Source organism: Neoarius graeffei, chromosome 22 (genome assembly GCF_027579695.1).
Source record: "Neoarius graeffei isolate fNeoGra1 chromosome 22, fNeoGra1.pri, whole genome shotgun sequence".
NCBI classification, from domain to species: domain Eukaryota; kingdom Metazoa; phylum Chordata; class Actinopteri; order Siluriformes; family Ariidae; genus Neoarius; species Neoarius graeffei.
The window spans coordinates 41647858-41719946 of NC_083590.1; positions in this window are offsets into that span (position 1 = coordinate 41647858).

The following is a 72089-nucleotide window of genomic DNA, read 5'->3' on the forward strand; positions in this document are numbered from 1 at the left end:
CCTTGTCAAACGTTTGCTTTATGCTCGGAAAAGGCGTTAGAAACAGTCTGACGGCGCGCCTGCGCTTGGAAAGCTGTTTTCATGCACTCGGAGACACAAAGTGTGTTTTCCCACTCTGAACAAGTGCATATCACAATACTATGTTGAAAACTCGTTTCAGACGTGCTTTTACAGTTAATATGACAAATATGATGAAAATGTGTAAAAAGCTCCGTAACACGACAATCCATGCTTAGAAAGTTGTTAGATGTCGCATATGCTCGAATGCACTCAATTCTCTCAAAACCAGTGTTCCTTGTAAAACGTTTGCTTTATGCTCTGAAAAGGCGTTAAACAGTCTGACGGCGCTCCTGCGCTTGGAAAGCTGTTTTCATGCACTCGGAGACACAAAGTGTGTTTTCCCACTCTGAACAAGTGCATATCACAATACTATGTTGAAAACTCGTTTCAGACGTGCTTTTACAGTTAATATGACAAATATGATGAAAATGTGTAAAAAGCTCCGTAACACGACAATCCATGCTTAGAAAGTTGTTAGATGTCGCATATGCTCGAATGCACTCAATTCTCTCAAAACCAGTGTTCCTTGTAAAACGTTTGCTTTATGCTCTGAAAAGGCGTTAAACAGTCTGACGGCGCTCCTGCGCTTGGAAAGCTGTTTTCATGCACTCGGAGACACAAAGTGTGTTTTCCCACTCTGAACAAGTGCATATCACAATACTATGTTGAAAACTCGTTTCAGACGTGCTTTTACAGTTAATATGACAAATATGATGAAAATGTGTAAAAAGCTCCGTAACACGACAATCCATGCTTAGAAAGTTGTTAGATGTCGCATATGCTCGAATGCACTCAATTCTCTCAAAACCAGTGTTCCTTGTAAAACGTTTGCTTTATGCTCTGAAAAGGCGTTAAACAGTCTGACGGCGCTCCTGCGCTTGGAAAGCTGTTTTCATGCACTCGGAGACACAAAGTGTGTTTTCCCACTCTGAACAAGTGCATATCACAATACTATGTTGAAAACTCGTTTCAGACGTGCTTTTACAGTTAATGTGACAAATATGATGAAAATGTGTAAAAAGCTCCGTAACACGACAATCCATGCTTAGAAAGTTGTTAGATGTCGCATATGCTCGAATGCACTCAATTCTCTCAAAACCAGTGTTCCTTGTAAAACGTTTGCTTTATGCTCTGAAAAGGCGTTAAACAGTCTGACGGCGCTCCTGCGCTTGGAAAGCTGTTTTCATGCACTCGGAGACACAAAGTGTGTTTTCCCACTCTGAACAAGTGCATATCACAATACTATGTTGAAAACTCGTTTCAGACGTGCTTTTACAGTTAATGTGACAAATATGATGAAAATGTGTAAAAAGCTCCGTAACACGACAATCCATGCTTAGAAAGTTGTTAGATGTCGCATATGCTCGAATGCACTCAATTCTCTCAAAACCAGTGTTCCTTGTAAAACGTTTGCTTTATGCTCTGAAAAGGCGTTAAACAGTCTGACGGCGCTCCTGCGCTTGGAAAGCTGTTTTCATGCACTCGGAGACACAAAGTGTGTTTTCCCACTCTGAACAAGTGCATATCACAATACTATGTTGAAAACTCGTTTCAGACGTGCTTTTACAGTTAATGTGACAAATATGATGAAAATGTGTAAAAAGCTCCGTAACACGACAATCCATGCTTAGAAAGTTGTTAGATGTCGCATATGCTCGAATGCACTCATTTCACTCAAAATCAAGGTTCCTTGTCAAACGTTTGCTTTATGCTCGGAAAAGGCGTTAGAAACAGTCTGACGGCGCGCCTGCGCTTGGAAAGCTGTTTTCATGCACTCGGAGACACAAAGTGTGTTTTCCCACTCTGAACAAGTGCATATCACAATACTATGTTGAAAACTCGTTTCAGACGTGCTTTTACAGTTAATATGACAAATATGATGAAAATGTGTAAAAAGCTCCGTAACACGACAATCCATGCTTAGAAAGTTGTTAGATGTCGCATATGCTCGAATGCACTCATTTCACTCAAAATCAAGGTTCCTTGTCAAACGTTTGCTTTATGCTCGGAAAAGGCGTTAGAAACAGTCTGACGGCGCGCCTGCGCTTGGAAAGCTGTTTTCATGCACTCGGAGACACAAAGTGTGTTTTCCCACTCTGAACAAGTGCATATCACAATACTATGTTGAAAACTCGTTTCAGACGTGCTTTTACAGTTAATATGACAAATATGATGAAAATGTGTAAAAAGCTCCGTAACACGACAATCCATGCTTAGAAAGTTGTTAGATGTCGCATATGCTCGAATGCACTCAATTCTCTCAAAACCAGTGTTCCTTGTAAAACGTTTGCTTTATGCTCTGAAAAGGCGTTAAACAGTCTGACGGCGCTCCTGCGCTTGGAAAGCTGTTTTCATGCACTCGGAGACACAAAGTGTGTTTTCCCACTCTGAACAAGTGCATATCACAATACTATGTTGAAAACTCGTTTCAGACGTGCTTTTACAGTTAATATGACAAATATGATGAAAATGTGTAAAAAGCTCCGTAACACGACAATCCATGCTTAGAAAGTTGTTAGATGTCGCATATGCTCGAATGCACTCAATTCTCTCAAAACCAGTGTTCCTTGTAAAACGTTTGCTTTATGCTCTGAAAAGGCGTTAAACAGTCTGACGGCGCTCCTGCGCTTGGAAAGCTGTTTTCATGCACTCGGAGACACAAAGTGTGTTTTCCCACTCTGAACAAGTGCATATCACAATACTATGTTGAAAACTCGTTTCAGACGTGCTTTTACAGTTAATGTGACAAATATGATGAAAATGTGTAAAAAGCTCCGTAACACGACAATCCATGCTTAGAAAGTTGTTAGATGTCGCATATGCTCGAATGCACTCAATTCTCTCAAAACCAGTGTTCCTTGTAAAACGTTTGCTTTATGCTCTGAAAAGGCGTTAAACAGTCTGACGGCGCTCCTGCGCTTGGAAAGCTGTTTTCATGCACTCGGAGACACAAAGTGTGTTTTCCCACTCTGAACAAGTGCATATCACAATACTATGTTGAAAACTCGTTTCAGACGTGCTTTTACAGTTAATGTGACAAATATGATGAAAATGTGTAAAAAGCTCCGTAACACGACAATCCATGCTTAGAAAGTTGTTAGATGTCGCATATGCTCGAATGCACTCAATTCTCTCAAAACCAGTGTTCCTTGTAAAACGTTTGCTTTATGCTCTGAAAAGGCGTTAAACAGTCTGACGGCGCTCCTGCGCTTGGAAAGCTGTTTTCATGCACTCGGAGACACAAAGTGTGTTTTCCCACTCTGAACAAGTGCATATCACAATACTATGTTGAAAACTCGTTTCAGACGTGCTTTTACAGTTAATGTGACAAATATGATGAAAATGTGTTAAAAGCTCGAAAACGAAAATCCATACTTAGAAAGTTGTTACATGGCACATATGCTCGAATGCACTCATTTCACTCAAAATCAATGTTCCTTGTCAAACGTTTGCTTTATGCTCTGAAAAGGCGTTAGAAACAGTCTGAAGGCGCTCCTGCGCTTGGAAAGCTGTTTTCATGCACTCGGAGACACAAAGTGTGTTTTCCCACTCTGAACAAGTGCATATCACAATACTATGTTGAAAACTCGTTTCAGACGTGCTTTTACAGTTAATATGACAAATATGATGAAAATGTGTTAAAAGCTCGAAAACGAAAATCCATACTTAGAAAGTTGTTACATGGCACATATGCTCGAATGCACTCATTTCACTCAAAATCAATGTTCCTTGTCAAACGTTTGCTTTATGCTCTGAAAAGGCGTTAGAAACAGTCTGAAGGCGCTCCTGCGCTTGGAAAGCTGTTTTCATGCACTCGGAGACACAAAGTGTGTTTTCCCACTCTGAACAAGTGCATATCACAATACTATGTTGAAAACTCGTTTCAGACGTGCTTTTACAGTTAATATGACAAATATGATGAAAATGTGTAAAAAGCTCCGTAACACGACAATCCATGCTTAGAAAGTTGTTAGATGTCGCATATGCTCGAATGCACTCAATTCTCTCAAAACCAGTGTTCCTTGTAAAACGTTTGCTTTATGCTCTGAAAAGGCGTTAAACAGTCTGACGGCGCTCCTGCGCTTGGAAAGCTGTTTTCATGCACTCGGAGACACAAAGTGTGTTTTCCCACTCTGAACAAGTGCATATCACAATACTATGTTGAAAACTCGTTTCAGACGTGCTTTTACAGTTAATATGACAAATATGATGAAAATGTGTAAAAAGCTCCGTAACACGACAATCCATGCTTAGAAAGTTGTTAGATGTCGCATATGCTCGAATGCACTCAATTCTCTCAAAACCAGTGTTCCTTGTAAAACGTTTGCTTTATGCTCTGAAAAGGCGTTAAACAGTCTGACGGCGCTCCTGCGCTTGGAAAGCTGTTTTCATGCACTCGGAGACACAAAGTGTGTTTTCCCACTCTGAACAAGTGCATATCACAATACTATGTTGAAAACTCGTTTCAGACGTGCTTTTACAGTTAATGTGACAAATATGATGAAAATGTGTAAAAAGCTCCGTAACACGACAATCCATGCTTAGAAAGTTGTTAGATGTCGCATATGCTCGAATGCACTCAATTCTCTCAAAACCAGTGTTCCTTGTAAAACGTTTGCTTTATGCTCTGAAAAGGCGTTAAACAGTCTGACGGCGCTCCTGCGCTTGGAAAGCTGTTTTCATGCACTCGGAGACACAAAGTGTGTTTTCCCACTCTGAACAAGTGCATATCACAATACTATGTTGAAAACTCGTTTCAGACGTGCTTTTACAGTTAATGTGACAAATATGATGAAAATGTGTTAAAAGCTCGAAAACGAAAATCCATACTTAGAAAGTTGTTACATGGCACATATGCTCGAATGCACTCATTTCACTCAAAATCAATGTTCCTTGTCAAACGTTTGCTTTATGCTCTGAAAAGGCGTTAGAAACAGTCTGAAGGCGCTCCTGCGCTTGGAAAGCTGTTTTCATGCACTCGGAGACACAAAGTGTGTTTTCCCACTCTGAACAAGTGCATATCACAATACTATGTTGAAAACTCGTTTCAGACGTGCTTTTACAGTTAATATGACAAATATGATGAAAATGTGTTAAAAGCTCGAAAACGAAAATCCATACTTAGAAAGTTGTTACATGGCACATATGCTCGAATGCACTCATTTCACTCAAAATCAATGTTCCTTGTCAAACGTTTGCTTTATGCTCTGAAAAGGCGTTAGAAACAGTCTGAAGGCGCTCCTGCGCTTGGAAAGCTGTTTTCATGCACTCGGAGACACAAAGTGTGTTTTCCCACTCTGAACAAGTGCATATCACAATACTATGTTGAAAACTCGTTTCAGACGTGCTTTTACAGTTAATATGACAAATATGATGAAAATGTGTAAAAAGCTCCGTAACACGACAATCCATGCTTAGAAAGTTGTTAGATGTCGCATATGCTCGAATGCACTCAATTCTCTCAAAACCAGTGTTCCTTGTAAAACGTTTGCTTTATGCTCTGAAAAGGCGTTAAACAGTCTGACGGCGCTCCTGCGCTTGGAAAGCTGTTTTCATGCACTCGGAGACACAAAGTGTGTTTTCCCACTCTGAACAAGTGCATATCACAATACTATGTTGAAAACTCGTTTCAGACGTGCTTTTACAGTTAATGTGACAAATATGATGAAAATGTGTAAAAAGCTCCGTAACACGACAATCCATGCTTAGAAAGTTGTTAGATGTCGCATATGCTCGAATGCACTCATTTCACTCAAAATCAAGGTTCCTTGTCAAACGTTTGCTTTATGCTCGGAAAAGGCGTTAGAAACAGTCTGACGGCGCGCCTGCGCTTGGAAAGCTGTTTTCATGCACTCGGAGACACAAAGTGTGTTTTCCCACTCTGAACAAGTGCATATCACAATACTATGTTGAAAACTCGTTTCAGACGTGCTTTTACAGTTAATATGACAAATATGATGAAAATGTGTAAAAAGCTCCGTAACACGACAATCCATGCTTAGAAAGTTGTTAGATGTCGCATATGCTCGAATGCACTCAATTCTCTCAAAACCAGTGTTCCTTGTAAAACGTTTGCTTTATGCTCTGAAAAGGCGTTAAACAGTCTGACGGCGCTCCTGCGCTTGGAAAGCTGTTTTCATGCACTCGGAGACACAAAGTGTGTTTTCCCACTCTGAACAAGTGCATATCACAATACTATGTTGAAAACTCGTTTCAGACGTGCTTTTACAGTTAATATGACAAATATGATGAAAATGTGTAAAAAGCTCCGTAACACGACAATCCATGCTTAGAAAGTTGTTAGATGTCGCATATGCTCGAATGCACTCAATTCTCTCAAAACCAGTGTTCCTTGTAAAACGTTTGCTTTATGCTCTGAAAAGGCGTTAAACAGTCTGACGGCGCTCCTGCGCTTGGAAAGCTGTTTTCATGCACTCGGAGACACAAAGTGTGTTTTCCCACTCTGAACAAGTGCATATCACAATACTATGTTGAAAACTCGTTTCAGACGTGCTTTTACAGTTAATATGACAAATATGATGAAAATGTGTAAAAAGCTCCGTAACACGACAATCCATGCTTAGAAAGTTGTTAGATGTCGCATATGCTCGAATGCACTCATTTCACTCAAAATCAAGGTTCCTTGTCAAACGTTTGCTTTATGCTCGGAAAAGGCGTTAGAAACAGTCTGACGGCGCGCCTGCGCTTGGAAAGCTGTTTTCATGCACTCGGAGACACAAAGTGTGTTTTCCCACTCTGAACAAGTGCATATCACAATACTATGTTGAAAACTCGTTTCAGACGTGCTTTTACAGTTAATGTGACAAATATGATGAAAATGTGTAAAAAGCTCCGTAACACGACAATCCATGCTTAGAAAGTTGTTAGATGTCGCATATGCTCGAATGCACTCATTTCACTCAAAATCAAGGTTCCTTGTCAAACGTTTGCTTTATGCTCGGAAAAGGCGTTAGAAACAGTCTGACGGCGCGCCTGCGCTTGGAAAGCTGTTTTCATGCACTCGGAGACACAAAGTGTGTTTTCCCACTCTGAACAAGTGCATATCACAATACTATGTTGAAAACTCGTTTCAGACGTGCTTTTACAGTTAATATGACAAATATGATGAAAATGTGTAAAAAGCTCCGTAACACGACAATCCATGCTTAGAAAGTTGTTAGATGTCGCATATGCTCGAATGCACTCATTTCACTCAAAATCAAGGTTCCTTGTCAAACGTTTGCTTTATGCTCGGAAAAGGCGTTAGAAACAGTCTGACGGCGCGCCTGCGCTTGGAAAGCTGTTTTCATGCACTCGGAGACACAAAGTGTGTTTTCCCACTCTGAACAAGTGCATATCACAATACTATGTTGAAAACTCGTTTCAGACGTGCTTTTACAGTTAATATGACAAATATGATGAAAATGTGTAAAAAGCTCCGTAACACGACAATCCATGCTTAGAAAGTTGTTAGATGTCGCATATGCTCGAATGCACTCAATTCTCTCAAAACCAGTGTTCCTTGTAAAACGTTTGCTTTATGCTCTGAAAAGGCGTTAAACAGTCTGACGGCGCTCCTGCGCTTGGAAAGCTGTTTTCATGCACTCGGAGACACAAAGTGTGTTTTCCCACTCTGAACAAGTGCATATCACAATACTATGTTGAAAACTCGTTTCAGACGTGCTTTTACAGTTAATGTGACAAATATGATGAAAATGTGTAAAAAGCTCCGTAACACGACAATCCATGCTTAGAAAGTTGTTAGATGTCGCATATGCTCGAATGCACTCAATTCTCTCAAAACCAGTGTTCCTTGTAAAACGTTTGCTTTATGCTCTGAAAAGGCGTTAAACAGTCTGACGGCGCTCCTGCGCTTGGAAAGCTGTTTTCATGCACTCGGAGACACAAAGTGTGTTTTCCCACTCTGAACAAGTGCATATCACAATACTATGTTGAAAACTCGTTTCAGACGTGCTTTTACAGTTAATGTGACAAATATGATGAAAATGTGTAAAAAGCTCCGTAACACGACAATCCATGCTTAGAAAGTTGTTAGATGTCGCATATGCTCGAATGCACTCATTTCACTCAAAATCAAGGTTCCTTGTCAAACGTTTGCTTTATGCTCGGAAAAGGCGTTAGAAACAGTCTGACGGCGCGCCTGCGCTTGGAAAGCTGTTTTCATGCACTCGGAGACACAAAGTGTGTTTTCCCACTCTGAACAAGTGCATATCACAATACTATGTTGAAAACTCGTTTCAGACGTGCTTTTACAGTTAATATGACAAATATGATGAAAATGTGTAAAAAGCTCCGTAACACGACAATCCATGCTTAGAAAGTTGTTAGATGTCGCATATGCTCGAATGCACTCATTTCACTCAAAATCAAGGTTCCTTGTCAAACGTTTGCTTTATGCTCGGAAAAGGCGTTAGAAACAGTCTGACGGCGCGCCTGCGCTTGGAAAGCTGTTTTCATGCACTCGGAGACACAAAGTGTGTTTTCCCACTCTGAACAAGTGCATATCACAATACTATGTTGAAAACTCGTTTCAGACGTGCTTTTACAGTTAATATGACAAATATGATGAAAATGTGTAAAAAGCTCCGTAACACGACAATCCATGCTTAGAAAGTTGTTAGATGTCGCATATGCTCGAATGCACTCAATTCTCTCAAAACCAGTGTTCCTTGTAAAACGTTTGCTTTATGCTCTGAAAAGGCGTTAAACAGTCTGACGGCGCTCCTGCGCTTGGAAAGCTGTTTTCATGCACTCGGAGACACAAAGTGTGTTTTCCCACTCTGAACAAGTGCATATCACAATACTATGTTGAAAACTCGTTTCAGACGTGCTTTTACAGTTAATATGACAAATATGATGAAAATGTGTAAAAAGCTCCGTAACACGACAATCCATGCTTAGAAAGTTGTTAGATGTCGCATATGCTCGAATGCACTCAATTCTCTCAAAACCAGTGTTCCTTGTAAAACGTTTGCTTTATGCTCTGAAAAGGCGTTAAACAGTCTGACGGCGCTCCTGCGCTTGGAAAGCTGTTTTCATGCACTCGGAGACACAAAGTGTGTTTTCCCACTCTGAACAAGTGCATATCACAATACTATGTTGAAAACTCGTTTCAGACGTGCTTTTACAGTTAATATGACAAATATGATGAAAATGTGTAAAAAGCTCCGTAACACGACAATCCATGCTTAGAAAGTTGTTAGATGTCGCATATGCTCGAATGCACTCAATTCTCTCAAAACCAGTGTTCCTTGTAAAACGTTTGCTTTATGCTCTGAAAAGGTGTTAAACAGTCTGACGGCGCTCCTGCGCTTGGAAAGCTGTTTTCATGCACTCGGAGACACAAAGTGTGTTTTCCCACTCTGAACAAGTGCATATCACAATACTATGTTGAAAACTCGTTTCAGACGTGCTTTTACAGTTAATGTGACAAATATGATGAAAATGTGTAAAAAGCTCCGTAACACGACAATCCATGCTTAGAAAGTTGTTAGATGTCGCATATGCTCGAATGCACTCAATTCTCTCAAAACCAGTGTTCCTTGTAAAACGTTTGCTTTATGCTCTGAAAAGGCGTTAAACAGTCTGACGGCGCTCCTGCGCTTGGAAAGCTGTTTTCATGCACTCGGAGACACAAAGTGTGTTTTCCCACTCTGAACAAGTGCATATCACAATACTATGTTGAAAACTCGTTTCAGACGTGCTTTTACAGTTAATGTGACAAATATGATGAAAATGTGTAAAAAGCTCCGTAACACGACAATCCATGCTTAGAAAGTTGTTAGATGTCGCATATGCTCGAATGCACTCATTTCACTCAAAATCAAGGTTCCTTGTCAAACGTTTGCTTTATGCTCGGAAAAGGCGTTAGAAACAGTCTGACGGCGCGCCTGCGCTTGGAAAGCTGTTTTCATGCACTCGGAGACACAAAGTGTGTTTTCCCACTCTGAACAAGTGCATATCACAATACTATGTTGAAAACTCGTTTCAGACGTGCTTTTACAGTTAATATGACAAATATGATGAAAATGTGTAAAAAGCTCCGTAACACGACAATCCATGCTTAGAAAGTTGTTAGATGTCGCATATGCTCGAATGCACTCATTTCACTCAAAATCAAGGTTCCTTGTCAAACGTTTGCTTTATGCTCGGAAAAGGCGTTAGAAACAGTCTGACGGCGCGCCTGCGCTTGGAAAGCTGTTTTCATGCACTCGGAGACACAAAGTGTGTTTTCCCACTCTGAACAAGTGCATATCACAATACTATGTTGAAAACTCGTTTCAGACGTGCTTTTACAGTTAATATGACAAATATGATGAAAATGTGTAAAAAGCTCCGTAACACGACAATCCATGCTTAGAAAGTTGTTAGATGTCGCATATGCTCGAATGCACTCAATTCTCTCAAAACCAGTGTTCCTTGTAAAACGTTTGCTTTATGCTCTGAAAAGGCGTTAAACAGTCTGACGGCGCTCCTGCGCTTGGAAAGCTGTTTTCATGCACTCGGAGACACAAAGTGTGTTTTCCCACTCTGAACAAGTGCATATCACAATACTATGTTGAAAACTCGTTTCAGACGTGCTTTTACAGTTAATATGACAAATATGATGAAAATGTGTAAAAAGCTCCGTAACACGACAATCCATGCTTAGAAAGTTGTTAGATGTCGCATATGCTCGAATGCACTCAATTCTCTCAAAACCAGTGTTCCTTGTAAAACGTTTGCTTTATGCTCTGAAAAGGCGTTAAACAGTCTGACGGCGCTCCTGCGCTTGGAAAGCTGTTTTCATGCACTCGGAGACACAAAGTGTGTTTTCCCACTCTGAACAAGTGCATATCACAATACTATGTTGAAAACTCGTTTCAGACGTGCTTTTACAGTTAATATGACAAATATGATGAAAATGTGTAAAAAGCTCCGTAACACGACAATCCATGCTTAGAAAGTTGTTAGATGTCGCATATGCTCGAATGCACTCAATTCTCTCAAAACCAGTGTTCCTTGTAAAACGTTTGCTTTATGCTCTGAAAAGGCGTTAAACAGTCTGACGGCGCTCCTGCGCTTGGAAAGCTGTTTTCATGCACTCGGAGACACAAAGTGTGTTTTCCCACTCTGAACAAGTGCATATCACAATACTATGTTGAAAACTCGTTTCAGACGTGCTTTTACAGTTAATGTGACAAATATGATGAAAATGTGTAAAAAGCTCCGTAACACGACAATCCATGCTTAGAAAGTTGTTAGATGTCGCATATGCTCGAATGCACTCAATTCTCTCAAAACCAGTGTTCCTTGTAAAACGTTTGCTTTATGCTCTGAAAAGGCGTTAAACAGTCTGACGGCGCTCCTGCGCTTGGAAAGCTGTTTTCATGCACTCGGAGACACAAAGTGTGTTTTCCCACTCTGAACAAGTGCATATCACAATACTATGTTGAAAACTCGTTTCAGACGTGCTTTTACAGTTAATGTGACAAATATGATGAAAATGTGTAAAAAGCTCCGTAACACGACAATCCATGCTTAGAAAGTTGTTAGATGTCGCATATGCTCGAATGCACTCAATTCTCTCAAAACCAGTGTTCCTTGTAAAACGTTTGCTTTATGCTCTGAAAAGGCGTTAAACAGTCTGACGGCGCTCCTGCGCTTGGAAAGCTGTTTTCATGCACTCGGAGACACAAAGTGTGTTTTCCCACTCTGAACAAGTGCATATCACAATACTATGTTGAAAACTCGTTTCAGACGTGCTTTTACAGTTAATGTGACAAATATGATGAAAATGTGTTAAAAGCTCGAAAACGAAAATCCATACTTAGAAAGTTGTTACATGGCACATATGCTCGAATGCACTCATTTCACTCAAAATCAATGTTCCTTGTCAAACGTTTGCTTTATGCTCTGAAAAGGCGTTAGAAACAGTCTGAAGGCGCTCCTGCGCTTGGAAAGCTGTTTTCATGCACTCGGAGACACAAAGTGTGTTTTCCCACTCTGAACAAGTGCATATCACAATACTATGTTGAAAACTCGTTTCAGACGTGCTTTTACAGTTAATATGACAAATATGATGAAAATGTGTTAAAAGCTCGAAAACGAAAATCCATACTTAGAAAGTTGTTACATGGCACATATGCTCGAATGCACTCATTTCACTCAAAATCAATGTTCCTTGTGAAACGTTTGCTTTATGCTCTGAAAAGGCGTTAGAAACAGTCTGAAGGCGCTCCTGCGCTTGGAAAGCTGTTTTCATGCACTCGGAGACACAAAGTGTGTTTTCCCACTCTGAACAAGTGCATATCACAATACTATGTTGAAAACTCGTTTCAGACGTGCTTTTACAGTTAATATGACAAATATGATGAAAATGTGTAAAAAGCTCCGTAACACGACAATCCATGCTTAGAAAGTTGTTAGATGTCGCATATGCTCGAATGCACTCAATTCTCTCAAAACCAGTGTTCCTTGTAAAACGTTTGCTTTATGCTCTGAAAAGGCGTTAAACAGTCTGACGGCGCTCCTGCGCTTGGAAAGCTGTTTTCATGCACTCGGAGACACAAAGTGTGTTTTCCCACTCTGAACAAGTGCATATCACAATACTATGTTGAAAACTCGTTTCAGACGTGCTTTTACAGTTAATATGACAAATATGATGAAAATGTGTAAAAAGCTCCGTAACACGACAATCCATGCTTAGAAAGTTGTTAGATGTCGCATATGCTCGAATGCACTCATTTCACTCAAAATCAAGGTTCCTTGTCAAACGTTTGCTTTATGCTCGGAAAAGGCGTTAGAAACAGTCTGACGGCGCGCCTGCGCTTGGAAAGCTGTTTTCATGCACTCGGAGACACAAAGTGTGTTTTCCCACTCTGAACAAGTGCATATCACAATACTATGTTGAAAACTCGTTTCAGACGTGCTTTTACAGTTAATATGACAAATATGATGAAAATGTGTAAAAAGCTCCGTAACACGACAATCCATGCTTAGAAAGTTGTTAGATGTCGCATATGCTCGAATGCACTCAATTCTCTCAAAACCAGTGTTCCTTGTAAAACGTTTGCTTTATGCTCTGAAAAGGCGTTAAACAGTCTGACGGCGCTCCTGCGCTTGGAAAGCTGTTTTCATGCACTCGGAGACACAAAGTGTGTTTTCCCACTCTGAACAAGTGCATATCACAATACTATGTTGAAAACTCGTTTCAGACGTGCTTTTACAGTTAATATGACAAATATGATGAAAATGTGTAAAAAGCTCCGTAACACGACAATCCATGCTTAGAAAGTTGTTAGATGTCGCATATGCTCGAATGCACTCAATTCTCTCAAAACCAGTGTTCCTTGTAAAACGTTTGCTTTATGCTCTGAAAAGGCGTTAAACAGTCTGACGGCGCTCCTGCGCTTGGAAAGCTGTTTTCATGCACTCGGAGACACAAAGTGTGTTTTCCCACTCTGAACAAGTGCATATCACAATACTATGTTGAAAACTCGTTTCAGACGTGCTTTTACAGTTAATATGACAAATATGATGAAAATGTGTAAAAAGCTCCGTAACACGACAATCCATGCTTAGAAAGTTGTTAGATGTCGCATATGCTCGAATGCACTCAATTCTCTCAAAACCAGTGTTCCTTGTAAAACGTTTGCTTTATGCTCTGAAAAGGCGTTAAACAGTCTGACGGCGCTCCTGCGCTTGGAAAGCTGTTTTCATGCACTCGGAGACACAAAGTGTGTTTTCCCACTCTGAACAAGTGCATATCACAATACTATGTTGAAAACTCGTTTCAGACGTGCTTTTACAGTTAATGTGACAAATATGATGAAAATGTGTAAAAAGCTCCGTAACACGACAATCCATGCTTAGAAAGTTGTTAGATGTCGCATATGCTCGAATGCACTCATTTCACTCAAAATCAAGGTTCCTTGTCAAACGTTTGCTTTATGCTCGGAAAAGGCGTTAGAAACAGTCTGACGGCGCGCCTGCGCTTGGAAAGCTGTTTTCATGCACTCGGAGACACAAAGTGTGTTTTCCCACTCTGAACAAGTGCATATCACAATACTATGTTGAAAACTCGTTTCAGACGTGCTTTTACAGTTAATATGACAAATATGATGAAAATGTGTAAAAAGCTCCGTAACACGACAATCCATGCTTAGAAAGTTGTTAGATGTCGCATATGCTCGAATGCACTCAATTCTCTCAAAACCAGTGTTCCTTGTAAAACGTTTGCTTTATGCTCTGAAAAGGCGTTAAACAGTCTGACGGCGCTCCTGCGCTTGGAAAGCTGTTTTCATGCACTCGGAGACACAAAGTGTGTTTTCCCACTCTGAACAAGTGCATATCACAATACTATGTTGAAAACTCGTTTCAGACGTGCTTTTACAGTTAATATGACAAATATGATGAAAATGTGTAAAAAGCTCCGTAACACGACAATCCATGCTTAGAAAGTTGTTAGATGTCGCATATGCTCGAATGCACTCAATTCTCTCAAAACCAGTGTTCCTTGTAAAACGTTTGCTTTATGCTCTGAAAAGGCGTTAAACAGTCTGACGGCGCTCCTGCGCTTGGAAAGCTGTTTTCATGCACTCGGAGACACAAAGTGTGTTTTCCCACTCTGAACAAGTGCATATCACAATACTATGTTGAAAACTCGTTTCAGACGTGCTTTTACAGTTAATATGACAAATATGATGAAAATGTGTAAAAAGCTCCGTAACACGACAATCCATGCTTAGAAAGTTGTTAGATGTCGCATATGCTCGAATGCACTCAATTCTCTCAAAACCAGTGTTCCTTGTAAAACGTTTGCTTTATGCTCTGAAAAGGCGTTAAACAGTCTGACGGCGCTCCTGCGCTTGGAAAGCTGTTTTCATGCACTCGGAGACACAAAGTGTGTTTTCCCACTCTGAACAAGTGCATATCACAATACTATGTTGAAAACTCGTTTCAGACGTGCTTTTACAGTTAATGTGACAAATATGATGAAAATGTGTAAAAAGCTCCGTAACACGACAATCCATGCTTAGAAAGTTGTTAGATGTCGCATATGCTCGAATGCACTCAATTCTCTCAAAACCAGTGTTCCTTGTAAAACGTTTGCTTTATGCTCTGAAAAGGCGTTAAACAGTCTGACGGCGCTCCTGCGCTTGGAAAGCTGTTTTCATGCACTCGGAGACACAAAGTGTGTTTTCCCACTCTGAACAAGTGCATATCACAATACTATGTTGAAAACTCGTTTCAGACGTGCTTTTACAGTTAATGTGACAAATATGATGAAAATGTGTAAAAAGCTCCGTAACACGACAATCCATGCTTAGAAAGTTGTTAGATGTCGCATATGCTCGAATGCACTCAATTCTCTCAAAACCAGTGTTCCTTGTAAAACGTTTGCTTTATGCTCTGAAAAGGCGTTAAACAGTCTGACGGCGCTCCTGCGCTTGGAAAGCTGTTTTCATGCACTCGGAGACACAAAGTGTGTTTTCCCACTCTGAACAAGTGCATATCACAATACTATGTTGAAAACTCGTTTCAGACGTGCTTTTACAGTTAATGTGACAAATATGATGAAAATGTGTTAAAAGCTCGAAAACGAAAATCCATACTTAGAAAGTTGTTACATGGCACATATGCTCGAATGCACTCATTTCACTCAAAATCAATGTTCCTTGTCAAACGTTTGCTTTATGCTCTGAAAAGGCGTTAGAAACAGTCTGAAGGCGCTCCTGCGCTTGGAAAGCTGTTTTCATGCACTCGGAGACACAAAGTGTGTTTTCCCACTCTGAACAAGTGCATATCACAATACTATGTTGAAAACTCGTTTCAGACGTGCTTTTACAGTTAATATGACAAATATGATGAAAATGTGTTAAAAGCTCGAAAACGAAAATCCATACTTAGAAAGTTGTTACATGGCACATATGCTCGAATGCACTCATTTCACTCAAAATCAATGTTCCTTGTCAAACGTTTGCTTTATGCTCTGAAAAGGCGTTAGAAACAGTCTGAAGGCGCTCCTGCGCTTGGAAAGCTGTTTTCATGCACTCGGAGACACAAAGTGTGTTTTCCCACTCTGAACAAGTGCATATCACAATACTATGTTGAAAACTCGTTTCAGACGTGCTTTTACAGTTAATATGACAAATATGATGAAAATGTGTAAAAAGCTCCGTAACACGACAATCCATGCTTAGAAAGTTGTTAGATGTCGCATATGCTCGAATGCACTCAATTCTCTCAAAACCAGTGTTCCTTGTAAAACGTTTGCTTTATGCTCTGAAAAGGCGTTAAACAGTCTGACGGCGCTCCTGCGCTTGGAAAGCTGTTTTCATGCACTCGGAGACACAAAGTGTGTTTTCCCACTCTGAACAAGTGCATATCACAATACTATGTTGAAAACTCGTTTCAGACGTGCTTTTACAGTTAATATGACAAATATGATGAAAATGTGTAAAAAGCTCCGTAACACGACAATCCATGCTTAGAAAGTTGTTAGATGTCGCATATGCTCGAATGCACTCATTTCACTCAAAATCAAGGTTCCTTGTCAAACGTTTGCTTTATGCTCGGAAAAGGCGTTAGAAACAGTCTGACGGCGCGCCTGCGCTTGGAAAGCTGTTTTCATGCACTCGGAGACACAAAGTGTGTTTTCCCACTCTGAACAAGTGCATATCACAATACTATGTTGAAAACTCGTTTCAGACGTGCTTTTACAGTTAATATGACAAATATGATGAAAATGTGTAAAAAGCTCCGTAACACGACAATCCATGCTTAGAAAGTTGTTAGATGTCGCATATGCTCGAATGCACTCAATTCTCTCAAAACCAGTGTTCCTTGTAAAACGTTTGCTTTATGCTCTGAAAAGGCGTTAAACAGTCTGACGGCGCTCCTGCGCTTGGAAAGCTGTTTTCATGCACTCGGAGACACAAAGTGTGTTTTCCCACTCTGAACAAGTGCATATCACAATACTATGTTGAAAACTCGTTTCAGACGTGCTTTTACAGTTAATATGACAAATATGATGAAAATGTGTAAAAAGCTCCGTAACACGACAATCCATGCTTAGAAAGTTGTTAGATGTCGCATATGCTCGAATGCACTCAATTCTCTCAAAACCAGTGTTCCTTGTAAAACGTTTGCTTTATGCTCTGAAAAGGCGTTAAACAGTCTGACGGCGCTCCTGCGCTTGGAAAGCTGTTTTCATGCACTCGGAGACACAAAGTGTGTTTTCCCACTCTGAACAAGTGCATATCACAATACTATGTTGAAAACTCGTTTCAGACGTGCTTTTACAGTTAATATGACAAATATGATGAAAATGTGTAAAAAGCTCCGTAACACGACAATCCATGCTTAGAAAGTTGTTAGATGTCGCATATGCTCGAATGCACTCAATTCTCTCAAAACCAGTGTTCCTTGTAAAACGTTTGCTTTATGCTCTGAAAAGGCGTTAAACAGTCTGACGGCGCTCCTGCGCTTGGAAAGCTGTTTTCATGCACTCGGAGACACAAAGTGTGTTTTCCCACTCTGAACAAGTGCATATCACAATACTATGTTGAAAACTCGTTTCAGACGTGCTTTTACAGTTAATGTGACAAATATGATGAAAATGTGTAAAAAGCTCCGTAACACGACAATCCATGCTTAGAAAGTTGTTAGATGTCGCATATGCTCGAATGCACTCATTTCACTCAAAATCAAGGTTCCTTGTCAAACGTTTGCTTTATGCTCGGAAAAGGCGTTAGAAACAGTCTGACGGCGCGCCTGCGCTTGGAAAGCTGTTTTCATGCACTCGGAGACACAAAGTGTGTTTTCCCACTCTGAACAAGTGCATATCACAATACTATGTTGAAAACTCGTTTCAGACGTGCTTTTACAGTTAATATGACAAATATGATGAAAATGTGTAAAAAGCTCCGTAACACGACAATCCATGCTTAGAAAGTTGTTAGATGTCGCATATGCTCGAATGCACTCAATTCTCTCAAAACCAGTGTTCCTTGTAAAACGTTTGCTTTATGCTCTGAAAAGGCGTTAAACAGTCTGACGGCGCTCCTGCGCTTGGAAAGCTGTTTTCATGCACTCGGAGACACAAAGTGTGTTTTCCCACTCTGAACAAGTGCATATCACAATACTATGTTGAAAACTCGTTTCAGACGTGCTTTTACAGTTAATATGACAAATATGATGAAAATGTGTAAAAAGCTCCGTAACACGACAATCCATGCTTAGAAAGTTGTTAGATGTCGCATATGCTCGAATGCACTCAATTCTCTCAAAACCAGTGTTCCTTGTAAAACGTTTGCTTTATGCTCTGAAAAGGCGTTAAACAGTCTGACGGCGCTCCTGCGCTTGGAAAGCTGTTTTCATGCACTCGGAGACACAAAGTGTGTTTTCCCACTCTGAACAAGTGCATATCACAATACTATGTTGAAAACTCGTTTCAGACGTGCTTTTACAGTTAATATGACAAATATGATGAAAATGTGTAAAAAGCTCCGTAACACGACAATCCATGCTTAGAAAGTTGTTAGATGTCGCATATGCTCGAATGCACTCAATTCTCTCAAAACCAGTGTTCCTTGTAAAACGTTTGCTTTATGCTCTGAAAAGGCGTTAAACAGTCTGACGGCGCTCCTGCGCTTGGAAAGCTGTTTTCATGCACTCGGAGACACAAAGTGTGTTTTCCCACTCTGAACAAGTGCATATCACAATACTATGTTGAAAACTCGTTTCAGACGTGCTTTTACAGTTAATGTGACAAATATGATGAAAATGTGTAAAAAGCTCCGTAACACGACAATCCATGCTTAGAAAGTTGTTAGATGTCGCATATGCTCGAATGCACTCAATTCTCTCAAAACCAGTGTTCCTTGTAAAACGTTTGCTTTATGCTCTGAAAAGGCGTTAAACAGTCTGACGGCGCTCCTGCGCTTGGAAAGCTGTTTTCATGCACTCGGAGACACAAAGTGTGTTTTCCCACTCTGAACAAGTGCATATCACAATACTATGTTGAAAACTCGTTTCAGACGTGCTTTTACAGTTAATGTGACAAATATGATGAAAATGTGTAAAAAGCTCCGTAACACGACAATCCATGCTTAGAAAGTTGTTAGATGTCGCATATGCTCGAATGCACTCAATTCTCTCAAAACCAGTGTTCCTTGTAAAACGTTTGCTTTATGCTCTGAAAAGGCGTTAAACAGTCTGACGGCGCTCCTGCGCTTGGAAAGCTGTTTTCATGCACTCGGAGACACAAAGTGTGTTTTCCCACTCTGAACAAGTGCATATCACAATACTATGTTGAAAACTCGTTTCAGACGTGCTTTTACAGTTAATGTGACAAATATGATGAAAATGTGTTAAAAGCTCGAAAACGAAAATCCATACTTAGAAAGTTGTTACATGGCACATATGCTCGAATGCACTCATTTCACTCAAAATCAATGTTCCTTGTCAAACGTTTGCTTTATGCTCTGAAAAGGCGTTAGAAACAGTCTGAAGGCGCTCCTGCGCTTGGAAAGCTGTTTTCATGCACTCGGAGACACAAAGTGTGTTTTCCCACTCTGAACAAGTGCATATCACAATACTATGTTGAAAACTCGTTTCAGACGTGCTTTTACAGTTAATATGACAAATATGATGAAAATGTGTTAAAAGCTCGAAAACGAAAATCCATACTTAGAAAGTTGTTACATGGCACATATGCTCGAATGCACTCATTTCACTCAAAATCAATGTTCCTTGTCAAACGTTTGCTTTATGCTCTGAAAAGGCGTTAGAAACAGTCTGAAGGCGCTCCTGCGCTTGGAAAGCTGTTTTCATGCACTCGGAGACACAAAGTGTGTTTTCCCACTCTGAACAAGTGCATATCACAATACTATGTTGAAAACTCGTTTCAGACGTGCTTTTACAGTTAATATGACAAATATGATGAAAATGTGTAAAAAGCTCCGTAACACGACAATCCATGCTTAGAAAGTTGTTAGATGTCGCATATGCTCGAATGCACTCAATTCTCTCAAAACCAGTGTTCCTTGTAAAACGTTTGCTTTATGCTCTGAAAAGGCGTTAAACAGTCTGACGGCGCTCCTGCGCTTGGAAAGCTGTTTTCATGCACTCGGAGACACAAAGTGTGTTTTCCCACTCTGAACAAGTGCATATCACAATACTATGTTGAAAACTCGTTTCAGACGTGCTTTTACAGTTAATATGACAAATATGATGAAAATGTGTAAAAAGCTCCGTAACACGACAATCCATGCTTAGAAAGTTGTTAGATGTCGCATATGCTCGAATGCACTCATTTCACTCAAAATCAAGGTTCCTTGTCAAACGTTTGCTTTATGCTCGGAAAAGGCGTTAGAAACAGTCTGACGGCGCGCCTGCGCTTGGAAAGCTGTTTTCATGCACTCGGAGACACAAAGTGTGTTTTCCCACTCTGAACAAGTGCATATCACAATACTATGTTGAAAACTCGTTTCAGACGTGCTTTTACAGTTAATATGACAAATATGATGAAAATGTGTAAAAAGCTCCGTAACACGACAATCCATGCTTAGAAAGTTGTTAGATGTCGCATATGCTCGAATGCACTCAATTCTCTCAAAACCAGTGTTCCTTGTAAAACGTTTGCTTTATGCTCTGAAAAGGCGTTAAACAGTCTGACGGCGCTCCTGCGCTTGGAAAGCTGTTTTCATGCACTCGGAGACACAAAGTGTGTTTTCCCACTCTGAACAAGTGCATATCACAATACTATGTTGAAAACTCGTTTCAGACGTGCTTTTACAGTTAATGTGACAAATATGATGAAAATGTGTAAAAAGCTCCGTAACACGACAATCCATGCTTAGAAAGTTGTTAGATGTCGCATATGCTCGAATGCACTCAATTCTCTCAAAACCAGTGTTCCTTGTAAAACGTTTGCTTTATGCTCTGAAAAGGCGTTAAACAGTCTGACGGCGCTCCTGCGCTTGGAAAGCTGTTTTCATGCACTCGGAGACACAAAGTGTGTTTTCCCACTCTGAACAAGTGCATATCACAATACTATGTTGAAAACTCGTTTCAGACGTGCTTTTACAGTTAATATGACAAATATGATGAAAATGTGTAAAAAGCTCCGTAACACGACAATCCATGCTTAGAAAGTTGTTAGATGTCGCATATGCTCGAATGCACTCAATTCTCTCAAAACCAGTGTTCCTTGTAAAACGTTTGCTTTATGCTCTGAAAAGGCGTTAAACAGTCTGACGGCGCTCCTGCGCTTGGAAAGCTGTTTTCATGCACTCGGAGACACAAAGTGTGTTTTCCCACTCTGAACAAGTGCATATCACAATACTATGTTGAAAACTCGTTTCAGACGTGCTTTTACAGTTAATGTGACAAATATGATGAAAATGTGTAAAAAGCTCCGTAACACGACAATCCATGCTTAGAAAGTTGTTAGATGTCGCATATGCTCGAATGCACTCAATTCTCTCAAAACCAGTGTTCCTTGTAAAACGTTTGCTTTATGCTCTGAAAAGGCGTTAAACAGTCTGACGGCGCTCCTGCGCTTGGAAAGCTGTTTTCATGCACTCGGAGACACAAAGTGTGTTTTCCCACTCTGAACAAGTGCATATCACAATACTATGTTGAAAACTCGTTTCAGACGTGCTTTTACAGTTAATGTGACAAATATGATGAAAATGTGTAAAAAGCTCCGTAACACGACAATCCATGCTTAGAAAGTTGTTAGATGTCGCATATGCTCGAATGCACTCAATTCTCTCAAAACCAGTGTTCCTTGTAAAACGTTTGCTTTATGCTCTGAAAAGGCGTTAAACAGTCTGACGGCGCTCCTGCGCTTGGAAAGCTGTTTTCATGCACTCGGAGACACAAAGTGTGTTTTCCCACTCTGAACAAGTGCATATCACAATACTATGTTGAAAACTCGTTTCAGACGTGCTTTTACAGTTAATGTGACAAATATGATGAAAATGTGTTAAAAGCTCGAAAACGAAAATCCATACTTAGAAAGTTGTTACATGGCACATATGCTCGAATGCACTCATTTCACTCAAAATCAATGTTCCTTGTCAAACGTTTGCTTTATGCTCTGAAAAGGCGTTAGAAACAGTCTGAAGGCGCTCCTGCGCTTGGAAAGCTGTTTTCATGCACTCGGAGACACAAAGTGTGTTTTCCCACTCTGAACAAGTGCATATCACAATACTATGTTGAAAACTCGTTTCAGACGTGCTTTTACAGTTAATATGACAAATATGATGAAAATGTGTAAAAAGCTCCGTAACACGACAATCCATGCTTAGAAAGTTGTTAGATGTCGCATATGCTCGAATGCACTCAATTCTCTCAAAACCAGTGTTCCTTGTAAAACGTTTGCTTTATGCTCTGAAAAGGCGTTAAACAGTCTGACGGCGCTCCTGCGCTTGGAAAGCTGTTTTCATGCACTCGGAGACACAAAGTGTGTTTTCCCACTCTGAACAAGTGCATATCACAATACTATGTTGAAAACTCGTTTCAGACGTGCTTTTACAGTTAATATGACAAATATGATGAAAATGTGTAAAAAGCTCCGTAACACGACAATCCATGCTTAGAAAGTTGTTAGATGTCGCATATGCTCGAATGCACTCAATTCTCTCAAAACCAGTGTTCCTTGTAAAACGTTTGCTTTATGCTCTGAAAAGGCGTTAAACAGTCTGACGGCGCTCCTGCGCTTGGAAAGCTGTTTTCATGCACTCGGAGACACAAAGTGTGTTTTCCCACTCTGAACAAGTGCATATCACAATACTATGTTGAAAACTCGTTTCAGACGTGCTTTTACAGTTAATGTGACAAATATGATGAAAATGTGTAAAAAGCTCCGTAACACGACAATCCATGCTTAGAAAGTTGTTAGATGTCGCATATGCTCGAATGCACTCAATTCTCTCAAAACCAGTGTTCCTTGTAAAACGTTTGCTTTATGCTCTGAAAAGGCGTTAAACAGTCTGACGGCGCTCCTGCGCTTGGAAAGCTGTTTTCATGCACTCGGAGACACAAAGTGTGTTTTCCCACTCTGAACAAGTGCATATCACAATACTATGTTGAAAACTCGTTTCAGACGTGCTTTTACAGTTAATGTGACAAATATGATGAAAATGTGTAAAAAGCTCCGTAACACGACAATCCATGCTTAGAAAGTTGTTAGATGTCGCATATGCTCGAATGCACTCATTTCACTCAAAATCAAGGTTCCTTGTCAAACGTTTGCTTTATGCTCGGAAAAGGCGTTAGAAACAGTCTGACGGCGCGCCTGCGCTTGGAAAGCTGTTTTCATGCACTCGGAGACACAAAGTGTGTTTTCCCACTCTGAACAAGTGCATATCACAATACTATGTTGAAAACTCGTTTCAGACGTGCTTTTACAGTTAATATGACAAATATGATGAAAATGTGTAAAAAGCTCCGTAACACGACAATCCATGCTTAGAAAGTTGTTAGATGTCGCATATGCTCGAATGCACTCAATTCTCTCAAAACCAGTGTTCCTTGTAAAACGTTTGCTTTATGCTCTGAAAAGGCGTTAAACAGTCTGACGGCGCTCCTGCGCTTGGAAAGCTGTTTTCATGCACTCGGAGACACAAAGTGTGTTTTCCCACTCTGAACAAGTGCATATCACAATACTATGTTGAAAACTCGTTTCAGACGTGCTTTTACAGTTAATATGACAAATATGATGAAAATGTGTAAAAAGCTCCGTAACACGACAATCCATGCTTAGAAAGTTGTTAGATGTCGCATATGCTCGAATGCACTCAATTCTCTCAAAACCAGTGTTCCTTGTAAAACGTTTGCTTTATGCTCTGAAAAGGCGTTAAACAGTCTGACGGCGCTCCTGCGCTTGGAAAGCTGTTTTCATGCACTCGGAGACACAAAGTGTGTTTTCCCACTCTGAACAAGTGCATATCACAATACTATGTTGAAAACTCGTTTCAGACGTGCTTTTACAGTTAATGTGACAAATATGATGAAAATGTGTTAAAAGCTCGAAAACGAAAATCCATACTTAGAAAGTTGTTACATGGCACATATGCTCGAATGCACTCATTTCACTCAAAATCAATGTTCCTTGTCAAACGTTTGCTTTATGCTCTGAAAAGGCGTTAGAAACAGTCTGAAGGCGCTCCTGCGCTTGGAAAGCTGTTTTCATGCACTCGGAGACACAAAGTGTGTTTTCCCACTCTGAACAAGTGCATATCACAATACTATGTTGAAAACTCGTTTCAGACGTGCTTTTACAGTTAATATGACAAATATGATGAAAATGTGTTAAAAGCTCGAAAACGAAAATCCATACTTAGAAAGTTGTTACATGGCACATATGCTCGAATGCACTCATTTCACTCAAAATCAATGTTCCTTGTCAAACGTTTGCTTTATGCTCTGAAAAGGCGTTAGAAACAGTCTGAAGGCGCTCCTGCGCTTGGAAAGCTGTTTTCATGCACTCGGAGACACAAAGTGTGTTTTCCCACTCTGAACAAGTGCATATCACAATACTATGTTGAAAACTCGTTTCAGACGTGCTTTTACAGTTAATATGACAAATATGATGAAAATGTGTAAAAAGCTCCGTAACACGACAATCCATGCTTAGAAAGTTGTTAGATGTCGCATATGCTCGAATGCACTCAATTCTCTCAAAACCAGTGTTCCTTGTAAAACGTTTGCTTTATGCTCTGAAAAGGCGTTAAACAGTCTGACGGCGCTCCTGCGCTTGGAAAGCTGTTTTCATGCACTCGGAGACACAAAGTGTGTTTTCCCACTCTGAACAAGTGCATATCACAATACTATGTTGAAAACTCGTTTCAGACGTGCTTTTACAGTTAATATGACAAATATGATGAAAATGTGTAAAAAGCTCCGTAACACGACAATCCATGCTTAGAAAGTTGTTAGATGTCGCATATGCTCGAATGCACTCATTTCACTCAAAATCAAGGTTCCTTGTCAAACGTTTGCTTTATGCTCGGAAAAGGCGTTAGAAACAGTCTGACGGCGCGCCTGCGCTTGGAAAGCTGTTTTCATGCACTCGGAGACACAAAGTGTGTTTTCCCACTCTGAACAAGTGCATATCACAATACTATGTTGAAAACTCGTTTCAGACGTGCTTTTACAGTTAATATGACAAATATGATGAAAATGTGTAAAAAGCTCCGTAACACGACAATCCATGCTTAGAAAGTTGTTAGATGTCGCATATGCTCGAATGCACTCAATTCTCTCAAAACCAGTGTTCCTTGTAAAACGTTTGCTTTATGCTCTGAAAAGGCGTTAAACAGTCTGACGGCGCTCCTGCGCTTGGAAAGCTGTTTTCATGCACTCGGAGACACAAAGTGTGTTTTCCCACTCTGAACAAGTGCATATCACAATACTATGTTGAAAACTCGTTTCAGACGTGCTTTTACAGTTAATATGACAAATATGATGAAAATGTGTAAAAAGCTCCGTAACACGACAATCCATGCTTAGAAAGTTGTTAGATGTCGCATATGCTCGAATGCACTCAATTCTCTCAAAACCAGTGTTCCTTGTAAAACGTTTGCTTTATGCTCTGAAAAGGCGTTAAACAGTCTGACGGCGCTCCTGCGCTTGGAAAGCTGTTTTCATGCACTCGGAGACACAAAGTGTGTTTTCCCACTCTGAACAAGTGCATATCACAATACTATGTTGAAAACTCGTTTCAGACGTGCTTTTACAGTTAATATGACAAATATGATGAAAATGTGTAAAAAGCTCCGTAACACGACAATCCATGCTTAGAAAGTTGTTAGATGTCGCATATGCTCGAATGCACTCATTTCACTCAAAATCAAGGTTCCTTGTCAAACGTTTGCTTTATGCTCGGAAAAGGCGTTAGAAACAGTCTGACGGCGCGCCTGCGCTTGGAAAGCTGTTTTCATGCACTCGGAGACACAAAGTGTGTTTTCCCACTCTGAACAAGTGCATATCACAATACTATGTTGAAAACTCGTTTCAGACGTGCTTTTACAGTTAATATGACAAATATGATGAAAATGTGTAAAAAGCTCCGTAACACGACAATCCATGCTTAGAAAGTTGTTAGATGTCGCATATGCTCGAATGCACTCAATTCTCTCAAAACCAGTGTTCCTTGTAAAACGTTTGCTTTATGCTCTGAAAAGGCGTTAAACAGTCTGACGGCGCTCCTGCGCTTGGAAAGCTGTTTTCATGCACTCGGAGACACAAAGTGTGTTTTCCCACTCTGAACAAGTGCATATCACAATACTATGTTGAAAACTCGTTTCAGACGTGCTTTTACAGTTAATGTGACAAATATGATGAAAATGTGTAAAAAGCTCCGTAACACGACAATCCATGCTTAGAAAGTTGTTAGATGTCGCATATGCTCGAATGCACTCAATTCTCTCAAAACCAGTGTTCCTTGTAAAACGTTTGCTTTATGCTCTGAAAAGGCGTTAAACAGTCTGACGGCGCTCCTGCGCTTGGAAAGCTGTTTTCATGCACTCGGAGACACAAAGTGTGTTTTCCCACTCTGAACAAGTGCATATCACAATACTATGTTGAAAACTCGTTTCAGACGTGCTTTTACAGTTAATGTGACAAATATGATGAAAATGTGTAAAAAGCTCCGTAACACGACAATCCATGCTTAGAAAGTTGTTAGATGTCGCATATGCTCGAATGCACTCATTTCACTCAAAATCAAGGTTCCTTGTCAAACGTTTGCTTTATGCTCGGAAAAGGCGTTAGAAACAGTCTGACGGCGCGCCTGCGCTTGGAAAGCTGTTTTCATGCACTCGGAGACACAAAGTGTGTTTTCCCACTCTGAACAAGTGCATATCACAATACTATGTTGAAAACTCGTTTCAGACGTGCTTTTACAGTTAATATGACAAATATGATGAAAATGTGTAAAAAGCTCCGTAACACGACAATCCATGCTTAGAAAGTTGTTAGATGTCGCATATGCTCGAATGCACTCATTTCACTCAAAATCAAGGTTCCTTGTCAAACGTTTGCTTTATGCTCGGAAAAGGCGTTAGAAACAGTCTGACGGCGCGCCTGCGCTTGGAAAGCTGTTTTCATGCACTCGGAGACACAAAGTGTGTTTTCCCACTCTGAACAAGTGCATATCACAATACTATGTTGAAAACTCGTTTCAGACGTGCTTTTACAGTTAATATGACAAATATGATGAAAATGTGTAAAAAGCTCCGTAACACGACAATCCATGCTTAGAAAGTTGTTAGATGTCGCATATGCTCGAATGCACTCAATTCTCTCAAAACCAGTGTTCCTTGTAAAACGTTTGCTTTATGCTCTGAAAAGGCGTTAAACAGTCTGACGGCGCTCCTGCGCTTGGAAAGCTGTTTTCATGCACTCGGAGACACAAAGTGTGTTTTCCCACTCTGAACAAGTGCATATCACAATACTATGTTGAAAACTCGTTTCAGACGTGCATTTACAGTTAATATGACAAATATGATGAAAATGTGTAAAAAGCTCCGTAACACGACAATCCATGCTTAGAAAGTTGTTAGATGTCGCATATGCTCGAATGCACTCAATTCTCTCAAAACCAGTGTTCCTTGTAAAACGTTTGCTTTATGCTCTGAAAAGGCGTTAAACAGTCTGACGGCGCTCCTGCGCTTGGAAAGCTGTTTTCATGCACTCGGAGACACAAAGTGTGTTTTCCCACTCTGAACAAGTGCATATCACAATACTATGTTGAAAACTCGTTTCAGACGTGCTTTTACAGTTAATATGACAAATATGATGAAAATGTGTAAAAAGCTCCGTAACACGACAATCCATGCTTAGAAAGTTGTTAGATGTCGCATATGCTCGAATGCACTCAATTCTCTCAAAACCAGTGTTCCTTGTAAAACGTTTGCTTTATGCTCTGAAAAGGCGTTAAACAGTCTGACGGCGCTCCTGCGCTTGGAAAGCTGTTTTCATGCACTCGGAGACACAAAGTGTGTTTTCCCACTCTGAACAAGTGCATATCACAATACTATGTTGAAAACTCGTTTCAGACGTGCTTTTACAGTTAATGTGACAAATATGATGAAAATGTGTAAAAAGCTCCGTAACACGACAATCCATGCTTAGAAAGTTGTTAGATGTCGCATATGCTCGAATGCACTCAATTCTCTCAAAACCAGTGTTCCTTGTAAAACGTTTGCTTTATGCTCTGAAAAGGCGTTAAACAGTCTGACGGCGCTCCTGCGCTTGGAAAGCTGTTTTCATGCACTCGGAGACACAAAGTGTGTTTTCCCACTCTGAACAAGTGCATATCACAATACTATGTTGAAAACTCGTTTCAGACGTGCTTTTACAGTTAATGTGACAAATATGATGAAAATGTGTAAAAAGCTCCGTAACACGACAATCCATGCTTAGAAAGTTGTTAGATGTCGCATATGCTCGAATGCACTCATTTCACTCAAAATCAAGGTTCCTTGTCAAACGTTTGCTTTATGCTCGGAAAAGGCGTTAGAAACAGTCTGACGGCGCGCCTGCGCTTGGAAAGCTGTTTTCATGCACTCGGAGACACAAAGTGTGTTTTCCCACTCTGAACAAGTGCATATCACAATACTATGTTGAAAACTCGTTTCAGACGTGCTTTTACAGTTAATATGACAAATATGATGAAAATGTGTAAAAAGCTCCGTAACACGACAATCCATGCTTAGAAAGTTGTTAGATGTCGCATATGCTCGAATGCACTCATTTCACTCAAAATCAAGGTTCCTTGTCAAACGTTTGCTTTATGCTCGGAAAAGGCGTTAGAAACAGTCTGACGGCGCGCCTGCGCTTGGAAAGCTGTTTTCATGCACTCGGAGACACAAAGTGTGTTTTCCCACTCTGAACAAGTGCATATCACAATACTATGTTGAAAACTCGTTTCAGACGTGCTTTTACAGTTAATATGACAAATATGATGAAAATGTGTAAAAAGCTCCGTAACACGACAATCCATGCTTAGAAAGTTGTTAGATGTCGCATATGCTCGAATGCACTCAATTCTCTCAAAACCAGTGTTCCTTGTAAAACGTTTGCTTTATGCTCTGAAAAGGCGTTAAACAGTCTGACGGCGCTCCTGCGCTTGGAAAGCTGTTTTCATGCACTCGGAGACACAAAGTGTGTTTTCCCACTCTGAACAAGTGCATATCACAATACTATGTTGAAAACTCGTTTCAGACGTGCTTTTACAGTTAATATGACAAATATGATGAAAATGTGTAAAAAGCTCCGTAACACGACAATCCATGCTTAGAAAGTTGTTAGATGTCGCATATGCTCGAATGCACTCAATTCTCTCAAAACCAGTGTTCCTTGTAAAACGTTTGCTTTATGCTCTGAAAAGGCGTTAAACAGTCTGACGGCGCTCCTGCGCTTGGAAAGCTGTTTTCATGCACTCGGAGACACAAAGTGTGTTTTCCCACTCTGAACAAGTGCATATCACAATACTATGTTGAAAACTCGTTTCAGACGTGCTTTTACAGTTAATATGACAAATATGATGAAAATGTGTAAAAAGCTCCGTAACACGACAATCCATGCTTAGAAAGTTGTTAGATGTCGCATATGCTCGAATGCACTCAATTCTCTCAAAACCAGTGTTCCTTGTAAAACGTTTGCTTTATGCTCTGAAAAGGCGTTAAACAGTCTGACGGCGCTCCTGCGCTTGGAAAGCTGTTTTCATGCACTCGGAGACACAAAGTGTGTTTTCCCACTCTGAACAAGTGCATATCACAATACTATGTTGAAAACTCGTTTCAGACGTGCTTTTACAGTTAATGTGACAAATATGATGAAAATGTGTAAAAAGCTCCGTAACACGACAATCCATGCTTAGAAAGTTGTTAGATGTCGCATATGCTCGAATGCACTCAATTCTCTCAAAACCAGTGTTCCTTGTAAAACGTTTGCTTTATGCTCTGAAAAGGCGTTAAACAGTCTGACGGCGCTCCTGCGCTTGGAAAGCTGTTTTCATGCACTCGGAGACACAAAGTGTGTTTTCCCACTCTGAACAAGTGCATATCACAATACTATGTTGAAAACTCGTTTCAGACGTGCTTTTACAGTTAATGTGACAAATATGATGAAAATGTGTAAAAAGCTCCGTAACACGACAATCCATGCTTAGAAAGTTGTTAGATGTCGCATATGCTCGAATGCACTCAATTCTCTCAAAACCAGTGTTCCTTGTAAAACGTTTGCTTTATGCTCTGAAAAGGCGTTAAACAGTCTGACGGCGCTCCTGCGCTTGGAAAGCTGTTTTCATGCACTCGGAGACACAAAGTGTGTTTTCCCACTCTGAACAAGTGCATATCACAATACTATGTTGAAAACTCGTTTCAGACGTGCTTTTACAGTTAATGTGACAAATATGATGAAAATGTGTTAAAAGCTCGAAAACGAAAATCCATACTTAGAAAGTTGTTACATGGCACATATGCTCGAATGCACTCATTTCACTCAAAATCAATGTTCCTTGTCAAACGTTTGCTTTATGCTCTGAAAAGGCGTTAGAAACAGTCTGAAGGCGCTCCTGCGCTTGGAAAGCTGTTTTCATGCACTCGGAGACACAAAGTGTGTTTTCCCACTCTGAACAAGTGCATATCACAATACTATGTTGAAAACTCGTTTCAGACGTGCTTTTACAGTTAATATGACAAATATGATGAAAATGTGTTAAAAGCTCGAAAACGAAAATCCATACTTAGAAAGTTGTTACATGGCACATATGCTCGAATGCACTCATTTCACTCAAAATCAATGTTCCTTGTGAAACGTTTGCTTTATGCTCTGAAAAGGCGTTAGAAACAGTCTGAAGGCGCTCCTGCGCTTGGAAAGCTGTTTTCATGCACTCGGAGACACAAAGTGTGTTTTCCCACTCTGAACAAGTGCATATCACAATACTATGTTGAAAACTCGTTTCAGACGTGCTTTTACAGTTAATATGACAAATATGATGAAAATGTGTAAAAAGCTCCGTAACACGACAATCCATGCTTAGAAAGTTGTTAGATGTCGCATATGCTCGAATGCACTCAATTCTCTCAAAACCAGTGTTCCTTGTAAAACGTTTGCTTTATGCTCTGAAAAGGCGTTAAACAGTCTGACGGCGCTCCTGCGCTTGGAAAGCTGTTTTCATGCACTCGGAGACACAAAGTGTGTTTTCCCACTCTGAACAAGTGCATATCACAATACTATGTTGAAAACTCGTTTCAGACGTGCTTTTACAGTTAATATGACAAATATGATGAAAATGTGTAAAAAGCTCCGTAACACGACAATCCATGCTTAGAAAGTTGTTAGATGTCGCATATGCTCGAATGCACTCATTTCACTCAAAATCAAGGTTCCTTGTCAAACGTTTGCTTTATGCTCGGAAAAGGCGTTAGAAACAGTCTGACGGCGCGCCTGCGCTTGGAAAGCTGTTTTCATGCACTCGGAGACACAAAGTGTGTTTTCCCACTCTGAACAAGTGCATATCACAATACTATGTTGAAAACTCGTTTCAGACGTGCTTTTACAGTTAATATGACAAATATGATGAAAATGTGTAAAAAGCTCCGTAACACGACAATCCATGCTTAGAAAGTTGTTAGATGTCGCATATGCTCGAATGCACTCAATTCTCTCAAAACCAGTGTTCCTTGTAAAACGTTTGCTTTATGCTCTGAAAAGGCGTTAAACAGTCTGACGGCGCTCCTGCGCTTGGAAAGCTGTTTTCATGCACTCGGAGACACAAAGTGTGTTTTCCCACTCTGAACAAGTGCATATCACAATACTATGTTGAAAACTCGTTTCAGACGTGCTTTTACAGTTAATATGACAAATATGATGAAAATGTGTAAAAAGCTCCGTAACACGACAATCCATGCTTAGAAAGTTGTTAGATGTCGCATATGCTCGAATGCACTCAATTCTCTCAAAACCAGTGTTCCTTGTAAAACGTTTGCTTTATGCTCTGAAAAGGCGTTAAACAGTCTGACGGCGCTCCTGCGCTTGGAAAGCTGTTTTCATGCACTCGGAGACACAAAGTGTGTTTTCCCACTCTGAACAAGTGCATATCACAATACTATGTTGAAAACTCGTTTCAGACGTGCTTTTACAGTTAATATGACAAATATGATGAAAATGTGTAAAAAGCTCCGTAACACGACAATCCATGCTTAGAAAGTTGTTAGATGTCGCATATGCTCGAATGCACTCAATTCTCTCAAAACCAGTGTTCCTTGTAAAACGTTTGCTTTATGCTCTGAAAAGGCGTTAAACAGTCTGACGGCGCTCCTGCGCTTGGAAAGCTGTTTTCATGCACTCGGAGACACAAAGTGTGTTTTCCCACTCTGAACAAGTGCATATCACAATACTATGTTGAAAACTCGTTTCAGACGTGCTTTTACAGTTAATGTGACAAATATGATGAAAATGTGTAAAAAGCTCCGTAACACGACAATCCATGCTTAGAAAGTTGTTAGATGTCGCATATGCTCGAATGCACTCATTTCACTCAAAATCAAGGTTCCTTGTCAAACGTTTGCTTTATGCTCGGAAAAGGCGTTAGAAACAGTCTGACGGCGCGCCTGCGCTTGGAAAGCTGTTTTCATGCACTCGGAGACACAAAGTGTGTTTTCCCACTCTGAACAAGTGCATATCACAATACTATGTTGAAAACTCGTTTCAGACGTGCTTTTACAGTTAATATGACAAATATGATGAAAATGTGTAAAAAGCTCCGTAACACGACAATCCATGCTTAGAAAGTTGTTAGATGTCGCATATGCTCGAATGCACTCAATTCTCTCAAAACCAGTGTTCCTTGTAAAACGTTTGCTTTATGCTCTGAAAAGGCGTTAAACAGTCTGACGGCGCTCCTGCGCTTGGAAAGCTGTTTTCATGCACTCGGAGACACAAAGTGTGTTTTCCCACTCTGAACAAGTGCATATCACAATACTATGTTGAAAACTCGTTTCAGACGTGCTTTTACAGTTAATATGACAAATATGATGAAAATGTGTAAAAAGCTCCGTAACACGACAATCCATGCTTAGAAAGTTGTTAGATGTCGCATATGCTCGAATGCACTCAATTCTCTCAAAACCAGTGTTCCTTGTAAAACGTTTGCTTTATGCTCTGAAAAGGCGTTAAACAGTCTGACGGCGCTCCTGCGCTTGGAAAGCTGTTTTCATGCACTCGGAGACACAAAGTGTGTTTTCCCACTCTGAACAAGTGCATATCACAATACTATGTTGAAAACTCGTTTCAGACGTGCTTTTACAGTTAATGTGACAAATATGATGAAAATGTGTAAAAAGCTCCGTAACACGACAATCCATGCTTAGAAAGTTGTTAGATGTCGCATATGCTCGAATGCACTCAATTCTCTCAAAACCAGTGTTCCTTGTAAAACGTTTGCTTTATGCTCTGAAAAGGCGTTAAACAGTCTGACGGCGCTCCTGCGCTTGGAAAGCTGTTTTCATGCACTCGGAGACACAAAGTGTGTTTTCCCACTCTGAACAAGTGCATATCACAATACTATGTTGAAAACTCGTTTCAGACGTGCTTTTACAGTTAATGTGACAAATATGATGAAAATGTGTAAAAAGCTCCGTAACACGACAATCCATGCTTAGAAAGTTGTTAGATGTCGCATATGCTCGAATGCACTCAATTCTCTCAAAACCAGTGTTCCTTGTAAAACGTTTGCTTTATGCTCTGAAAAGGCGTTAAACAGTCTGACGGCGCTCCTGCGCTTGGAAAGCTGTTTTCATGCACTCGGAGACACAAAGTGTGTTTTCCCACTCTGAACAAGTGCATATCACAATACTATGTTGAAAACTCGTTTCAGACGTGCTTTTACAGTTAATGTGACAAATATGATGAAAATGTGTAAAAAGCTCCGTAACACGACAATCCATGCTTAGAAAGTTGTTAGATGTCGCATATGCTCGAATGCACTCAATTCTCTCAAAACCAGTGTTCCTTGTAAAACGTTTGCTTTATGCTCTGAAAAGGCGTTAAACAGTCTGACGGCGCTCCTGCGCTTGGAAAGCTGTTTTCATGCACTCGGAGACACAAAGTGTGTTTTCCCACTCTGAACAAGTGCATATCACAATACTATGTTGAAAACTCGTTTCAGACGTGCTTTTACAGTTAATGTGACAAATATGATGAAAATGTGTTAAAAGCTCGAAAACGAAAATCCATACTTAGAAAGTTGTTACATGGCACATATGCTCGAATGCACTCATTTCACTCAAAATCAATGTTCCTTGTCAAACGTTTGCTTTATGCTCTGAAAAGGCGTTAGAAACAGTCTGAAGGCGCTCCTGCGCTTGGAAAGCTGTTTTCATGCACTCGGAGACACAAAGTGTGTTTTCCCACTCTGAACAAGTGCATATCACAATACTATGTTGAAAACTCGTTTCAGACGTGCTTTTACAGTTAATATGACAAATATGATGAAAATGTGTTAAAAGCTCGAAAACGAAAATCCATACTTAGAAAGTTGTTACATGGCACATATGCTCGAATGCACTCATTTCACTCAAAATCAATGTTCCTTGTCAAACGTTTGCTTTATGCTCTGAAAAGGCGTTAGAAACAGTCTGAAGGCGCTCCTGCGCTTGGAAAGCTGTTTTCATGCACTCGGAGACACAAAGTGTGTTTTCCCACTCTGAACAAGTGCATATCACAATACTATGTTGAAAACTCGTTTCAGACGTGCTTTTACAGTTAATATGACAAATATGATGAAAATGTGTAAAAAGCTCCGTAACACGACAATCCATGCTTAGAAAGTTGTTAGATGTCGCATATGCTCGAATGCACTCAATTCTCTCAAAACCAGTGTTCCTTGTAAAACGTTTGCTTTATGCTCTGAAAAGGCGTTAAACAGTCTGACGGCGCTCCTGCGCTTGGAAAGCTGTTTTCATGCACTCGGAGACACAAAGTGTGTTTTCCCACTCTGAACAAGTGCATATCACAATACTATGTTGAAAACTCGTTTCAGACGTGCTTTTACAGTTAATATGACAAATATGATGAAAATGTGTAAAAAGCTCCTTAACACGACAATCCATGCTTAGAAAGTTGTTAGATGTCGCATATGCTCGAATGCACTCAATTCTCTCAAAACCAGTGTTCCTTGTAAAACGTTTGCTTTATGCTCTGAAAAGGCGTTAAACAGTCTGACGGCGCTCCTGCGCTTGGAAAGCTGTTTTCATGCACTCGGAGACACAAAGTGTGTTTTCCCACTCTGAACAAGTGCATATCACAATACTATGTTGAAAACTCGTTTCAGACGTGCTTTTACAGTTAATATGACAAATATGATGAAAATGTGTAAAAAGCTCCGTAACACGACAATCCATGCTTAGAAAGTTGTTAGATGTCGCATATGCTCGAATGCACTCAATTCTCTCAAAACCAGTGTTCCTTGTAAAACGTTTGCTTTATGCTCTGAAAAGGCGTTAAACAGTCTGACGGCGCTCCTGCGCTTGGAAAGCTGTTTTCATGCACTCGGAGACACAAAGTGTGTTTTCCCACTCTGAACAAGTGCATATCACAATACTATGTTGAAAACTCGTTTCAGACGTGCTTTTACAGTTAATATGACAAATATGATGAAAATGTGTAAAAAGCTCCGTAACACGACAATCCATGCTTAGAAAGTTGTTAGATGTCGCATATGCTCGAATGCACTCAATTCTCTCAAAACCAGTGTTCCTTGTAAAACGTTTGCTTTATGCTCTGAAAAGGCGTTAAACAGTCTGACGGCGCTCCTGCGCTTGGAAAGCTGTTTTCATGCACTCGGAGACACAAAGTGTGTTTTCCCACTCTGAACAAGTGCATATCACAATACTATGTTGAAAACTCGTTTCAGACGTGCTTTTACAGTTAATGTGACAAATATGATGAAAATGTGTAAAAAGCTCCGTAACACGACAATCCATGCTTAGAAAGTTGTTAGATGTCGCATATGCTCGAATGCACTCAATTCTCTCAAAACCAGTGTTCCTTGTAAAACGTTTGCTTTATGCTCTGAAAAGGCGTTAAACAGTCTGACGGCGCTCCTGCGCTTGGAAAGCTGTTTTCATGCACTCGGAGACACAAAGTGTGTTTTCCCACTCTGAACAAGTGCATATCACAATACTATGTTGAAAACTCGTTTCAGACGTGCTTTTACAGTTAATGTGACAAATATGATGAAAATGTGTAAAAAGCTCCGTAACACGACAATCCATGCTTAGAAAGTTGTTAGATGTCGCATATGCTCGAATGCACTCAATTCTCTCAAAACCAGTGTTCCTTGTAAAACGTTTGCTTTATGCTCTGAAAAGGCGTTAAACAGTCTGACGGCGCTCCTGCGCTTGGAAAGCTGTTTTCATGCACTCGGAGACACAAAGTGTGTTTTCCCACTCTGAACAAGTGCATATCACAATACTATGTTGAAAACTCGTTTCAGACGTGCTTTTACAGTTAATGTGACAAATATGATGAAAATGTGTTAAAAGCTCGAAAACGAAAATCCATACTTAGAAAGTTGTTACATGGCACATATGCTCGAATGCACTCATTTCACTCAAAATCAATGTTCCTTGTCAAACGTTTGCTTTATGCTCTGAAAAGGCGTTAGAAACAGTCTGAAGGCGCTCCTGCGCTTGGAAAGCTGTTTTCATGCACTCGGAGACACAAAGTGTGTTTTCCCACTCTGAACAAGTGCATATCACAATACTATGTTGAAAACTCGTTTCAGACGTGCTTTTACAGTTAATATGACAAATATGATGAAAATGTGTTAAAAGCTCGAAAACGAAAATCCATACTTAGAAAGTTGTTACATGGCACATATGCTCGAATGCACTCATTTCACTCAAAATCAATGTTCCTTGTCAAACGTTTGCTTTATGCTCTGAAAAGGCGTTAGAAACAGTCTGAAGGCGCTCCTGCGCTTGGAAAGCTGTTTTCATGCACTCGGAGACACAAAGTGTGTTTTCCCACTCTGAACAAGTGCATATCACAATACTATGTTGAAAACTCGTTTCAGACGTGCTTTTACAGTTAATATGACAAATATGATGAAAATGTGTAAAAAGCTCCGTAACACGACAATCCATGCTTAGAAAGTTGTTAGATGTCGCATATGCTCGAATGCACTCAATTCTCTCAAAACCAGTGTTCCTTGTAAAACGTTTGCTTTATGCTCTGAAAAGGCGTTAAACAGTCTGACGGCGCTCCTGCGCTTGGAAAGCTGTTTTCATGCACTCGGAGACACAAAGTGTGTTTTCCCACTCTGAACAAGTGCATATCACAATACTATGTTGAAAACTCGTTTCAGACGTGCTTTTACAGTTAATATGACAAATATGATGAAAATGTGTAAAAAGCTCCGTAACACGACAATCCATGCTTAGAAAGTTGTTAGATGTCGCATATGCTCGAATGCACTCAATTCTCTCAAAACCAGTGTTCCTTGTAAAACGTTTGCTTTATGCTCTGAAAAGGCGTTAAACAGTCTGACGGCGCTCCTGCGCTTGGAAAGCTGTTTTCATGCACTCGGAGACACAAAGTGTGTTTTCCCACTCTGAACAAGTGCATATCACAATACTATGTTGAAAACTCGTTTCAGACGTGCTTTTACAGTTAATGTGACAAATATGATGAAAATGTGTAAAAAGCTCCGTAACACGACAATCCATGCTTAGAAAGTTGTTAGATGTCGCATATGCTCGAATGCACTCAATTCTCTCAAAACCAGTGTTCCTTGTAAAACGTTTGCTTTATGCTCTGAAAAGGCGTTAAACAGTCTGACGGCGCTCCTGCGCTTGGAAAGCTGTTTTCATGCACTCGGAGACACAAAGTGTGTTTTCCCACTCTGAACAAGTGCATATCACAATACTATGTTGAAAACTCGTTTCAGACGTGCTTTTACAGTTAATGTGACAAATATGATGAAAATGTGTAAAAAGCTCCGTAACACGACAATCCATGCTTAGAAAGTTGTTAGATGTCGCATATGCTCGAATGCACTCATTTCACTCAAAATCAAGGTTCCTTGTCAAACGTTTGCTTTATGCTCGGAAAAGGCGTTAGAAACAGTCTGACGGCGCGCCTGCGCTTGGAAAGCTGTTTTCATGCACTCGGAGACACAAAGTGTGTTTTCCCACTCTGAACAAGTGCATATCACAATACTATGTTGAAAACTCGTTTCAGACGTGCTTTTACAGTTAATATGACAAATATGATGAAAATGTGTAAAAAGCTCCGTAACACGACAATCCATGCTTAGAAAGTTGTTAGATGTCGCATATGCTCGAATGCACTCATTTCACTCAAAATCAAGGTTCCTTGTCAAACGTTTGCTTTATGCTCGGAAAAGGCGTTAGAAACAGTCTGACGGCGCGCCTGCGCTTGGAAAGCTGTTTTCATGCACTCGGAGACACAAAGTGTGTTTTCCCACTCTGAACAAGTGCATATCACAATACTATGTTGAAAACTCGTTTCAGACGTGCTTTTACAGTTAATATGACAAATATGATGAAAATGTGTAAAAAGCTCCGTAACACGACAATCCATGCTTAGAAAGTTGTTAGATGTCGCATATGCTCGAATGCACTCAATTCTCTCAAAACCAGTGTTCCTTGTAAAACGTTTGCTTTATGCTCTGAAAAGGCGTTAAACAGTCTGACGGCGCTCCTGCGCTTGGAAAGCTGTTTTCATGCACTCGGAGACACAAAGTGTGTTTTCCCACTCTGAACAAGTGCATATCACAATACTATGTTGAAAACTCGTTTCAGACGTGCTTTTACAGTTAATATGACAAATATGATGAAAATGTGTAAAAAGCTCCGTAACACGACAATCCATGCTTAGAAAGTTGTTAGATGTCGCATATGCTCGAATGCACTCAATTCTCTCAAAACCAGTGTTCCTTGTAAAACGTTTGCTTTATGCTCTGAAAAGGCGTTAAACAGTCTGACGGCGCTCCTGCGCTTGGAAAGCTGTTTTCATGCACTCGGAGACACAAAGTGTGTTTTCCCACTCTGAACAAGTGCATATCACAATACTATGTTGAAAACTCGTTTCAGACGTGCTTTTACAGTTAATGTGACAAATATGATGAAAATGTGTTAAAAGCTCGAAAACGAAAATCCATACTTAGAAAGTTGTTACATGGCACATATGCTCGAATGCACTCATTTCACTCAAAATCAATGTTCCTTGTCAAACGTTTGCTTTATGCTCTGAAAAGGCGTTAGAAACAGTCTGAAGGCGCTCCTGCGCTTGGAAAGCTGTTTTCATGCACTCGGAGACACAAAGTGTGTTTTCCCACTCTGAACAAGTGCATATCACAATACTATGTTGAAAACTCGTTTCAGACGTGCTTTTACAGTTAATATGACAAATATGATGAAAATGTGTTAAAAGCTCGAAAACGAAAATCCATACTTAGAAAGTTGTTACATGGCACATATGCTCGAATGCACTCATTTCACTCAAAATCAATGTTCCTTGTCAAACGTTTGCTTTATGCTCTGAAAAGGCGTTAGAAACAGTCTGAAGGCGCTCCTGCGCTTGGAAAGCTGTTTTCATGCACTCGGAGACACAAAGTGTGTTTTCCCACTCTGAACAAGTGCATATCACAATACTATGTTGAAAACTCGTTTCAGACGTGCTTTTACAGTTAATATGACAAATATGATGAAAATGTGTAAAAAGCTCCGTAACACGACAATCCATGCTTAGAAAGTTGTTAGATGTCGCATATGCTCGAATGCACTCATTTCACTCAAAATCAAGGTTCCTTGTCAAACGTTTGCTTTATGCTCGGAAAAGGCGTTAGAAACAGTCTGACGGCGCGCCTGCGCTTGGAAAGCTGTTTTCATGCACTCGGAGACACAAAGTGTGTTTTCCCACTCTGAACAAGTGCATATCACAATACTATGTTGAAAACTCGTTTCAGACGTGCTTTTACAGTTAATATGACAAATATGATGAAAATGTGTAAAAAGCTCCGTAACACGACAATCCATGCTTAGAAAGTTGTTAGATGTCGCATATGCTCGAATGCACTCAATTCTCTCAAAACCAGTGTTCCTTGTAAAACGTTTGCTTTATGCTCTGAAAAGGCGTTAAACAGTCTGACGGCGCTCCTGCGCTTGGAAAGCTGTTTTCATGCACTCGGAGACACAAAGTGTGTTTTCCCACTCTGAACAAGTGCATATCACAATACTATGTTGAAAACTCGTTTCAGACGTGCTTTTACAGTTAATATGACAAATATGATGAAAATGTGTAAAAAGCTCCGTAACACGACAATCCATGCTTAGAAAGTTGTTAGATGTCGCATATGCTCGAATGCACTCAATTCTCTCAAAACCAGTGTTCCTTGTAAAACGTTTGCTTTATGCTCTGAAAAGGCGTTAAACAGTCTGACGGCGCTCCTGCGCTTGGAAAGCTGTTTTCATGCACTCGGAGACACAAAGTGTGTTTTCCCACTCTGAACAAGTGCATATCACAATACTATGTTGAAAACTCGTTTCAGACGTGCTTTTACAGTTAATGTGACAAATATGATGAAAATGTGTAAAAAGCTCCGTAACACGACAATCCATGCTTAGAAAGTTGTTAGATGTCGCATATGCTCGAATGCACTCAATTCTCTCAAAACCAGTGTTCCTTGTAAAACGTTTGCTTTATGCTCTGAAAAGGCGTTAAACAGTCTGACGGCGCTCCTGCGCTTGGAAAGCTGTTTTCATGCACTCGGAGACACAAAGTGTGTTTTCCCACTCTGAACAAGTGCATATCACAATACTATGTTGAAAACTCGTTTCAGACGTGCTTTTACAGTTAATGTGACAAATATGATGAAAATGTGTAAAAAGCTCCGTAACACGACAATCCATGCTTAGAAAGTTGTTAGATGTCGCATATGCTCGAATGCACTCAATTCTCTCAAAACCAGTGTTCCTTGTAAAACGTTTGCTTTATGCTCTGAAAAGGCGTTAAACAGTCTGACGGCGCTCCTGCGCTTGGAAAGCTGTTTTCATGCACTCGGAGACACAAAGTGTGTTTTCCCACTCTGAACAAGTGCATATCACAATACTATGTTGAAAACTCGTTTCAGACGTGCTTTTACAGTTAATATGACAAATATGATGAAAATGTGTAAAAAGCTCCGTAACACGACAATCCATGCTTAGAAAGTTGTTAGATGTCGCATATGCTCGAATGCACTCAATTCTCTCAAAACCAGTGTTCCTTGTAAAACGTTTGCTTTATGCTCTGAAAAGGCGTTAAACAGTCTGACGGCGCTCCTGCGCTTGGAAAGCTGTTTTCATGCACTCGGAGACACAAAGTGTGTTTTCCCACTCTGAACAAGTGCATATCACAATACTATGTTGAAAACTCGTTTCAGACGTGCTTTTACAGTTAATATGACAAATATGATGAAAATGTGTAAAAAGCTCCGTAACACGACAATCCATGCTTAGAAAGTTGTTAGATGTCGCATATGCTCGAATGCACTCAATTCTCTCAAAACCAGTGTTCCTTGTAAAACGTTTGCTTTATGCTCTGAAAAGGCGTTAAACAGTCTGACGGCGCTCCTGCGCTTGGAAAGCTGTTTTCATGCACTCGGAGACACAAAGTGTGTTTTCCCACTCTGAACAAGTGCATATCACAATACTATGTTGAAAACTCGTTTCAGACGTGCTTTTACAGTTAATGTGACAAATATGATGAAAATGTGTAAAAAGCTCCGTAACACGACAATCCATGCTTAGAAAGTTGTTAGATGTCGCATATGCTCGAATGCACTCAATTCTCTCAAAACCAGTGTTCCTTGTAAAACGTTTGCTTTATGCTCTGAAAAGGCGTTAAACAGTCTGACGGCGCTCCTGCGCTTGGAAAGCTGTTTTCATGCACTCGGAGACACAAAGTGTGTTTTCCCACTCTGAACAAGTGCATATCACAATACTATGTTGAAAACTCGTTTCAGACGTGCTTTTACAGTTAATGTGACAAATATGATGAAAATGTGTAAAAAGCTCCGTAACACGACAATCCATGCTTAGAAAGTTGTTAGATGTCGCATATGCTCGAATGCACTCAATTCTCTCAAAACCAGTGTTCCTTGTAAAACGTTTGCTTTATGCTCTGAAAAGGCGTTAAACAGTCTGACGGCGCTCCTGCGCTTGGAAAGCTGTTTTCATGCACTCGGAGACACAAAGTGTGTTTTCCCACTCTGAACAAGTGCATATCACAATACTATGTTGAAAACTCGTTTCAGACGTGCTTTTACAGTTAATGTGACAAATATGATGAAAATGTGTAAAAAGCTCCGTAACACGACAATCCATGCTTAGAAAGTTGTTAGATGTCGCATATGCTCGAATGCACTCAATTCTCTCAAAACCAGTGTTCCTTGTAAAACGTTTGCTTTATGCTCTGAAAAGGCGTTAAACAGTCTGACGGCGCTCCTGCGCTTGGAAAGCTGTTTTCATGCACTCGGAGACACAAAGTGTGTTTTCCCACTCTGAACAAGTGCATATCACAATACTATGTTGAAAACTCGTTTCAGACGTGCTTTTACAGTTAATATGACAAATATGATGAAAATGTGTAAAAAGCTCCGTAACACGACAATCCATGCTTAGAAAGTTGTTAGATGTCGCATATGCTCGAATGCACTCAATTCTCTCAAAACCAGTGTTCCTTGTAAAACGTTTGCTTTATGCTCTGAAAAGGCGTTAAACAGTCTGACGGCGCTCCTGCGCTTGGAAAGCTGTTTTCATGCACTCGGAGACACAAAGTGTGTTTTCCCACTCTGAACAAGTGCATATCACAATACTATGTTGAAAACTCGTTTCAGACGTGCTTTTACAGTTAATATGACAAATATGATGAAAATGTGTAAAAAGCTCCGTAACACGACAATCCATGCTTAGAAAGTTGTTAGATGTCGCATATGCTCGAATGCACTCAATTCTCTCAAAACCAGTGTTCCTTGTAAAACGTTTGCTTTATGCTCTGAAAAGGCGTTAAACAGTCTGACGGCGCTCCTGCGCTTGGAAAGCTGTTTTCATGCACTCGGAGACACAAAGTGTGTTTTCCCACTCTGAACAAGTGCATATCACAATACTATGTTGAAAACTCGTTTCAGACGTGCTTTTACAGTTAATGTGACAAATATGATGAAAATGTGTAAAAAGCTCCGTAACACGACAATCCATGCTTAGAAAGTTGTTAGATGTCGCATATGCTCGAATGCACTCAATTCTCTCAAAACCAGTGTTCCTTGTAAAACGTTTGCTTTATGCTCTGAAAAGGCGTTAAACAGTCTGACGGCGCTCCTGCGCTTGGAAAGCTGTTTTCATGCACTCGGAGACACAAAGTGTGTTTTCCCACTCTGAACAAGTGCATATCACAATACTATGTTGAAAACTCGTTTCAGACGTGCTTTTACAGTTAATGTGACAAATATGATGAAAATGTGTAAAAAGCTCCGTAACACGACAATCCATGCTTAGAAAGTTGTTAGATGTCGCATATGCTCGAATGCACTCAATTCTCTCAAAACCAGTGTTCCTTGTAAAACGTTTGCTTTATGCTCTGAAAAGGCGTTAAACAGTCTGACGGCGCTCCTGCGCTTGGAAAGCTGTTTTCATGCACTCGGAGACACAAAGTGTGTTTTCCCACTCTGAACAAGTGCATATCACAATACTATGTTGAAAACTCGTTTCAGACGTGCTTTTACAGTTAATGTGACAAATATGATGAAAATGTGTAAAAAGCTCCGTAACACGACAATCCATGCTTAGAAAGTTGTTAGATGTCGCATATGCTCGAATGCACTCAATTCTCTCAAAACCAGTGTTCCTTGTAAAACGTTTGCTTTATGCTCTGAAAAGGCGTTAAACAGTCTGACGGCGCTCCTGCGCTTGGAAAGCTGTTTTCATGCACTCGGAGACACAAAGTGTGTTTTCCCACTCTGAACAAGTGCATATCACAATACTATGTTGAAAACTCGTTTCAGACGTGCTTTTACAGTTAATATGACAAATATGATGAAAATGTGTTAAAAGCTCGAAAACGAAAATCCATACTTAGAAAGTTGTTACATGGCACATATGCTCGAATGCACTCATTTCACTCAAAATCAATGTTCCTTGTCAAACGTTTGCTTTATGCTCTGAAAAGGCGTTAGAAACAGTCTGAAGGCGCTCCTGCGCTTGGAAAGCTGTTTTCATGCACTCGGAGACACAAAGTGTGTTTTCCCACTCTGAACAAGTGCATATCACAATACTATGTTGAAAACTCGTTTCAGACGTGCTTTTACAGTTAATATGACAAATATGATGAAAATGTGTAAAAAGCTCCGTAACACGACAATCCATGCTTAGAAAGTTGTTAGATGTCGCATATGCTCGAATGCACTCAATTCTCTCAAAACCAGTGTTCCTTGTAAAACGTTTGCTTTATGCTCTGAAAAGGCGTTAAACAGTCTGACGGCGCTCCTGCGCTTGGAAAGCTGTTTTCATGCACTCGGAGACACAAAGTGTGTTTTCCCACTCTGAACAAGTGCATATCACAATACTATGTTGAAAACTCGTTTCAGACGTGCTTTTACAGTTAATATGACAAATATGATGAAAATGTGTAAAAAGCTCCGTAACACGACAATCCATGCTTAGAAAGTTGTTAGATGTCGCATATGCTCGAATGCACTCAATTCTCTCAAAACCAGTGTTCCTTGTAAAACGTTTGCTTTATGCTCTGAAAAGGCGTTAAACAGTCTGACGGCGCTCCTGCGCTTGGAAAGCTGTTTTCATGCACTCGGAGACACAAAGTGTGTTTTCCCACTCTGAACAAGTGCATATCACAATACTATGTTGAAAACTCGTTTCAGACGTGCTTTTACAGTTAATGTGACAAATATGATGAAAATGTGTAAAAAGCTCCGTAACACGACAATCCATGCTTAGAAAGTTGTTAGATGTCGCATATGCTCGAATGCACTCAATTCTCTCAAAACCAGTGTTCCTTGTAAAACGTTTGCTTTATGCTCTGAAAAGGCGTTAAACAGTCTGACGGCGCTCCTGCGCTTGGAAAGCTGTTTTCATGCACTCGGAGACACAAAGTGTGTTTTCCCACTCTGAACAAGTGCATATCACAATACTATGTTGAAAACTCGTTTCAGACGTGCTTTTACAGTTAATATGACAAATATGATGAAAATGTGTAAAAAGCTCCGTAACACGACAATCCATGCTTAGAAAGTTGTTAGATGTCGCATATGCTCGAATGCACTCAATTCTCTCAAAACCAGTGTTCCTTGTCAAACGTTTGCTTTATGCTCTGAAAAGGCGTTAGAAACAGTCTGAAGGCGCTCCTGCGCTTGGAAAGCTGTTTTCATGCACTCGGAGACACAAAGTGTGTTTTCCCACTCTGAACAAGTGCATATCACAATACTATGTTGAAAACTCGTTTCAGACGTGCTTTTACAGTTAATATGACAAATATGATGAAAATGTGTTAAAAGCTCGAAAACGAAAATCCATACTTAGAAAGTTGTTACATGGCACATATGCTCGAATGCACTCATTTCACTCAAAATCAATGTTCCTTGTCAAACGTTTGCTTTATGCTCTGAAAAGGCGTTAGAAACAGTCTGAAGGCGCTCCTGCGCTTGGAAAGCTGTTTTCATGCACTCGGAGACACAAAGTGTGTTTTCCCACTCTGAACAAGTGCATATCACAATACTATGTTGAAAACTCGTTTCAGACGTGCTTTTACAGTTAATATGACAAATATGATGAAAATGTGTAAAAAGCTCCGTAACACGACAATCCATGCTTAGAAAGTTGTTAGATGTCGCATATGCTCGAATGCACTCAATTCTCTCAAAACCAGTGTTCCTTGTAAAACGTTTGCTTTATGCTCTGAAAAGGCGTTAAACAGTCTGACGGCGCTCCTGCGCTTGGAAAGCTGTTTTCATGCACTCGGAGACACAAAGTGTGTTTTCCCACTCTGAACAAGTGCATATCACAATACTATGTTGAAAACTCGTTTCAGACGTGCTTTTACAGTTAATATGACAAATATGATGAAAATGTGTAAAAAGCTCCGTAACACGACAATCCATGCTTAGAAAGTTGTTAGATGTCGCATATGCTCGAATGCACTCAATTCTCTCAAAACCAGTGTTCCTTGTAAAACGTTTGCTTTATGCTCTGAAAAGGCGTTAAACAGTCTGACGGCGCTCCTGCGCTTGGAAAGCTGTTTTCATGCACTCGGAGACACAAAGTGTGTTTTCCCACTCTGAACAAGTGCATATCACAATACTATGTTGAAAACTCGTTTCAGACGTGCTTTTACAGTTAATATGACAAATATGATGAAAATGTGTAAAAAGCTCCGTAACACGACAATCCATGCTTAGAAAGTTGTTAGATGTCGCATATGCTCGAATGCACTCAATTCTCTCAAAACCAGTGTTCCTTGTAAAACGTTTGCTTTATGCTCTGAAAAGGCGTTAAACAGTCTGACGGCGCTCCTGCGCTTGGAAAGCTGTTTTCATGCACTCGGAGACACAAAGTGTGTTTTCCCACTCTGAACAAGTGCATATCACAATACTATGTTGAAAACTCGTTTCAGACGTGCTTTTACAGTTAATATGACAAATATGATGAAAATGTGTAAAAAGCTCCGTAACACGACAATCCATGCTTAGAAAGTTGTTAGATGTCGCATATGCTCGAATGCACTCAATTCTCTCAAAACCAGTGTTCCTTGTAAAACGTTTGCTTTATGCTCTGAAAAGGCGTTAAACAGTCTGACGGCGCTCCTGCGCTTGGAAAGCTGTTTTCATGCACTCGGAGACACAAAGTGTGTTTTCCCACTCTGAACAAGTGCATATCACAATACTATGTTGAAAACTCGTTTCAGACGTGCTTTTACAGTTAATGTGACAAATATGATGAAAATGTGTAAAAAGCTCCGTAACACGACAATCCATGCTTAGAAAGTTGTTAGATGTCGCATATGCTCGAATGCACTCAATTCTCTCAAAACCAGTGTTCCTTGTAAAACGTTTGCTTTATGCTCTGAAAAGGCGTTAAACAGTCTGACGGCGCTCCTGCGCTTGGAAAGCTGTTTTCATGCACTCGGAGACACAAAGTGTGTTTTCCCACTCTGAACAAGTGCATATCACAATACTATGTTGAAAACTCGTTTCAGACGTGCTTTTACAGTTAATGTGACAAATATGATGAAAATGTGTAAAAAGCTCCGTAACACGACAATCCATGCTTAGAAAGTTGTTAGATGTCGCATATGCTCGAATGCACTCAATTCTCTCAAAACCAGTGTTCCTTGTAAAACGTTTGCTTTATGCTCTGAAAAGGCGTTAAACAGTCTGACGGCGCTCCTGCGCTTGGAAAGCTGTTTTCATGCACTCGGAGACACAAAGTGTGTTTTCCCACTCTGAACAAGTGCATATCACAATACTATGTTGAAAACTCGTTTCAGACGTGCTTTTACAGTTAATGTGACAAATATGATGAAAATGTGTAAAAAGCTCCGTAACACGACAATCCATGCTTAGAAAGTTGTTAGATGTCGCATATGCTCGAATGCACTCAATTCTCTCAAAACCAGTGTTCCTTGTAAAACGTTTGCTTTATGCTCTGAAAAGGCGTTAAACAGTCTGACGGCGCTCCTGCGCTTGGAAAGCTGTTTTCATGCACTCGGAGACACAAAGTGTGTTTTCCCACTCTGAACAAGTGCATATCACAATACTATGTTGAAAACTCGTTTCAGACGTGCTTTTACAGTTAATATGACAAATATGATGAAAATGTGTTAAAAGCTCGAAAACGAAAATCCATACTTAGAAAGTTGTTACATGGCACATATGCTCGAATGCACTCATTTCACTCAAAATCAATGTTCCTTGTCAAACGTTTGCTTTATGCTCTGAAAAGGCGTTAGAAACAGTCTGAAGGCGCTCCTGCGCTTGGAAAGCTGTTTTCATGCACTCGGAGACACAAAGTGTGTTTTCCCACTCTGAACAAGTGCATATCACAATACTATGTTGAAAACTCGTTTCAGACGTGCTTTTACAGTTAATATGACAAATATGATGAAAATGTGTAAAAAGCTCCGTAACACGACAATCCATGCTTAGAAAGTTGTTAGATGTCGCATATGCTCGAATGCACTCAATTCTCTCAAAACCAGTGTTCCTTGTAAAACGTTTGCTTTATGCTCTGAAAAGGCGTTAAACAGTCTGACGGCGCTCCTGCGCTTGGAAAGCTGTTTTCATGCACTCGGAGACACAAAGTGTGTTTTCCCACTCTGAACAAGTGCATATCACAATACTATGTTGAAAACTCGTTTCAGACGTGCTTTTACAGTTAATATGACAAATATGATGAAAATGTGTAAAAAGCTCCGTAACACGACAATCCATGCTTAGAAAGTTGTTAGATGTCGCATATGCTCGAATGCACTCAATTCTCTCAAAACCAGTGTTCCTTGTAAAACGTTTGCTTTATGCTCTGAAAAGGCGTTAAACAGTCTGACGGCGCTCCTGCGCTTGGAAAGCTGTTTTCATGCACTCGGAGACACAAAGTGTGTTTTCCCACTCTGAACAAGTGCATATCACAATACTATGTTGAAAACTCGTTTCAGACGTGCTTTTACAGTTAATGTGACAAATATGATGAAAATGTGTAAAAAGCTCCGTAACACGACAATCCATGCTTAGAAAGTTGTTAGATGTCGCATATGCTCGAATGCACTCAATTCTCTCAAAACCAGTGTTCCTTGTAAAACGTTTGCTTTATGCTCTGAAAAGGCGTTAAACAGTCTGACGGCGCTCCTGCGCTTGGAAAGCTGTTTTCATGCACTCGGAGACACAAAGTGTGTTTTCCCACTCTGAACAAGTGCATATCACAATACTATGTTGAAAACTCGTTTCAGACGTGCTTTTACAGTTAATGTGACAAATATGATGAAAATGTGTAAAAAGCTCCGTAACACGACAATCCATGCTTAGAAAGTTGTTAGATGTCGCATATGCTCGAATGCACTCAATTCTCTCAAAACCAGTGTTCCTTGTAAAACGTTTGCTTTATGCTCTGAAAAGGCGTTAAACAGTCTGACGGCGCTCCTGCGCTTGGAAAGCTGTTTTCATGCACTCGGAGACACAAAGTGTGTTTTCCCACTCTGAACAAGTGCATATCACAATACTATGTTGAAAACTCGTTTCAGACGTGCTTTTACAGTTAATGTGACAAATATGATGAAAATGTGTAAAAAGCTCCGTAACACGACAATCCATGCTTAGAAAGTTGTTAGATGTCGCATATGCTCGAATGCACTCAATTCTCTCAAAACCAGTGTTCCTTGTAAAACGTTTGCTTTATGCTCTGAAAAGGCGTTAAACAGTCTGACGGCGCTCCTGCGCTTGGAAAGCTGTTTTCATGCACTCGGAGACACAAAGTGTGTTTTCCCACTCTGAACAAGTGCATATCACAATACTATGTTGAAAACTCGTTTCAGACGTGCTTTTACAGTTAATGTGACAAATATGATGAAAATGTGTAAAAAGCTCCGTAACACGACAATCCATGCTTAGAAAGTTGTTAGATGTCGCATATGCTCGAATGCACTCATTTCACTCAAAATCAAGGTTCCTTGTCAAACGTTTGCTTTATGCTCGGAAAAGGCGTTAGAAACAGTCTGACGGCGCGCCTGCGCTTGGAAAGCTGTTTTCATGCACTCGGAGACACAAAGTGTGTTTTCCCACTCTGAACAAGTGCATATCACAATACTATGTTGAAAACTCGTTTCAGACGTGCTTTTACAGTTAATATGACAAATATGATGAAAATGTGTAAAAAGCTCCGTAACACGACAATCCATGCTTAGAAAGTTGTTAGATGTCGCATATGCTCGAATGCACTCATTTCACTCAAAATCAAGGTTCCTTGTCAAACGTTTGCTTTATGCTCGGAAAAGGCGTTAGAAACAGTCTGACGGCGCGCCTGCGCTTGGAAAGCTGTTTTCATGCACTCGGAGACACAAAGTGTGTTTTCCCACTCTGAACAAGTGCATATCACAATACTATGTTGAAAACTCGTTTCAGACGTGCTTTTACAGTTAATATGACAAATATGATGAAAATGTGTAAAAAGCTCCGTAACACGACAATCCATGCTTAGAAAGTTGTTAGATGTCGCATATGCTCGAATGCACTCAATTCTCTCAAAACCAGTGTTCCTTGTAAAACGTTTGCTTTATGCTCTGAAAAGGCGTTAAACAGTCTGACGGCGCTCCTGCGCTTGGAAAGCTGTTTTCATGCACTCGGAGACACAAAGTGTGTTTTCCCACTCTGAACAAGTGCATATCACAATACTATGTTGAAAACTCGTTTCAGACGTGCTTTTACAGTTAATGTGACAAATATGATGAAAATGTGTAAAAAGCTCCGTAACACGACAATCCATGCTTAGAAAGTTGTTAGATGTCGCATATGCTCGAATGCACTCAATTCTCTCAAAACCAGTGTTCCTTGTAAAACGTTTGCTTTATGCTCTGAAAAGGCGTTAAACAGTCTGACGGCGCTCCTGCGCTTGGAAAGCTGTTTTCATGCACTCGGAGACACAAAGTGTGTTTTCCCACTCTGAACAAGTGCATATCACAATACTATGTTGAAAACTCGTTTCAGACGTGCTTTTACAGTTAATGTGACAAATATGATGAAAATGTGTAAAAAGCTCCGTAACACGACAATCCATGCTTAGAAAGTTGTTAGATGTCGCATATGCTCGAATGCACTCAATTCTCTCAAAACCAGTGTTCCTTGTAAAACGTTTGCTTTATGCTCTGAAAAGGCGTTAAACAGTCTGACGGCGCTCCTGCGCTTGGAAAGCTGTTTTCATGCACTCGGAGACACAAAGTGTGTTTTCCCACTCTGAACAAGTGCATATCACAATACTATGTTGAAAACTCGTTTCAGACGTGCTTTTACAGTTAATGTGACAAATATGATGAAAATGTGTAAAAAGCTCCGTAACACGACAATCCATGCTTAGAAAGTTGTTAGATGTCGCATATGCTCGAATGCACTCAATTCTCTCAAAACCAGTGTTCCTTGTAAAACGTTTGCTTTATGCTCTGAAAAGGCGTTAAACAGTCTGACGGCGCTCCTGCGCTTGGAAAGCTGTTTTCATGCACTCGGAGACACAAAGTGTGTTTTCCCACTCTGAACAAGTGCATATCACAATACTATGTTGAAAACTCGTTTCAGACGTGCTTTTACAGTTAATATGACAAATATGATGAAAATGTGTAAAAAGCTCCGTAACACGACAATCCATGCTTAGAAAGTTGTTAGATGTCGCATATGCTCGAATGCAATCAATTCTCTCAAAACCAGTGTTCCTTGTTTGCTTTATGCTCTGAAAAGGCGTTAAACAGTCTGACGGCGCTCCTGCGCTTGGAAAGCTGTTTTCATGCACTCGGAGACACAAAGTGTGTTTTCCCACTCTGAACAAGTGCATATCACAATACTATGTTGAAAACTCGTTTCAGACGTGCTTTTACAGTTAATGTGACAAATATGATGAAAATGTGTAAAAAGCTCCGTAACACGACAATCCATGCTTAGAAAGTTGTTAGATGTCGCATATGCTCGAATGCACTCAATTCTCTCAAAACCAGTGTTCCTTGTAAAACGTTTGCTTTATGCTCTGAAAAGGCGTTAAACAGTCTGACGGCGCTCCTGCGCTTGGAAAGCTGTTTTCATGCACTCGGAGACACAAAGTGTGTTTTCCCACTCTGAACAAGTGCATATCACAATACTATGTTGAAAACTCGTTTCAGACGTGCTTTTACAGTTAATGTGACAAATATGATGAAAATGTGTAAAAAGCTCCGTAACACGACAATCCATGCTTAGAAAGTTGTTAGATGTCGCATATGCTCGAATGCACTCATTTCACTCAAAATCAAGGTTCCTTGTCAAACGTTTGCTTTATGCTCGGAAAAGGCGTTAGAAACAGTCTGACGGCGCGCCTGCGCTTGGAAAGCTGTTTTCATGCACTCGGAGACACAAAGTGTGTTTTCCCACTCTGAACAAGTGCATATCACAATACTATGTTGAAAACTCGTTTCAGACGTGCTTTTACAGTTAATATGACAAATATGATGAAAATGTGTAAAAAGCTCCGTAACACGACAATCCATGCTTAGAAAGTTGTTAGATGTCGCATATGCTCGAATGCACTCAATTCTCTCAAAACCAGTGTTCCTTGTAAAACGTTTGCTTTATGCTCTGAAAAGGCGTTAAACAGTCTGACGGCGCTCCTGCGCTTGGAAAGCTGTTTTCATGCACTCGGAGACACAAAGTGTGTTTTCCCACTCTGAACAAGTGCATATCACAATACTATGTTGAAAACTCGTTTCAGACGTGCTTTTACAGTTAATATGACAAATATGATGAAAATGTGTAAAAAGCTCCGTAACACGACAATCCATGCTTAGAAAGTTGTTAGATGTCGCATATGCTCGAATGCACTCAATTCTCTCAAAACCAGTGTTCCTTGTAAAACGTTTGCTTTATGCTCTGAAAAGGCGTTAAACAGTCTGACGGCGCTCCTGCGCTTGGAAAGCTGTTTTCATGCACTCGGAGACACAAAGTGTGTTTTCCCACTCTGAACAAGTGCATATCACAATACTATGTTGAAAACTCGTTTCAGACGTGCTTTTACAGTTAATATGACAAATATGATGAAAATGTGTAAAAAGCTCCGTAACACGACAATCCATGCTTAGAAAGTTGTTAGATGTCGCATATGCTCGAATGCACTCAATTCTCTCAAAACCAGTGTTCCTTGTAAAACGTTTGCTTTATGCTCTGAAAAGGCGTTAAACAGTCTGACGGCGCTCCTGCGCTTGGAAAGCTGTTTTCATGCACTCGGAGACACAAAGTGTGTTTTCCCACTCTGAACAAGTGCATATCACAATACTATGTTGAAAACTCGTTTCAGACGTGCTTTTACAGTTAATATGACAAATATGATGAAAATGTGTAAAAAGCTCCGTAACACGACAATCCATGCTTAGAAAGTTGTTAGATGTCGCATATGCTCGAATGCACTCAATTCTCTCAAAACCAGTGTTCCTTGTAAAACGTTTGCTTTATGCTCTGAAAAGGCGTTAAACAGTCTGACGGCGCTCCTGCGCTTGGAAAGCTGTTTTCATGCACTCGGAGACACAAAGTGTGTTTTCCCACTCTGAACAAGTGCATATCACAATACTATGTTGAAAACTCGTTTCAGACGTGCTTTTACAGTTAATATGACAAATATGATGAAAATGTGTAAAAAGCTCCGTAACACGACAATCCATGCTTAGAAAGTTGTTAGATGTCGCATATGCTCGAATGCACTCAATTCTCTCAAAACCAGTGTTCCTTGTAAAACGTTTGCTTTATGCTCTGAAAAGGCGTTAAACAGTCTGACGGCGCTCCTGCGCTTGGAAAGCTGTTTTCATGCACTCGGAGACACAAAGTGTGTTTTCCCACTCTGAACAAGTGCATATCACAATACTATGTTGAAAACTCGTTTCAGACGTGCTTTTACAGTTAATGTGACAAATATGATGAAAATGTGTAAAAAGCTCCGTAACACGACAATCCATGCTTAGAAAGTTGTTAGATGTCGCATATGCTCGAATGCACTCAATTCTCTCAAAACCAGTGTTCCTTGTAAAACGTTTGCTTTATGCTCTGAAAAGGCGTTAAACAGTCTGACGGCGCTCCTGCGCTTGGAAAGCTGTTTTCATGCACTCGGAGACACAAAGTGTGTTTTCCCACTCTGAACAAGTGCATATCACAATACTATGTTGAAAACTCGTTTCAGACGTGCTTTTACAGTTAATGTGACAAATATGATGAAAATGTGTAAAAAGCTCCGTAACACGACAATCCATGCTTAGAAAGTTGTTAGATGTCGCATATGCTCGAATGCACTCAATTCTCTCAAAACCAGTGTTCCTTGTAAAACGTTTGCTTTATGCTCTGAAAAGGCGTTAAACAGTCTGACGGCGCTCCTGCGCTTGGAAAGCTGTTTTCATGCACTCGGAGACACAAAGTGTGTTTTCCCACTCTGAACAAGTGCATATCACAATACTATGTTGAAAACTCGTTTCAGACGTGCTTTTACAGTTAATGTGACAAATATGATGAAAATGTGTAAAAAGCTCCGTAACACGACAATCCATGCTTAGAAAGTTGTTAGATGTCGCATATGCTCGAATGCACTCAATTCTCTCAAAACCAGTGTTCCTTGTAAAACGTTTGCTTTATGCTCTGAAAAGGCGTTAAACAGTCTGACGGCGCTCCTGCGCTTGGAAAGCTGTTTTCATGCACTCGGAGACACAAAGTGTGTTTTCCCACTCTGAACAAGTGCATATCACAATACTATGTTGAAAACTCGTTTCAGACGTGCTTTTACAGTTAATGTGACAAATATGATGAAAATGTGTAAAAAGCTCCGTAACACGACAATCCATGCTTAGAAAGTTGTTAGATGTCGCATATGCTCGAATGCACTCAATTCTCTCAAAACCAGTGTTCCTTGTAAAACGTTTGCTTTATGCTCTGAAAAGGCGTTAAACAGTCTGACGGCGCTCCTGCGCTTGGAAAGCTGTTTTCATGCACTCGGAGACACAAAGTGTGTTTTCCCACTCTGAACAAGTGCATATCACAATACTATGTTGAAAACTCGTTTCAGACGTGCTTTTACAGTTAATATGACAAATATGATGAAAATGTGTAAAAAGCTCCGTAACACGACAATCCATGCTTAGAAAGTTGTTAGATGTCGCATATGCTCGAATGCACTCAATTCTCTCAAAACCAGTGTTCCTTGTAAAACGTTTGCTTTATGCTCTGAAAAGGCGTTAAACAGTCTGACGGCGCTCCTGCGCTTGGAAAGCTGTTTTCATGCACTCGGAGACACAAAGTGTGTTTTCCCACTCTGAACAAGTGCATATCACAATACTATGTTGAAAACTCGTTTCAGACGTGCTTTTACAGTTAATATGACAAATATGATGAAAATGTGTAAAAAGCTCCGTAACACGACAATCCATGCTTAGAAAGTTGTTAGATGTCGCATATGCTCGAATGCACTCAATTCTCTCAAAACCAGTGTTCCTTGTAAAACGTTTGCTTTATGCTCTGAAAAGGCGTTAAACAGTCTGACGGCGCTCCTGCGCTTGGAAAGCTGTTTTCATGCACTCGGAGACACAAAGTGTGTTTTCCCACTCTGAACAAGTGCATATCACAATACTATGTTGAAAACTCGTTTCAGACGTGCTTTTACAGTTAATGTGACAAATATGATGAAAATGTGTAAAAAGCTCCGTAACACGACAATCCATGCTTAGAAAGTTGTTAGATGTCGCATATGCTCGAATGCACTCAATTCTCTCAAAACCAGTGTTCCTTGTAAAACGTTTGCTTTATGCTCTGAAAAGGCGTTAAACAGTCTGACGGCGCTCCTGCGCTTGGAAAGCTGTTTTCATGCACTCGGAGACACAAAGTGTGTTTTCCCACTCTGAACAAGTGCATATCACAATACTATGTTGAAAACTCGTTTCAGACGTGCTTTTACAGTTAATGTGACAAATATGATGAAAATGTGTAAAAAGCTCCGTAACACGACAATCCATGCTTAGAAAGTTGTTAGATGTCGCATATGCTCGAATGCACTCAATTCTCTCAAAACCAGTGTTCCTTGTAAAACGTTTGCTTTATGCTCTGAAAAGGCGTTAAACAGTCTGACGGCGCTCCTGCGCTTGGAAAGCTGTTTTCATGCACTCGGAGACACAAAGTGTGTTTTCCCACTCTGAACAAGTGCATATCACAATACTATGTTGAAAACTCGTTTCAGACGTGCTTTTACAGTTAATATGACAAATATGATGAAAATGTGTAAAAAGCTCCGTAACACGACAATCCATGCTTAGAAAGTTGTTAGATGTCGCATATGCTCGAATGCACTCAATTCTCTCAAAACCAGTGTTCCTTGTAAAACGTTTGCTTTATGCTCTGAAAAGGCGTTAAACAGTCTGACGGCGCTCCTGCGCTTGGAAAGCTGTTTTCATGCACTCGGAGACACAAAGTGTGTTTTCCCACTCTGAACAAGTGCATATCACAATACTATGTTGAAAACTCGTTTCAGACGTGCTTTTACAGTTAATATGACAAATATGATGAAAATGTGTAAAAAGCTCCGTAACACGACAATCCATGCTTAGAAAGTTGTTAGATGTCGCATATGCTCGAATGCACTCAATTCTCTCAAAACCAGTGTTCCTTGTAAAACGTTTGCTTTATGCTCTGAAAAGGCGTTAAACAGTCTGACGGCGCTCCTGCGCTTGGAAAGCTGTTTTCATGCACTCGGAGACACAAAGTGTGTTTTCCCACTCTGAACAAGTGCATATCACAATACTATGTTGAAAACTCGTTTCAGACGTGCTTTTACAGTTAATGTGACAAATATGATGAAAATGTGTAAAAAGCTCCGTAACACGACAATCCATGCTTAGAAAGTTGTTAGATGTCGCATATGCTCGAATGCACTCAATTCTCTCAAAACCAGTGTTCCTTGTAAAACGTTTGCTTTATGCTCTGAAAAGGCGTTAAACAGTCTGACGGCGCTCCTGCGCTTGGAAAGCTGTTTTCATGCACTCGGAGACACAAAGTGTGTTTTCCCACTCTGAACAAGTGCATATCACAATACTATGTTGAAAACTCGTTTCAGACGTGCTTTTACAGTTAATGTGACAAATATGATGAAAATGTGTAAAAAGCTCCGTAACACGACAATCCATGCTTAGAAAGTTGTTAGATGTCGCATATGCTCGAATGCACTCAATTCTCTCAAAACCAGTGTTCCTTGTAAAACGTTTGCTTTATGCTCTGAAAAGGCGTTAAACAGTCTGACGGCGCTCCTGCGCTTGGAAAGCTGTTTTCATGCACTCGGAGACACAAAGTGTGTTTTCCCACTCTGAACAAGTGCATATCACAATACTATGTTGAAAACTCGTTTCAGACGTGCTTTTACAGTTAATGTGACAAATATGATGAAAATGTGTAAAAAGCTCCGTAACACGACAATCCATGCTTAGAAAGTTGTTAGATGTCGCATATGCTCGAATGCACTCAATTCTCTCAAAACCAGTGTTCCTTGTAAAACGTTTGCTTTATGCTCTGAAAAGGCGTTAAACAGTCTGACGGCGCTCCTGCGCTTGGAAAGCTGTTTTCATGCACTCGGAGACACAAAGTGTGTTTTCCCACTCTGAACAAGTGCATATCACAATACTATGTTGAAAACTCGTTTCAGACGTGCTTTTACAGTTAATGTGACAAATATGATGAAAATGTGTAAAAAGCTCCGTAACACGACAATCCATGCTTAGAAAGTTGTTAGATGTCGCATATGCTCGAATGCACTCAATTCTCTCAAAACCAGTGTTCCTTGTAAAACGTTTGCTTTATGCTCTGAAAAGGCGTTAAACAGTCTGACGGCGCTCCTGCGCTTGGAAAGCTGTTTTCATGCACTCGGAGACACAAAGTGTGTTTTCCCACTCTGAACAAGTGCATATCACAATACTATGTTGAAAACTCGTTTCAGACGTGCTTTTACAGTTAATGTGACAAATATGATGAAAATGTGTAAAAAGCTCCGTAACACGACAATCCATGCTTAGAAAGTTGTTAGATGTCGCATATGCTCGAATGCACTCAATTCTCTCAAAACCAGTGTTCCTTGTAAAACGTTTGCTTTATGCTCTGAAAAGGCGTTAAACAGTCTGACGGCGCTCCTGCGCTTGGAAAGCTGTTTTCATGCACTCGGAGACACAAAGTGTGTTTTCCCACTCTGAACAAGTGCATATCACAATACTATGTTGAAAACTCGTTTCAGACGTGCTTTTACAGTTAATGTGACAAATATGATGAAAATGTGTAAAAAGCTCCGTAACACGACAATCCATGCTTAGAAAGTTGTTAGATGTCGCATATGCTCGAATGCACTCAATTCTCTCAAAACCAGTGTTCCTTGTAAAACGTTTGCTTTATGCTCTGAAAAGGCGTTAAACAGTCTGACGGCGCTCCTGCGCTTGGAAAGCTGTTTTCATGCACTCGGAGACACAAAGTGTGTTTTCCCACTCTGAACAAGTGCATATCACAATACTATGTTGAAAACTCGTTTCAGACGTGCTTTTACAGTTAATGTGACAAATATGATGAAAATGTGTAAAAAGCTCCGTAACACGACAATCCATGCTTAGAAAGTTGTTAGATGTCGCATATGCTCGAATGCACTCAATTCTCTCAAAACCAGTGTTCCTTGTAAAACGTTTGCTTTATGCTCTGAAAAGGCGTTAAACAGTCTGACGGCGCTCCTGCGCTTGGAAAGCTGTTTTCATGCACTCGGAGACACAAAGTGTGTTTTCCCACTCTGAACAAGTGCATATCACAATACTATGTTGAAAACTCGTTTCAGACGTGCTTTTACAGTTAATGTGACAAATATGATGAAAATGTGTAAAAAGCTCCGTAACACGACAATCCATGCTTAGAAAGTTGTTAGATGTCGCATATGCTCGAATGCACTCAATTCTCTCAAAACCAGTGTTCCTTGTAAAACGTTTGCTTTATGCTCTGAAAAGGCGTTAAACAGTCTGACGGCGCTCCTGCGCTTGGAAAGCTGTTTTCATGCACTCGGAGACACAAAGTGTGTTTTCCCACTCTGAACAAGTGCATATCACAATACTATGTTGAAAACTCGTTTCAGACGTGCTTTTACAGTTAATATGACAAATATGATGAAAATGTGTAAAAAGCTCCGTAACACGACAATCCATGCTTAGAAAGTTGTTAGATGTCGCATATGCTCGAATGCACTCAATTCTCTCAAAACCAGTGTTCCTTGTAAAACGTTTGCTTTATGCTCTGAAAAGGCGTTAAACAGTCTGACGGCGCTCCTGCGCTTGGAAAGCTGTTTTCATGCACTCGGAGACACAAAGTGTGTTTTCCCACTCTGAACAAGTGCATATCACAATACTATGTTGAAAACTCGTTTCAGACGTGCTTTTACAGTTAATATGACAAATATGATGAAAATGTGTAAAAAGCTCCGTAACACGACAATCCATGCTTAGAAAGTTGTTAGATGTCGCATATGCTCGAATGCACTCAATTCTCTCAAAACCAGTGTTCCTTGTAAAACGTTTGCTTTATGCTCTGAAAAGGCGTTAAACAGTCTGACGGCGCTCCTGCGCTTGGAAAGCTGTTTTCATGCACTCGGAGACACAAAGTGTGTTTTCCCACTCTGAACAAGTGCATATCACAATACTATGTTGAAAACTCGTTTCAGACGTGCTTTTACAGTTAATGTGACAAATATGATGAAAATGTGTAAAAAGCTCCGTAACACGACAATCCATGCTTAGAAAGTTGTTAGATGTCGCATATGCTCGAATGCACTCAATTCTCTCAAAACCAGTGTTCCTTGTAAAACGTTTGCTTTATGCTCTGAAAAGGCGTTAAACAGTCTGACGGCGCTCCTGCGCTTGGAAAGCTGTTTTCATGCACTCGGAGACACAAAGTGTGTTTTCCCACTCTGAACAAGTGCATATCACAATACTATGTTGAAAACTCGTTTCAGACGTGCTTTTACAGTTAATGTGACAAATATGATGAAAATGTGTAAAAAGCTCCGTAACACGACAATCCATGCTTAGAAAGTTGTTAGATGTCGCATATGCTCGAATGCACTCAATTCTCTCAAAACCAGTGTTCCTTGTAAAACGTTTGCTTTATGCTCTGAAAAGGCGTTAAACAGTCTGACGGCGCTCCTGCGCTTGGAAAGCTGTTTTCATGCACTCGGAGACACAAAGTGTGTTTTCCCACTCTGAACAAGTGCATATCACAATACTATGTTGAAAACTCGTTTCAGACGTGCTTTTACAGTTAATGTGACAAATATGATGAAAATGTGTTAAAAGCTCGAAAACGAAAATCCATACTTAGAAAGTTGTTACATGGCACATATGCTCGAATGCACTCATTTCACTCAAAATCAATGTTCCTTGTCAAACGTTTGCTTTATTCTCTGAAAAGGCGTTAGAAACAGTCTGAAGGCGCTCCTGCGCTTGGAAAGCTGTTTTCATGCACTCGGAGACACAAAGTGTGTTTTCCCACTCTGAACAAGTGCATATCACAATACTATGTTGAAAACTCGTTTCAGACGTGCTTTTACAGTTAATATGACAAATATGATGAAAATGTGTTAAAAGCTCGAAAACGAAAATCCATACTTAGAAAGTTGTTACATGGCACATATGCTCGAATGCACTCATTTCACTCAAAATCAATGTTCCTTGTCAAACGTTTGCTTTATGCTCTGAAAAGGCGTTAGAAACAGTCTGAAGGCGCTCCTGCGCTTGGAAAGCTGTTTTCATGCACTCGGAGACACAAAGTGTGTTTTCCCACTCTGAACAAGTGCATATCACAATACTATGTTGAAAACTCGTTTCAGACGTGCTTTTACAGTTAATATGACAAATATGATGAAAATGTGTAAAAAGCTCCGTAACACGACAATCCATGCTTAGAAAGTTGTTAGATGTCGCATATGCTCGAATGCACTCAATTCTCTCAAAACCAGTGTTCCTTGTAAAACGTTTGCTTTATGCTCTGAAAAGGCGTTAAACAGTCTGACGGCGCTCCTGCGCTTGGAAAGCTGTTTTCATGCACTCGGAGACACAAAGTGTGTTTTCCCACTCTGAACAAGTGCATATCACAATACTATGTTGAAAACTCGTTTCAGACGTGCTTTTACAGTTAATGTGACAAATATGATGAAAATGTGTAAAAAGCTCCGTAACACGACAATCCATGCTTAGAAAGTTGTTAGATGTCGCATATGCTCGAATGCACTCAATTCTCTCAAAACCAGTGTTCCTTGTAAAACGTTTGCTTTATGCTCTGAAAAGGCGTTAAACAGTCTGACGGCGCTCCTGCGCTTGGAAAGCTGTTTTCATGCACTCGGAGACACAAAGTGTGTTTTCCCACTCTGAACAAGTGCATATCACAATACTATGTTGAAAACTCGTTTCAGACGTGCTTTTACAGTTAATGTGACAAATATGATGAAAATGTGTAAAAAGCTCCGTAACACGACAATCCATGCTTAGAAAGTTGTTAGATGTCGCATATGCTCGAATGCACTCAATTCTCTCAAAACCAGTGTTCCTTGTAAAACGTTTGCTTTATGCTCTGAAAAGGCGTTAAACAGTCTGACGGCGCTCCTGCGCTTGGAAAGCTGTTTTCATGCACTCGGAGACACAAAGTGTGTTTTCCCACTCTGAACAAGTGCATATCACAATACTATGTTGAAAACTCGTTTCAGACGTGCTTTTACAGTTAATATGACAAATATGATGAAAATGTGTTAAAAGCTCGAAAACGAAAATCCATACTTAGAAAGTTGTTACATGGCACATATGCTCGAATGCACTCATTTCACTCAAAATCAATGTTCCTTGTCAAACGTTTGCTTTATGCTCTGAAAAGGCGTTAGAAACAGTCTGACGGCGCGCCTGCGCTTGGAAAGCTGTTTTCATGCACTCGGAGACACAAAGTGTGTTTTCCCACTCTGAACAAGTGCATATCACAATACTATGTTGAAAACTCGTTTCAGACGTGCTTTTACAGTTAATATGACAAATATGATGAAAATGTGTAAAAAGCTCCGTAACACGACAATCCATGCTTAGAAAGTTGTTAGATGTCGCATATGCTCGAATGCACTCATTTCACTCAAAATCAAGGTTCCTTGTCAAACGTTTGCTTTATGCTCGGAAAAGGCGTTAGAAACAGTGTGACGGCGCGCCTGCGCTTGGAAAGCTGTTTTCATGCACTCGGAGACACAAAGTGTGTTTTCCCACTCTGAACAAGTGCATATCACAATACTATGTTGAAAACTCGTTTCAGACGTGCTTTTACAGTTAATATGACAAATATGATGAAAATGTGTAAAAAGCTCCGTAACACGACAATCCATGCTTAGAAAGTTGTTAGATGTCGCATATGCTCGAATGCACTCAATTCTCTCAAAACCAGTGTTCCTTGTAAAACGTTTGCTTTATGCTCTGAAAAGGCGTTAAACAGTCTGACGGCGCTCCTGCGCTTGGAAAGCTGTTTTCATGCACTCGGAGACACAAAGTGTGTTTTCCCACTCTGAACAAGTGCATATCACAATACTATGTTGAAAACTCGTTTCAGACGTGCTTTTACAGTTAATATGACAAATATGATGAAAATGTGTAAAAAGCTCCGTAACACGACAATCCATGCTTAGAAAGTTGTTAGATGTCGCATATGCTCGAATGCACTCAATTCTCTCAAAACCAGTGTTCCTTGTAAAACGTTTGCTTTATGCTCTGAAAAGGCGTTAAACAGTCTGACGGCGCTCCTGCGCTTGGAAAGCTGTTTTCATGCACTCGGAGACACAAAGTGTGTTTTCCCACTCTGAACAAGTGCATATCACAATACTATGTTGAAAACTCGTTTCAGACGTGCTTTTACAGTTAATATGACAAATATGATGAAAATGTGTAAAAAGCTCCGTAACACGACAATCCATGCTTAGAAAGTTGTTAGATGTCGCATATGCTCGAATGCACTCAATTCTCTCAAAACCAGTGTTCCTTGTAAAACGTTTGCTTTATGCTCTGAAAAGGCGTTAAACAGTCTGACGGCGCTCCTGCGCTTGGAAAGCTGTTTTCATGCACTCGGAGACACAAAGTGTGTTTTCCCACTCTGAACAAGTGCATATCACAATACTATGTTGAAAACTCGTTTCAGACGTGCTTTTACAGTTAATGTGACAAATATGATGAAAATGTGTAAAAAGCTCCGTAACACGACAATCCATGCTTAGAAAGTTGTTAGATGTCGCATATGCTCGAATGCACTCAATTCTCTCAAAACCAGTGTTCCTTGTAAAACGTTTGCTTTATGCTCTGAAAAGGCGTTAAACAGTCTGACGGCGCTCCTGCGCTTGGAAAGCTGTTTTCATGCACTCGGAGACACAAAGTGTGTTTTCCCACTCTGAACAAGTGCATATCACAATACTATGTTGAAAACTCGTTTCAGACGTGCTTTTACAGTTAATATGACAAATATGATGAAAATGTGTAAAAAGCTCCGTAACACGACAATCCATGCTTAGAAAGTTGTTAGATGTCGCATATGCTCGAATGCACTCAATTCTCTCAAAACCAGTGTTCCTTGTAAAACGTTTGCTTTATGCTCTGAAAAGGCGTTAAACAGTCTGACGGCGCTCCTGCGCTTGGAAAGCTGTTTTCATGCACTCGGAGACACAAAGTGTGTTTTCCCACTCTGAACAAGTGCATATCACAATACTATGTTGAAAACTCGTTTCAGACGTGCTTTTACAGTTAATATGACAAATATGATGAAAATGTGTAAAAAGCTCCGTAACACGACAATCCATGCTTAGAAAGTTGTTAGATGTCGCATATGCTCGAATGCACTCAATTCTCTCAAAACCAGTGTTCCTTGTAAAACGTTTGCTTTATGCTCTGAAAAGGCGTTAAACAGTCTGACGGCGCTCCTGCGCTTGGAAAGCTGTTTTCATGCACTCGGAGACACAAAGTGTGTTTTCCCACTCTGAACAAGTGCATATCACAATACTATGTTGAAAACTCGTTTCAGACGTGCTTTTACAGTTAATGTGACAAATATGATGAAAATGTGTAAAAAGCTCCGTAACACGACAATCCATGCTTAGAAAGTTGTTAGATGTCGCATATGCTCGAATGCACTCAATTCTCTCAAAACCAGTGTTCCTTGTAAAACGTTTGCTTTATGCTCTGAAAAGGCGTTAAACAGTCTGACGGCGCTCCTGCGCTTGGAAAGCTGTTTTCATGCACTCGGAGACACAAAGTGTGTTTTCCCACTCTGAACAAGTGCATATCACAATACTATGTTGAAAACTCGTTTCAGACGTGCTTTTACAGTTAATGTGACAAATATGATGAAAATGTGTAAAAAGCTCCGTAACACGACAATCCATGCTTAGAAAGTTGTTAGATGTCGCATATGCTCGAATGCACTCAATTCTCTCAAAACCAGTGTTCCTTGTAAAACGTTTGCTTTATGCTCTGAAAAGGCGTTAAACAGTCTGACGGCGCTCCTGCGCTTGGAAAGCTGTTTTCATGCACTCGGAGACACAAAGTGTGTTTTCCCACTCTGAACAAGTGCATATCACAATACTATGTTGAAAACTCGTTTCAGACGTGCTTTTACAGTTAATGTGACAAATATGATGAAAATGTGTTAAAAGCTCGAAAACGAAAATCCATACTTAGAAAGTTGTTACATGGCACATATGCTCGAATGCACTCATTTCACTCAAAATCAATGTTCCTTGTCAAACGTTTGCTTTATGCTCTGAAAAGGCGTTAGAAACAGTCTGAAGGCGCTCCTGCGCTTGGAAAGCTGTTTTCATGCACTCGGAGACACAAAGTGTGTTTTCCCACTCTGAACAAGTGCATATCACAATACTATGTTGAAAACTCGTTTCAGACGTGCTTTTACAGTTAATATGACAAATATGATGAAAATGTGTTAAAAGCTCGAAAACGAAAATCCATACTTAGAAAGTTGTTACATGGCACATATGCTCGAATGCACTCATTTCACTCAAAATCAATGTTCCTTGTCAAACGTTTGCTTTATGCTCTGAAAAGGCGTTAGAAACAGTCTGAAGGCGCTCCTGCGCTTGGAAAGCTGTTTTCATGCACTCGGAGACACAAAGTGTGTTTTCCCACTCTGAACAAGTGCATATCACAATACTATGTTGAAAACTCGTTTCAGACGTGCTTTTACAGTTAATATGACAAATATGATGAAAATGTGTAAAAAGCTCCGTAACACGACAATCCATGCTTAGAAAGTTGTTAGATGTCGCATATGCTCGAATGCACTCAATTCTCTCAAAACCAGTGTTCCTTGTAAAACGTTTGCTTTATGCTCTGAAAAGGCGTTAAACAGTCTGACGGCGCTCCTGCGCTTGGAAAGCTGTTTTCATGCACTCGGAGACACAAAGTGTGTTTTCCCACTCTGAACAAGTGCATATCACAATACTATGTTGAAAACTCGTTTCAGACGTGCTTTTACAGTTAATATGACAAATATGATGAAAATGTGTAAAAAGCTCCGTAACACGACAATCCATGCTTAGAAAGTTGTTAGATGTCGCATATGCTCGAATGCACTCAATTCTCTCAAAACCAGTGTTCCTTGTAAAACGTTTGCTTTATGCTCTGAAAAGGCGTTAAACAGTCTGACGGCGCTCCTGCGCTTGGAAAGCTGTTTTCATGCACTCGGAGACACAAAGTGTGTTTTCCCACTCTGAACAAGTGCATATCACAATACTATGTTGAAAACTCGTTTCAGACGTGCTTTTACAGTTAATGTGACAAATATGATGAAAATGTGTAAAAAGCTCCGTAACACGACAATCCATGCTTAGAAAGTTGTTAGATGTCGCATATGCTCGAATGCACTCAATTCTCTCAAAACCAGTGTTCCTTGTAAAACGTTTGCTTTATGCTCTGAAAAGGCGTTAAACAGTCTGACGGCGCTCCTGCGCTTGGAAAGCTGTTTTCATGCACTCGGAGACACAAAGTGTGTTTTCCCACTCTGAACAAGTGCATATCACAATACTATGTTGAAAACTCGTTTCAGACGTGCTTTTACAGTTAATGTGACAAATATGATGAAAATGTGTAAAAAGCTCCGTAACACGACAATCCATGCTTAGAAAGTTGTTAGATGTCGCATATGCTCGAATGCACTCATTTCACTCAAAATCAAGGTTCCTTGTCAAACGTTTGCTTTATGCTCGGAAAAGGCGTTAGAAACAGTCTGACGGCGCGCCTGCGCTTGGAAAGCTGTTTTCATGCACTCGGAGACACAAAGTGTGTTTTCCCACTCTGAACAAGTGCATATCACAATACTATGTTGAAAACTCGTTTCAGACGTGCTTTTACAGTTAATATGACAAATATGATGAAAATGTGTAAAAAGCTCCGTAACACGACAATCCATGCTTAGAAAGTTGTTAGATGTCGCATATGCTCGAATGCACTCATTTCACTCAAAATCAAGGTTCCTTGTCAAACGTTTGCTTTATGCTCGGAAAAGGCGTTAGAAACAGTCTGACGGCGCGCCTGCGCTTGGAAAGCTGTTTTCATGCACTCGGAGACACAAAGTGTGTTTTCCCACTCTGAACAAGTGCATATCACAATACTATGTTGAAAACTCGTTTCAGACGTGCTTTTACAGTTAATATGACAAATATGATGAAAATGTGTAAAAAGCTCCGTAACACGACAATCCATGCTTAGAAAGTTGTTAGATGTCGCATATGCTCGAATGCACTCAATTCTCTCAAAACCAGTGTTCCTTGTAAAACGTTTGCTTTATGCTCTGAAAAGGCGTTAAACAGTCTGACGGCGCTCCTGCGCTTGGAAAGCTGTTTTCATGCACTCGGAGACACAAAGTGTGTTTTCCCACTCTGAACAAGTGCATATCACAATACTATGTTGAAAACTCGTTTCAGACGTGCTTTTACAGTTAATATGACAAATATGATGAAAATGTGTAAAAAGCTCCGTAACACGACAATCCATGCTTAGAAAGTTGTTAGATGTCGCATATGCTCGAATGCACTCAATTCTCTCAAAACCAGTGTTCCTTGTAAAACGTTTGCTTTATGCTCTGAAAAGGCGTTAAACAGTCTGACGGCGCTCCTGCGCTTGGAAAGCTGTTTTCATGCACTCGGAGACACAAAGTGTGTTTTCCCACTCTGAACAAGTGCATATCACAATACTATGTTGAAAACTCGTTTCAGACGTGCTTTTACAGTTAATGTGACAAATATGATGAAAATGTGTAAAAAGCTCCGTAACACGACAATCCATGCTTAGAAAGTTGTTAGATGTCGCATATGCTCGAATGCACTCAATTCTCTCAAAACCAGTGTTCCTTGTAAAACGTTTGCTTTATGCTCTGAAAAGGCGTTAAACAGTCTGACGGCGCTCCTGCGCTTGGAAAGCTGTTTTCATGCACTCGGAGACACAAAGTGTGTTTTCCCACTCTGAACAAGTGCATATCACAATACTATGTTGAAAACTCGTTTCAGACGTGCTTTTACAGTTAATGTGACAAATATGATGAAAATGTGTAAAAAGCTCCGTAACACGACAATCCATGCTTAGAAAGTTGTTAGATGTCGCATATGCTCGAATGCACTCAATTCTCTCAAAACCAGTGTTCCTTGTAAAACGTTTGCTTTATGCTCTGAAAAGGCGTTAAACAGTCTGACGGCGCTCCTGCGCTTGGAAAGCTGTTTTCATGCACTCGGAGACACAAAGTGTGTTTTCCCACTCTGAACAAGTGCATATCACAATACTATGTTGAAAACTCGTTTCAGACGTGCTTTTACAGTTAATGTGACAAATATGATGAAAATGTGTAAAAAGCTCCGTAACACGACAATCCATGCTTAGAAAGTTGTTAGATGTCGCATATGCTCGAATGCACTCAATTCTCTCAAAACCAGTGTTCCTTGTAAAACGTTTGCTTTATGCTCTGAAAAGGCGTTAAACAGTCTGACGGCGCTCCTGCGCTTGGAAAGCTGTTTTCATGCACTCGGAGACACAAAGTGTGTTTTCCCACTCTGAACAAGTGCATATCACAATACTATGTTGAAAACTCGTTTCAGACGTGCTTTTACAGTTAATATGACAAATATGATGAAAATGTGTAAAAAGCTCCGTAACACGACAATCCATGCTTAGAAAGTTGTTAGATGTCGCATATGCTCGAATGCACTCAATTCTCTCAAAACCAGTGTTCCTTGTAAAACGTTTGCTTTATGCTCTGAAAAGGCGTTAAACAGTCTGACGGCGCTCCTGCGCTTGGAAAGCTGTTTTCATGCACTCGGAGACACAAAGTGTGTTTTCCCACTCTGAACAAGTGCATATCACAATACTATGTTGAAAACTCGTTTCAGACGTGCTTTTACAGTTAATATGACAAATATGATGAAAATGTGTAAAAAGCTCCGTAACACGACAATCCATGCTTAGAAAGTTGTTAGATGTCGCATATGCTCGAATGCACTCAATTCTCTCAAAACCAGTGTTCCTTGTAAAACGTTTGCTTTATGCTCTGAAAAGGCGTTAAACAGTCTGACGGCGCTCCTGCGCTTGGAAAGCTGTTTTCATGCACTCGGAGACACAAAGTGTGTTTTCCCACTCTGAACAAGTGCATATCACAATACTATGTTGAAAACTCGTTTCAGACGTGCTTTTACAGTTAATGTGACAAATATGATGAAAATGTGTAAAAAGCTCCGTAACACGACAATCCATGCTTAGAAAGTTGTTAGATGTCGCATATGCTCGAATGCACTCAATTCTCTCAAAACCAGTGTTCCTTGTAAAACGTTTGCTTTATGCTCTGAAAAGGCGTTAAACAGTCTGACGGCGCTCCTGCGCTTGGAAAGCTGTTTTCATGCACTCGGAGACACAAAGTGTGTTTTCCCACTCTGAACAAGTGCATATCACAATACTATGTTGAAAACTCGTTTCAGACGTGCTTTTACAGTTAATGTGACAAATATGATGAAAATGTGTAAAAAGCTCCGTAACACGACAATCCATGCTTAGAAAGTTGTTAGATGTCGCATATGCTCGAATGCACTCAATTCTCTCAAAACCAGTGTTCCTTGTAAAACGTTTGCTTTATGCTCTGAAAAGGCGTTAAACAGTCTGACGGCGCTCCTGCGCTTGGAAAGCTGTTTTCATGCACTCGGAGACACAAAGTGTGTTTTCCCACTCTGAACAAGTGCATATCACAATACTATGTTGAAAACTCGTTTCAGACGTGCTTTTACAGTTAATATGACAAATATGATGAAAATGTGTTAAAAGCTCGAAAACGAAAATCCATACTTAGAAAGTTGTTACATGGCACATATGCTCGAATGCACTCATTTCACTCAAAATCAATGTTCCTTGTCAAACGTTTGCTTTATGCTCTGAAAAGGCGTTAGAAACAGTCTGACGGCGCGCCTGCGCTTGGAAAGCTGTTTTCATGCACTCGGAGACACAAAGTGTGTTTTCCCACTCTGAACAAGTGCATATCACAATACTATGTTGAAAACTCGTTTCAGACGTGCTTTTACAGTTAATATGACAAATATGATGAAAATGTGTAAAAAGCTCCGTAACACGACAATCCATGCTTAGAAAGTTGTTAGATGTCGCATATGCTCGAATGCACTCATTTCACTCAAAATCAAGGTTCCTTGTCAAACGTTTGCTTTATGCTCGGAAAAGGCGTTAGAAACAGTCTGACGGCGCGCCTGCGCTTGGAAAGCTGTTTTCATGCACTCGGAGACACAAAGTGTGTTTTCCCACTCTGAACAAGTGCATATCACAATACTATGTTGAAAACTCGTTTCAGACGTGCTTTTACAGTTAATATGACAAATATGATGAAAATGTGTAAAAAGCTCCGTAACACGACAATCCATGCTTAGAAAGTTGTTAGATGTCGCATATGCTCGAATGCACTCAATTCTCTCAAAACCAGTGTTCCTTGTAAAACGTTTGCTTTATGCTCTGAAAAGGCGTTAAACAGTCTGACGGCGCTCCTGCGCTTGGAAAGCTGTTTTCATGCACTCGGAGACACAAAGTGTGTTTTCCCACTCTGAACAAGTGCATATCACAATACTATGTTGAAAACTCGTTTCAGACGTGCTTTTACAGTTAATATGACAAATATGATGAAAATGTGTAAAAAGCTCCGTAACACGACAATCCATGCTTAGAAAGTTGTTAGATGTCGCATATGCTCGAATGCACTCAATTCTCTCAAAACCAGTGTTCCTTGTAAAACGTTTGCTTTATGCTCTGAAAAGGCGTTAAACAGTCTGACGGCGCTCCTGCGCTTGGAAAGCTGTTTTCATGCACTCGGAGACACAAAGTGTGTTTTCCCACTCTGAACAAGTGCATATCACAATACTATGTTGAAAACTCGTTTCAGACGTGCTTTTACAGTTAATGTGACAAATATGATGAAAATGTGTAAAAAGCTCCGTAACACGACAATCCATGCTTAGAAAGTTGTTAGATGTCGCATATGCTCGAATGCACTCAATTCTCTCAAAACCAGTGTTCCTTGTAAAACGTTTGCTTTATGCTCTGAAAAGGCGTTAAACAGTCTGACGGCGCTCCTGCGCTTGGAAAGCTGTTTTCATGCACTCGGAGACACAAAGTGTGTTTTCCCACTCTGAACAAGTGCATATCACAATACTATGTTGAAAACTCGTTTCAGACGTGCTTTTACAGTTAATATGACAAATATGATGAAAATGTGTAAAAAGCTCCGTAACACGACAATCCATGCTTAGAAAGTTGTTAGATGTCGCATATGCTCGAATGCACTCAATTCTCTCAAAACCAGTGTTCCTTGTAAAACGTTTGCTTTATGCTCTGAAAAGGCGTTAAACAGTCTGACGGCGCTCCTGCGCTTGGAAAGCTGTTTTCATGCACTCGGAGACACAAAGTGTGTTTTCCCACTCTGAACAAGTGCATATCACAATACTATGTTGAAAACTCGTTTCAGACGTGCTTTTACAGTTAATATGACAAATATGATGAAAATGTGTAAAAAGCTCCGTAACACGACAATCCATGCTTAGAAAGTTGTTAGATGTCGCATATGCTCGAATGCACTCAATTCTCTCAAAACCAGTGTTCCTTGTAAAACGTTTGCTTTATGCTCTGAAAAGGCGTTAAACAGTCTGACGGCGCTCCTGCGCTTGGAAAGCTGTTTTCATGCACTCGGAGACACAAAGTGTGTTTTCCCACTCTGAACAAGTGCATATCACAATACTATGTTGAAAACTCGTTTCAGACGTGCTTTTACAGTTAATGTGACAAATATGATGAAAATGTGTAAAAAGCTCCGTAACACGACAATCCATGCTTAGAAAGTTGTTAGATGTCGCATATGCTCGAATGCACTCAATTCTCTCAAAACCAGTGTTCCTTGTAAAACGTTTGCTTTATGCTCTGAAAAGGCGTTAAACAGTCTGACGGCGCTCCTGCGCTTGGAAAGCTGTTTTCATGCACTCGGAGACACAAAGTGTGTTTTCCCACTCTGAACAAGTGCATATCACAATACTATGTTGAAAACTCGTTTCAGACGTGCTTTTACAGTTAATGTGACAAATATGATGAAAATGTGTAAAAAGCTCCGTAACACGACAATCCATGCTTAGAAAGTTGTTAGATGTCGCATATGCTCGAATGCACTCAATTCTCTCAAAACCAGTGTTCCTTGTAAAACGTTTGCTTTATGCTCTGAAAAGGCGTTAAACAGTCTGACGGCGCTCCTGCGCTTGGAAAGCTGTTTTCATGCACTCGGAGACACAAAGTGTGTTTTCCCACTCTGAACAAGTGCATATCACAATACTATGTTGAAAACTCGTTTCAGACGTGCTTTTACAGTTAATATGACAAATATGATGAAAATGTGTTAAAAGCTCGAAAACGAAAATCCATACTTAGAAAGTTGTTACATGGCACATATGCTCGAATGCACTCATTTCACTCAAAATCAATGTTCCTTGTCAAACGTTTGCTTTATGCTCTGAAAAGGCGTTAGAAACAGTCTGAAGGCGCTCCTGCGCTTGGAAAGCTGTTTTCATGCACTCGGAGACACAAAGTGTGTTTTCCCACTCTGAACAAGTGCATATCACAATACTATGTTGAAA